Source organism: Lolium rigidum, chromosome 7 (assembly GCF_022539505.1).
Source record: "Lolium rigidum isolate FL_2022 chromosome 7, APGP_CSIRO_Lrig_0.1, whole genome shotgun sequence".
In the NCBI taxonomy this organism is placed as follows: domain Eukaryota; kingdom Viridiplantae; phylum Streptophyta; class Magnoliopsida; order Poales; family Poaceae; genus Lolium; species Lolium rigidum.
The window spans coordinates 167,990,581-168,062,669 of NC_061514.1; the positions used below are offsets into that span (position 1 = coordinate 167,990,581).

The following is a 72,089-nucleotide window of genomic DNA, read 5'->3' on the forward strand; positions in this document are numbered from 1 at the left end:
CACATGATTCTTTCAATGGAACATTAAGCACTCTCCGCTATTAGAGACAAGTCATACTACAACAATAACTACTAAGCATATGATAAGAATAACATCCAACATGACATGCCACAGTCTAAACCAACTTCCTTTTGCATCACTATAAACATGAAACATTTTACTCGTCTCCAACACCAATAAATTTATTTGAAACAACTCTCATAGATAATAATCAATAAAGACTAGAGAGCTAATCATACCTAACTAAAGAAAACTAACAAGCTCTGAGCAAAATATGAGTGGAAAACAAGAGCTAAACGAAGTACTAGTAAAAGAGAACACTCGCAGAATAATAAGAGTGAAAATTAGAGTGTTCTATGCAATGAAAGTGGAGCGTGTCTCTCTCCCACACAAGAATGCTAGGATCCAACCATATGCTACAGAAAACAAAAGAAAATAAAACTAAAAACAAAAATAAAGATGCTCCAAGAAAAACACATAGCATATGAAGCAATAAAAATATAGCGTCTAGAAAGATGACCTGATGCTTTGTTGATGAAGAAGGGGATGCCTTGGGCATCCCCAAGATTTGACGCTTGTACCTCTTGGATATTTCTTGGGGTGACATGGGCATCCCGAAACTTGAGCTTTTGTCCGTCCTTCATCTCATCACATCATTATTCTATCCATACACTTGAAAACTTCCTTCATACAAAACTTCACACAATTCTCATTAGCAGCATCAGTGCAATCAAAATAACAGATCCACTTGGGTTCAATTCTAACATAGTCAAACATCCATTAAAACATTAGATACTGTAGCAACTTCTTCAAAAATCTCTTTCTCGCAAAAGAACTCAAAAAGAAAAAAATTAAGAGGCAAATGCAAATAGTGAGATCTGCGGGATCGACGTAGGGGTTGCTCAAATCGTCGAAAGCCTTAGACTCTTCATACTCTTGACGACTTGCTCCCGCAATTACGCAGATCTGATGATATATTGTAGCTATGTTTCCATCATCCTCAGGGTTGGTGACACCATCGTATAGATGGGCGAAGACCTCCCTAGTAGCAGTAGAGTTGTTGGTGAAGTCAAAGTTGGTGAAGGGAAAGTTGTCGAAGCTTTCGGAGTCGCTGTCCAGATCGGTTTGTATGAACAACCGAAAGTCATGTCACCGAACAGATCGGTGAGAGCCCCGCCGTCGGCGAGCTTGGTGAAGCATGGCGGCGAAACTTCTTCGTCGCGTGACTCGACAGATGATGTTGATGATCCCGAGAAATAGGGCTCGACCGCCAACGGTCCCGAAAAAATCTGTGCCGCGAGACGATGCGATCCTTCTTTCCCGATGATACGTCTCAAACGTATCTATAATTTCTTATGTTCCATGCTAGTTTTATGACAATACTCACATGTTTTATATACACTTTATATCATTTTGATGCATTTTCCGGCACTAACCTATTAACAAGATGCCGAAGCGCCGGTTCTCGTTTTTTGCTGTTTTTGGTTTCAGAAATCCTACACAGGAAATATTCTCGGAATTGGACGAAACAAAAGCCCACGGTCTTATTTTCCACGGAGCCTTCCAGAAGCCCGAAGAGGAGACGAAGAGGGGCGACGAGGCGGCCACACCCTAGGGGGGCGCGGCCACACCCCTGGCCGCGCCGCCTTATGGGGTGGGCCCCTCGAGCGTCCCCCGACTCTGCCCCTTCGCCTATATAATCCTTCCGTCGTGAAAACCCTATCACCGAGAGCCACGATACGAGAAAAGTTACTGAGACGCCGCCGCCGTCAATCTCATCTCGGGAGGTTCTGAAGATCGCCTCCGGCACCCTACCGGAGAGGGGAATCATCACCGGAGGGCTCTACATCACCATGCCCGCCTCCGGACTGATGTGTGAGTAGTTCATCCTTGGACTATGGGTCCATAGCAGTAGCTAGATGGTTGTCTTCTCCTATTGTGCTATCATGTTTAGATCTTGTGAGCTGCCTATCATGATCAAGATCATCTTATTGTAATGCTACATGTTGTGTTTGTTGGGATACGATGAATATGGAATACTATGTCAAGTTGATTATCGATCTATCATATATGTGTTGTTTATGATCTTGCGTGCTCTCCGTTGCTAGTAGAGGCTCTGGCCAAGTTGATACTTGTAACTCCAAGAGGGAGTATTTATGCTCGATAGTGGGTTCATGCCTCCATTGAATCTGGGACAGTGACATAAAGTTCTAAGGTTGTGGATGTCGTTGTTGCCACTAGGGATAAAACATCAATGCTTTGTCTAAGGATATTTGTATTGTTTACATTACGCACAGTACTTAATGCAATTGTCTGTTGTTGCAACTTAATACTGGAAGGGGTGCGGATGCTAACCCGAAGGTGGATTTTTTAGGCATAGATGCATGCTGGATAGCGATCTATGTTCTTTGTCGTAATGCCCTAAGTAAATCTCATAGTAGTCATCATGATATGTATGTGAATTGTTATACCCTCTCTATTTGTCAATTGCCCAACTGTAATTTGTTCACCCAACATGCTATTTATCTTATTGGAGAGACACCACTAGTGAACTGTGGAACCCGGTCCATTCTTTTACATCTGAAATACAATCTACTGCAATCACTGTTCTTTGCTGTTCTTTGCAAACAAACATCATTATCCACACCATACGTTTAATCCTTTGTTTACAGCAAGCCGGTCAGATTGACAACCTCACTGTTAAGTTGGGGTAAAGTATTTTGATTGTGTTGTGCAGGTTCCACGTTGGCGCCGGAATCCCTGGTGTTACATCGCACTACACTCCTCCACCAACAACCTTCACGTGGCCTTCATCTCCTACTAGTTCGATAACCTTGGTTTCTTACTGAGGAAAAACTTGCTGCTGTACGCATCACACCTTCCTCTTGGGGTTCACCACGGACGTGTGCTTTACCGTCACAAGCAACTCTTTTTTTGGCGCCGTTGCCGGGGAGATCAAGACACGCTGCAAGGGGAGTCTCTCACATCCAATCTCTTTACTTTGTTTATTGTCTTGCTTTATTTTATTTTCTTTCGTGTTTGCTTTCTTTATATCAAAAACACACAAAAAATTAGTTACTTGCATTTAATTTATTTTGTTATCATGTCTAGTCCTGTACTTGTTACTCTGTCACCTGAGGAATTGATCTTTACTTTTAAACAAGGGGATGAGGAGAGTTTTAAAGACGCTTGGTCTAGAATTTTTGATTCTTATGGTAAAACTGAACCTAAAATGACTCTAAACCGGCTTCTTAGCAACTTTTATTTTGGACTTATTCTTCGCTATAGATATGCCTTGGATGCTGTAGTGGGAGGAGATTTCCTTCATTGCGATGGGGATCAAGCTTTTAATGCCATAAAAAAATTGGTTACATCATCTAGCTCAGCTAATAATTTTGATTCATCTCTTGCTAGCATTCATAATAGATTAAACACTCTCGAAACAAATATATCTTGTTTAAAAGAAGGGTATAACCAGATTCCTGAATATTATGATTATGTTCCAGTAAGCTTTGAACCTTCAATGTGGGTCCCTACTATTAAGGTTTCTATTTGTGGTGAATTTTTTTATGCTCGTTGTGATATTATGTATGAGTTTTGCCTTATGCCTAAAAATATCTATGAATCTTTGACACTTTGGGGACTTACTGAAGGTGGAGAAGGAATAACTCTTACTGATAATTCTGTTATAATTCCCAAGGGGATAGCTGAAGGAGTGTTCACAACCTTTCTTGGAAGAACGGTATCCACTGATTATCTCGTTATTGAATGTGTAGGGACAGGACAAATCACACTTGGAAGATCCCTGCTGAAACTCTTGGGAGCAACCATAGATGTGGGAAAAGGCACTCTAAATTTTACCTCTACACCCGGATGCGGTCATGTATTCCCTAGATCAAAGAGTAAGAATAAGAGTAAGAAAGGTAGGCGCAAAGCCCCTGGTAATAATGTTAATGCTTCTTCTCTTAATGATACTTGATTTACACTTTCTGCGCCTAGCTGAAAGGCGTTAAAGAAAAGCGCTTATGGGAGACAACCCATTATTTTACTTCTGCAATTTTTGTTTTATATTTGAGTCAAGGTGCTTGTTACTACTGTAGCAATACCTTTGTATCTTTACTTTATTGCATTGTTGTGCCAAGTAAAGTCTTTGATAGTAAGGTTGATACTAGATTCGGATTTCACGCGAGAAACGATTTCTAGCTGTCACGAATTTGAGTAGATCTCTCTGTAGGAGAGTCTAAAAAATCTGCGAAAATTCATGAGTAATCCTCAGATATGTACGCAACTTTCATTCAATCTGAGCTTCTTCATATGAGCATGTTAAGTGCATCGAAAAAATTCGTCTTTACGGACTGTTCTGTTTTGATAGATTCTGCCTTTTATTTCACATTGCCTCCTTTACTGTGTTTGAGTGGATTTCTTTTCTCCATTAACTTTCAGTAGCCTTGGGTAATGTCCAGAAGTGTTGGGAATGATTGTGTCCTCTCTGAACATGTGAATTTTTGATTATGCACTAACCTTCTAATGAGATTGTTTTGAGTTTGGTGTGGAGGAAGTTTTCAAGGATCAAGAGAGGAGGATGATATAATATGATCAAGAAGAGTGAAAAGTCTAAACTTGGGGATGCCCCCGTGGTTCATCCCTGCATATTTCAAGAAGACTCAAGCATCTAAGCTTGGGGATGCCCAAGGCATCCCCTTCTTCATCAACAACTTATCAGGTCACCTCTAGTGAAATTATATTTTTATTCCGTCACATCTTATGTGCTTTACTTGGAGCGTCTGTGTGTTTTTATTTTTGTTTATGTTTGAATAAATTCGGATCCTAGCATTCATTGTATGGGAGAAAGACACGCTCCGCTTTTTCATATTGAACACTGGTGTTCTTAGTTTTACTTTTAATGTTCATGGCGAAGGTTGAAAACCGCTTCATTTATTGCTATTTTGTTGGAAACAGAAAATGCTTCATGTGGTAATTGGTATATTGTCTTGAATAATTTGATACTTGGCAATTGTTTTGAGCTCTCAAATAGATCATGTTTAAGCTCTTGCATCATGTAGTTTAAACCTATTAGTGGAGAACTACCGTAGATCTTGTTGAAATTTGGTTTGCATGATTGGTCTCTCTAAAGTCTAGATATTTTCCGGTAAAAGTGTTTGAACAACAAGGAAGACAGTGTAGAGTCTTATAATGCTTGCAATATGTTCTTATGTAAGTTTTGCTGTACCGGTTCATACTTGTGTTTGCTTCAAACAACCTTGCTAGCCAAAGCCTTGTACTATGAGGGAATGCTTCTCGTGCATCCAAAACCTGGAGCCAAAACTTATGTCATTTGTGTCCACCATAACTACCTACTATGTGGTATTTTCTGCCATTCCAAGTAAATTTCTTGCGTGCTACCTTTAAAAATTTCATTCCTTGTCTTTGCAATACATAGCTCATGGGAAAGTAGCCTAAAAACTATTGTGGTAATGAATATGTCGCTTATGTATCTTATTTCTTATAAGTTGCTTGTTGAGCGGTAACCATGTTTTTGGGGACGCCATCAACTGTTACACCTTTGTTGAATATCATGTGAGTTTCTATGCATGTTCGTCTTGTCTGAAGTAAGGGAGATTTGCCATGAGTTGAATGGTTTGAGTATGCATATTGTTAGAGAAGAACATTGGGCCGCCAACCAAAGCCATGTATCATGGTGGAAGTTTCAGCTTGGACATTAATCCTCAAATCTCTTATGAGAATATTATCTGTTGTTGAATGCTTAAAGCATAAAAGAGGAGTCCATTATCTGTTTTCTATGTTGTCCCGGTATGGATGTCCTTGATGTCTACGGGTGCTTCTATTCTTGTAGACAGTGTTGGGCCTCCAAGAGCAGAGGTTTGTAGAACAGCAGCAAGTTTCCCTTAAGTGGATCACCCAAGGTTTATCGAACTCAGGGAGGAAGAGGTCAAAGATATCCCTCTCATGCAACCCTGCAACCACAAGGCAAGAAGTCTCTTGTGTCCCCAACACACCTAATAGGTGCACTAGTTCGGCGAAGAGATAGTGAAATACAGGTGGTATGAATAAGTATGAGCAGTAGTAACGACGCCAGAAAAGTGCTTGCTGGCGTGTGGTTGATGGTGGTAATATTGCGGGAAGTACGGATGCGATAGAAACGAGTAAACAAGCAGCGGTAGCGATATTTAGGAACAAGGCCTAGGGATCATACTTTCACTAGTGGACACTCTCAACATTGATCACATAACAGAATAAATAGATAGATGCTAGACTCTACACCCTCTTGTTGGATGATGAACACCACTAACGTGTAGGATTACACGAACCCTCAATGCCGGAGTTAACAAGCTCCACAATATTCGATGTTCATGTTTAAATAACCTTAGAGTGCATGACGAGATCAACATAACCAAACCAAGTAGTAACATAGCATGCACACTTGTCACCTTCACGCTACGAAAGGAGGCATAGATCACATCAATACCATCATAGCAATAGTTAACTTCATAATCTACAAGAGATCACAATCATAGCCTACGCCAAGTACTACACGATGCACACACTTGTCACCATTACACCGTGCGGGAGGAATAAACTACTTTAATAACATAACTAGAGTAGCACACGGATAAATTGTGATACAAAACACATTGCAATCATAAAGAGATATAAATAAGCACTTCACTATGCCATTCATAACGGTGAATAAGTATTCGTGAAATATAGCCTAAGAGACCCACACGGTGCACACACTGTCACCTTTACACACGTGGGACAAGGAGTCTCCGGAGATCACATAAGTAAAACCCACTTGACTAGCATAATGATATCTAGATTATAAGCATCATCATATGAATCTCAATCATGTAAGGCAGCTCATGAGATTATTGTATTGAAGCACATAGGAGAGAGATTAACCACATAGCTACCGGTACAGCCCCGAGCCTCGATGGAGAACTACTCCCTCCTCATGGGAGACGAGCAGCGTTGATGAAGATGGCGGTGGTGTTGATGGAGAAACCTTCCGGGGCACTTCCCCGTCCCGGCGGCGTGCCGGAACAGAGACTCCTGTCCCCCAGATCTTGGCTTCGCGATGGCGGCGGCTCTGGAAGGTTTCTCGTACCGTGGCTTTTTTCGTATCGAAGTTTTAGGTCGAGGAAATTTTTATAGGCGAAGAGGCGGAGTCGGAGAGGCGACGAGGCGGTGACACACTAGGGGGGCGCCCCCCCCCTAGGCCGCGCCGCCCTGTCATCCGGGGCCCGGTGGCCCCCTCCGGCGACTCTCGGGTGTTCTGGAAGCTTCGTGGAAAATAGGATGCTTGGGCCTTGATTTCGTCCGATTCCGAGAATATTTCCTTACTAGGATTTCGGAACCAAAAACAGCAGAAAACGAGAACCGGCCCTTCGGCATCTCGTCAATAGGTTAGTTCCGGAAAACGCATAATAATGACATAAAGTATGCATAAAACATGTAGATATCATCAATAATGTGGCATGGAACATAAGAAATTATCGATACGTCGGAGACGTATCAGTCCTCAAGTTGAGATCTATCAAAATCGAGAAATCAAATGCGATTTATCTCCTTGGACCTTTGTACAGGTGGCATAGAGGTACCCCTTTGTGATACTTGGTTGAAACATATGTAATGCAATGATAATCCATGGAAATCCGAGCTAATTAGGACAAGGTGCGAGCACTATTGGTATTCGATGCATGAGGCTTGCAACTTATAGGAGGTTTTATGCATAACACATATGAATTATTACTACCGTTGACAAAATTGTTTCCATGTTTTCAAAATAAAAAGCTCTAGCACATGAGTAATCCCTGCTTCCCTCTGCGAAGGGCCTTTCTTTTACTTTATGTTGAGTCGGTTTACCTACTTCTTTCTATCTTAGAAGCAAACACTTGTGTCAACCGTGTGCATTGATTCTTACATACTTGCTTATTTGCATTCATCATATTACTTTGTGTTGACTATTATCCATGAGATATACATGTTGAAGTTGAAAGCAACTGCTGAAACTTATATCTTCCTTTGTGTTGCTTCAAAACCTTCTATTAAGAATCTATTGATTTATGAGTTAACTCTTATGCAAGACTTGTTGATGCTTGTCTTGGAAGTACTATTCATGAAAAGTCTTTGCTATATGATTCAGTTGTTTAGTCATTATCTTTACCATTGCTTTGAATCACTTCACTCATCTCATATGCTTTACAATAGTATTGATCAAAATTATGATAGTAGCATGCCACTTCAGAAATTATCCTTGTTATCGTTTACCTACTCGAGGGCGAGTAGGAACTAAGCTTGGGGATGCTTGATACGTCTCAAACGTATCTATAATTTCTTATGTTCCATGCTAGTTTTATGACAATACTCACATGTTTTGTATACACTTTATATCATTTTGATGCATTTTCCGGCACTAACCTATTAACAAGATGCTTCGAAGCGCCGGTTCCTGTTTTCTGCTGTTTTTGGTTTCAGAAATCCTACACAGGAAATATTCTCGGAATTGGACGAAACAAAAGCCCACGGTTTTATTTTCCACGGAGCCTTCCAGAAGCCCGAAGAGGAGACGAAGAGGGGCGACGAGGCGGCCACACCCTAGGGGGGCGCGACCCCACCCCTGGCCGCGCCGCCTTATGGGGTGGGCCCCTCGAGCGTCCCCTGACTCTGCCCCTTCGCCTATATAATCCTTCCGTCGCGAAAACCCTATCACCGAGAGCCACGATACGAGAAAAGTTACTGAGCCGCCGCCGCCGTCAACCTCATCTCGGGAGGTTCTGAAGATCGCCTCCGGCACCCTGCCGGAGAGGGGAATCATCACCGGAGGGCTCTACATCACCATGCCCGCCTCCAGACTGATGTGTGAGTAGTTCATCCTTGGACTATGGGTCCATAGCAGTAGCTAGATGGTTGTCTTCTCCTCTTGTGCTATCATGTTTAGATCTTGTGAGCTGCCTATCATGACCAAGATCATCTTATTGTAATGCTACATGTTGTGTTTGTTGGGATCCGATGAATATGGAATACTATGTCAAGTTGATTATCGATCTATCATATATGTGCTGTTTATGATCTTGCATGCTCTCCGTTGCTAGTAGAGGCTCTGGCCAAGTTGATACTTGTAACTCCAAGAGGGAGTATTTATGCTCGATAGTGGGTTCATGCCTCCATTGAATCTGGGACAGCGATAGAAAGTTCTAAGGTTGTGGATGTCTTTGTTGCCACTAGGGATAAAACATCAATGCTTTGTCTAAGGATATTTGTATTGTTTACATTACGCACAGTACTTAATGCAATTATCTATTGTTTGCAACTTAATACTGGAAGGGGTGCGGATGCTAACCCGAAGGTGGATTTTTTAGGCATAGATGCTTGCTGGTAGCGGTCTATGTTCTTTGTCGTAATGCCCTAAGTAAATCTCATAGTAGTCATCATGATATGTATGTGCATTGTTATGCCCTCTCTATTTGTCAATTGCTCAACTGTAATTTGTTCACCCAACATGCTATTTATCTTATTGGAGAGACACCACTAGTGAACTGTGGACCCCGGTCCATTCTTTTACATCCGAAATGCAATCTACCGCAATCACTCGTTCTCTGCTTGTTCTTTGCAAACAAACATCATTCTCCACACCATACGTTTAATCCTTTGTTTACGGCAAGCCGGTGAGATTGACAACCTCACTTGTTAAGTTGGGGCAAAGTATTTTGATTGTGTTGTGCAGGTTCCACGTTGGCGCCGGAATCCCGGTGTTGCGCCGCACTACACTCCTCCACCAACAACCTTCACGTGGCCTTCATCTCCTACTGGTTCGATAACCTTGGTTTCTTACTGAGGGAAAACTTGCTGCTGTACGCATCACACCTTCCTCTTGGGGTTCCCAACGGACATGTGCTTTACCGTCACAAGCACCCGACGAGGAAGCGGAAGCTCCCGAACGTCATCTCCGTCGACTCCTCCAGATCGGCATATGCATGCAAACGAGTGGGAGGGTGAGGAACAAAATCACCGAGATCAGGTTGGACTCGTTTACCTCCGTCCATCGCGTTGTTTGCTGTTGATGATGATGGTGAAGATGCCATTGAGACCAGGACCTTGCGACCTTCAATTCCCATAGACGGCGCCAATTAACGAGGGATTAACTCGTCAATGCATACAAATTGTAGACTTAGGGTTTCATAAGAAGTAGAGGGCAAGTAAATCTCAAAAGTTCAGCCGAACAAAGGTGCTCAACTCAAGATTATGGTGGTTCTGGTTACAAAGATTTATGTCCCTTGTTTCTCCCTCGGCTCCCCTTTATATAGGAGGTGGAGCCGAGGCTTTCCATGTCGTACAAGTTACAAACTATCTGACGCGTATTGGGCATTTCCTATATTGATACAAGATTCTTATTACAACTCTACTTTCCTAACCCGCAGATCCGTAATCTCTTGGGCCTCCAAAACTTCGGGTCCATGGGCTTCATGCTTCCTTATAGATCCACGGTAACTTATTCGGCATGTCTGCTAGGCATACCTATGTCAGCGACAAGCCGACTAAGCCCCCCATTGTAATCTCCACTGAGTAATAGATCTAGCAGGACGTAGGCCTTTTACTCTCCGTATGGGCTGTCCCTGGGTAAAACCTTGCGTCTTGTGCAACTCGCTCCGCAGATGGCTACGTCACCTTGCCCCCGCATCAACGAAGTGTTGCACCCTGTAGCACCTGCCGTGGTCACATCCACGACAGGTAGAGTGATGATCCCACTTTTGTGCATTTTGTATTTAAGTACAAAATCCTAAAAAATGCACTAATCTTGGGGGAGCTTTCCTATTTGTGTTAGAATGCTACTTTTATGATCCTATCATTTCATTGCTTGATCTTTATCAAGTATTTGATTTTGGAAGACAAACCTTTTCTTTTCTGTACTTGTGCCATCATGAAAAATGTGAGGGTTTTGTTTATTTTTTGGAACCTTGCTCTCTTGGGAGTTGGTTATCTCATTGCTTGAATTGGGTTTAATTAGCTTATTGTAATGAGATAAATTTTGTAATCAATCTTGTGTTGATTTGATTCTTTGATATAATTTGGACAACTATTGTTTCTTGATTTAATTGGTGTTTCGTCCAAATTGTATTTCCGTTTGGTTCTTGAGAGTCTTATGCAATCATACTTACTATATGTATATTCTATGGCATGCTTTGCTTTCGTTGTTCCAATATATAGGGTAAATTCCAACAAATCCTAAATGGGCTAAGATGTGCATGAAATTCAATTTCATATCAATATGCACATATTTATTTGGAGTTTGTACTATATGTTGTAGTGTCTCTAACTACTTCGGACCCAATTAGTTTGGGTTCCATTTTATACTTAACTTTATGTTAGGTACAATGAAGATGCATTGGATGCTTGTCTCACTCATAAGGAAGAAGTGGTTACTACATGATTATTCGAGGCAAGCTAGGATGATCAACACACTCATATCTACTCCATCTACACCAATGATATCTCGGTAACAAGTATCTTCTCATGCATACTCTTCTGGCATCCAACCTTGTGGTTGCATCTTGGCATGAAACTCTTAATTTGCAAATATTGTGTCTTTTGCAAAGATCTTAATAAAACCTCATTATTGCAAATGGGAGTAAATTGAGATGAGCGCACATGTTGGGAAGTATATAAAATCATGCTCACGATTCATCCATCCCGCCTATGTTTCGCCTGACGCACACCTTGCGTGAGTGCGTGACCCTCTGGCCTTTCTCACCATCCTTCTTTCTATTCCCCACCAATCTTTCACACCACCTACCTCCCACTCCTGTGCATGGTGAGGGCGCAATTTCTTCCCCGCCTTCCTCCTGCACCAGGCCAGCCGTGAGAGCGTTGCCCGCGTCTCTCTCCCACCAGGCTGGCGGCGAGGCTTTCCTGGACAATGCCGACATCGAGAGAGTCGCGCGACAGGTTGTAGCTGCAGAAGGTCCCGCACCAGGTCGGTTGTGAGGTAGTTCCACACTATTTGGCGATGATGGAGTCCCGCATCAGGCCACCGATGAGGCCATCCCGCACCAGACCAGTGGTGAGGCCGTCACCCATGTCTGACACCCGACCGCGAGTTCGCCATGGACGGCATTTCCCCACGCACCACAGGCCAGAGAAGACATCCGCGAGTTCCTTAGTTCTGCTCCACGTCTGGGATACCACTAGTGCCCACACCATGGATGCCATGCGGGGAGCTCCAATATTGAGTTGCCCGTGTGCTACCAGTTCACAGAAGGTAGGGGTCCGAGGGGATGGGTGAGGGTTATCGGATTTGGTGGCGTCGAGGCTTTGGCGAGCCCGATCTGTTGTTGGCTAGCTTGGGGACGATAAGGTTAGTGGTTTGTCCATGTTACATACATTATTGCGATTTACTACATGTGTACACCATTTTGTTTGATAAGTATGGATAAAGTGCTAGAGAGAGATTGTACCAATGTTACGTACGTGTTGTTGTAATGTTAGATAAGTTGAGCAAAAATGTTGAATTTATTGTAGAGAAATGTTATTAAACGATGTCGCATTTTTGAAAATGGTATATACACATAGAAAAATGTTACACTGGATTTTTTCGCACCATTGACGAAATTTTTTGCACCACAATTTTTTGACTATAGGAAAAGAAAAGTTGGAACCAATATTAAATACGCTTTAAACCGCAACAGTGCAAGCAATGGTGATGCCCGGGAGCCGAGATGAGACCGCAGAAACCGGTAGTTCGCACCATTTTTCGACCCTCAAAAAACGGCTGATATGTACGCCCGCCCGTACGTGGGCACTCCCAAAATTCCCTCCTCCCACCGTTTTGTGCTTGCCTTGCCTTGCCCGCCCCCTCCCCCCAAATCACACGCCTCCGCGGCTTCGGGAGGAGCCGGCGACGACGAGCCGTCGAGGAGGAGGAGGGAGGAGGAGGAACGAATAACAGTCGCCGCCCGGAACCAATCAGGCCGTCGAGTCGCCAACAATGGCTCCGCCTGCCATAGCTCCGGTCGCTGCCGCGCTCCTCCTCGCGGCGCTCGCCTCCCTCCACGGCGCCGCGGCCACCGGCGTGTTCCAGGTGCACCGCAAGTTCACTCGAGCAGCCAACATTACCGTCCACCTCGCCCACGACGTCGGCCGCCACGGCCGCCTCCTCGCCGCCGCCGACGTGCCCCTCGGCGGCCTCGGCCTCCCCACCGGCAGCGGGTACGCGCCCACTCCCTCCCTCCCTCCTCGCCTCCGCGCGCAATCGGTTTCGGCTCCGCGCGCCGTGCCGGTCGGTTTGCCAGGTCTAAAACGGGGCCTACGCGCGCGTCTCGCAGGCTCTACTACACCAAGATCGAGATCGGGACGCCGCCCAAGCAGTACCACGTGCAGGTGGACACCGGCAGCGACATCCTCTGGGTCAATTGCATCACCTGCGACAAATGCCCCAAGAAGAGCGGACTCGGGGTAATAAGTCTCCCAACCTGCTACCACACATTTTGTCTGCTGTCCTGGGTCTGTTGTTGATACCATTGTTCTGAATTGAGACGATCTCTGTTCTGAACGTTTCGGCGCAGATAGACCTGACGCTGTATGACCCCAAGGGATCATCCAGTGGGAGCACGGTATCGTGCGAGCAGGAATTCTGCGTGGCCACATACGGCGACAAGCTGCCCGGCTGCAAGGCGAGCATACCTTGCGAGTACAGTGTCACCTATGGCGACGGTAGCTCCACCACGGGCTACTTCGTTACCGACTCCCTGCAGTATAATCAAGTCTCTGGGGATGGGCAGACACGGTATGGCAAAGCCAACGTCACATTTGGGTGAGTTATTTCCATCTTGTAGCTCTCTTCTGCTCGAATGGCAGAGCGCTTGCCTTTACCTTAGAAAAAATCATAAATTGGATGAGCTACCATTCGATGTAACGATGCTGATTGTTTTCATACAAATGTTGGTGTTGGCGTGGTTAATCAGCTTTGCATTTGAATGCCGAATAGCTTTTATCTGTTCCGTAATCTTTATGTTATAAAATGTTCTGCAATCACATCATGTGCAATAACCTTTGGGCAGCATTTTAAATTTTCTGAAAAGGTTTACATGATTCTTGCCCTTGTGCCAATTTATACTTTTTTTGGTTACTACATAGCTGACTATCTTTTGTTTTCTGTGAGGTGTTGATTCTTTGCCCTCTGTCTTGGTTGCACTTGTTGCATTAATTTATCGAATAGGTAGCTATTAAGTAAGGTATCAAATTCTGCTTTTTTTTGCTGGCAACATCATCACAGGCTCTTGTCATAAATATTGCAACAGAGTAGGCAATAACAGTGAAGTAACTATCATGACAATAATAGACTAACACAATTATGTGAAATCTAGTTGTAAGTATATTGCGTTCAATACTTTAATGTGGATAAATGGCTCTTCTGTCCTTTGTAGGTGTGGTGCTCAGCAAGGTGGGGATTTAGGTAGTACAAACCAGGCCCTTGATGGAATTGTTGGGTTTGGTGAATCAAATACATCAATGCTATCACAGCTAGCTGCTTCAGGAGAAGTGAAGAAGATATTTTCTCATTGCTTGGATACCATAAGTGGAGGCGGAATCTTTGCTATTGGAGATGTGGTACAGCCAAAAGTAAAAACAACACCATTGATACCCAATATGTACGTCCGTTACATTATTATCAGTCTGTTTTATATTCGTAGAAATCTTATCTGCTTCTGTCTTGATATAGATACTCCAGTTTAATTGCAAATAAATAAATAATAAAAACTTGTTTCTGGAGTGTATCACAGATTCACCACTTCTCTTTAGGAAGAAGGAAATTATACGTTCTAGGAAACACATGCAGTTATTATGCACTGAAGTACACACACATTTAATGATTTTACTCTTCTCTGCATCTCGTGTTATATTTTAGGAAAAAGTTCGCTCTTCAATCTTGAACTCTGAAACTGGTTGTTTTAACTTTGAACTCTTGAATCAATTTACTTTTCCTCCTTAGCCCTATCTCAAGAAATTTGTGCATATTGAGACGACATGTGGCATCAGTTTTAACACATCGGTTGCCATCTCAGCAACTTCCGTGAACGTGATTACTGCAAAATATCAGTGAAAAAATGAATTTTGATGTCAGTATCATTTAATGTAGAACTGCAAGTGAGCATACAAACCTAGTAGCAGATCTCTAGCGTTTGGAACTTGGGATGATGGTATGGGTTTGAACATTCACATATTTGTTTTCTTTAAAGTTCGCACTTCCAAATATCAAAGAAGATGGAACATAATTTTCTGGAATTTGACGGTTTTGCCGGTAATCTTGCTGTGCGTATTTCTGTTCTCTCTATTTTTGTTTTGTTTTGTCGAGACTGGTTTTCTGATGTTTTCTATTCTATTTCTGTACTGATACCTTATCATGATCGTACCACTCAGGCCGCACTACAATGTGAAAATGAAGTCAATCGATGTTGGTGGTACTGCACTACAGCTTCCACCACATATTTTTGAAACGAGTGAGAAAAAAGGAACTATCATTGATAGTGGTACAACCTTGACATATCTTCCGGAGCTGGTTTACAAGGATATCATGGCTAAGGTATGCCAAAGGCCCTCCTCCATGTTGTTCTGCTTGAAAGCAGGGTTACACATTCCCTTTACGTATTATATTTCTCGATGAATTGTAGATTTTTGAGAAGCATCAGGATATGACCTTCCGCACTATTCAAGATTTTATGTGTTTTCAATATCATGGAAGGTATTACTCTGTAGTCTTTAACCCACAATCTAGACATAACTGACAGCACTAACTGTCAGTAGTGTCTACCCTTATTTTTTAACGGGAATAGTAGGACTGTAGGGGAAGGCCCTACTGTGTGTACGTTGATATATGTGAAATCACTAGAACTAATTAAACTTCTATCTTGTCATATGTTGGCAATACCCACTTACACTTGTGAATCAACCACCTTTCTACTTCATGTGTTTTCTGATTTCAGTTGAACGGGAACAGAGCCGAATGATAATCTCAGAGATAATCGTCTTCTTAAGATTCTAACTAATTTGTTCATTTATGTTGCAGTGTAGATGATGGATTTCCAAAAATCACCTTCCATTTTGAGGGCGATCTTGGACTGCATGTGTATCCACATGATTACTTTTTCCAAAATGGGGTAATATAAACTTGCTCTTCGTGCTCTAGCAAAGATAGAGTTAAAATTTGTTCATCCAGTGGCATTACTTTGTACTGTGGCAGCTTCAATGCCCTTAAGCTATCCTTTGTACTGGGGTGTTTCTTTGTCACATAGTACGTGCTCCAGAAGTTGCCCAAGCATTGGATACCTTACAATCAAATCACAAATCACTCCAATTTCATCTAAGTTATGCTATGGGTCTCTTGCAGCACAATAAGCAATGGTATAGAGCCTACAGCTAGTAAATGACTCATGCCAGGTGGCACAAAACTGTAACAGGGGAACTGTTCATGCGGTAGCATAGTCCAGGTACCATTCACTGCCTGGCTTGTGCGCTGAGTAATTTAGGGTCTCTTCGGATAGTAGGAACTTGAAAATGTAGGAATAGGAAAAACACATGATTGAGATGTCATGTAATGTGGATTCCTCCGGGATTTCAAAACACCAGAATTTATCATGCACAGAACATAAACACATACATTTTGGAGGATTAGAGAGAGAGACAGTGTGCCTTGGAGGTTTCAAAGGAAAAAAAACTGAATGAGGTTTGAGCTCTTGTTGATATATTGCCATGGAATTAGGGCCATAGAAATTTTGCAATTTCAATCGTATGATCGAAGCTTCTTATTTGAAAACTTCCCAAAGAATTCAGACCCTCTAAATTCCTATGAGAATTCTACAATAATCTCGAGTTTATTATTAGTCAGCTTATTTTTTATGTTGGAGTTAATGTTCAGTTATTATGGCAATATAAATATGGGGCATTTTTATCTTTGTATCAAGCAAGAAGCAATAAACAAATGAATCTGGTACTCAGAACCTTTTATCAAGGCCCTGGGCCCTGATCGACTAGTCATGGTCAAGGAGCCAAGCACCCTGGGCCCAGCCTTCCAAAATATACCAATCAGGGTCATAATCACCCGTAAATGGTCTTCAGAACCCTGCTCATGACAGTCGTGCTTTTTTGTTCTCCATGTTTCTCACAGGATGACCTGTATTGCTTTGGATTCCAAAATGGTGGTTTGCAATCAAAGGATGGAAGGGATATGGTGCTTTTGGGAGGTTATTATTTCTCTGAACATGAAGTTTTTTTTCTTTTTTTATGCTTCTCATGCCACTATCTGTTTCCTTTCAGATCTAGTCCTTTCAAATAAGGTGGTTGTCTATGACTTGGAAAACCAAGTCATTGGCTGGACCGATTACAACTGTAAGTGCTAGATCGTTTCATTCTGAGATTATTAGAAAACCAAGTTGTTCAATCGATCAATATTAGCTTATTAGTGCAATTTTCTTCAGTATATATCGTCCTCTGGCTGTGTCTCGTTCTTGTTTCTGAAGATTTTGATTTATTCTAGAATAGTTTACATACAATATTTACTTGGTCCACACTGCGGCAATTAAGACTTCGGAACCAAGCTAAGGTTGTTCTGTAGGATGTTTTTTTGAATTTTGCACGCATTGCGCTGTCTAAATTATGTAAATCTTTCTCTTGGATTACCATTTCCCTAGCTTATATATTAATTGACATTTTTCATCCATTCCAGGCTCCTCTAGCATTAAAGTTAAGGATGACAAGACTGGGGCATCATACACTGTTAATGCGCACGATATCTCCTCTGCCTGGAGACGTCAGTGGCAAGAGTCCCTGATTCCGTTGTTGGTAACAATGGTGTGCAGCTACCTAATCTTCTAACTCTGACGTACAACACAAACTCTGATGAAAATTCAATTGATTTATGTTCTTTTCACATAGAGGAAACGTAGGGCTTTAGGTTGTATTCTCTGACAAAGGGAATAGAATGAAAAGAAAAATCAATGTTGTACACTATGCAGTTAGAATATGGGTGAGTAATTCAATGTTGTTGTGAAAAATATATGGCTGTAAGTAATTTGAGGGGTCCCCCTCTGTGGAAATGGGGATCTGCAGTTTTGTTTTCTACATCATTGTTAAGATATGTTCAATTGCTTGTGTTTAGAATTAGAGGGCAAGAAGCCCAAGTTCCACTTTTCATTCAATTTATGACAAACAAAGGACTGCTGGACTAAGCTCAAGCTGTCCATAAAACTTTAATATGTGATTGTACTATGGAAACTAGGCCAAACAACTAGTCTGACTAGATAAACAAAAAATATAAGCCTAAGAGCATCTCCAGTCGCGTCCCCAAAGCGTCCCCAAACCGCGCCGGATTGAGCGTTTGGGGGACGTGTTTTGTTCGTGCCGCATTTGGGGGACGTCGCTCCCCAGCCACGTCCCCCAAACGCCGCCCCCAAACATTTAAAATACTTCTTTTTAACACAGAACCATTTATCAAATATAGCATATGAATAAAAATGTTTACGAGGATTGTTTTCAAATTAAATTACAACAAACAATAAAACAAGTAAACAAGTATCATAAATAGGGCTAGATGCTAGATCAAGGTGCCACGGTATTTCCTTTGATCCTCCACAAATGCTCAACGAGATCAGCTTGAAGTTGATCATGAACATTGTTGTCATGGATCTCTGCGTGCATGGCGAGAAAATCAGCAAAATCTGCAGGCAACTCATGATCAACCTCCGCAAGAGGGCCCTGACACTCATAGGGACCAACATGTGTCTTGGCATGATTCTTACGGTCATCCTCGATGATCATGTTGTGCATGATCACACAAGCCTGCATCACCTCCCACATTTGGTCGTGAGACCAGCTTAGAGCAGGGTAACAATGGCAAATTGTGCTTGAAGCACACCAAATGCCCGCTCGACATCCTTCCTGCAAGCCCCCTGTCGCGTAGCAAAGTGGGAATTCTTCAGACCTGATGGATTCGATATTGTTTTGACAAAAGTGGCCCATTTTGGATATATACCATCGGCTAGATAATAGCCTTTGGTATATTGGTGGCCATTGATCACATAGTTGCATGGTGGAGCATGCCCTTCCACTAGTCTGCTGAACACCGGAGACAGCTGCAACACGTTGATGTCATTGTGTGATCCCGTCATGCCAAAGAAAGAATGCCAAATCCACAGGTCATAATCTACCACAGCTTCAAGCACCACACTGCAATATCCATGACGCCCTTTGTATATACCTTGCCAAGCAAACAGACAGTTCTTCCATGCTCAGTGCATGCAATTGATGCTTCCAAGCATTCCAGGGAATCCTCTGGCAGCATTTTGTGCCATGATCCTTGCAGTCTCTTCCTCAGTTGGCCCTCTCAAGTAGTATTTGCCAAACTTTCCCACCACAGCTCGGCAAAACTTGTACATGCACTCAATGGCAGTAGACTCACTCATGCGAAGGTAGTCGTCATGTGTATCGGCAGGTGCTCCGTATGCAAGCATCCTCATGGCGGCGGTGCACTTCTGAATGGACGAGAACCCGACAACGCCTACAGCATCGAGCTTGAGCTTGAAGTAGGGGTCGAACCCTCAAACGCCGTGGAGGATATTCATGAACATGCCCTTGCTCATCCTGTACCGGCGCCGAAAATTGTCTTCATGTGTTGCACCGTCTGCAAAGTAGTCGTTGTGCAGCATGGTATGCCCCTCCATCCTCTGCCGGGGCTTGGACTTCCTTCTCCCCCACCTTGATCCTTCGCGGCGCGGCCTCTTCCTCTTCTCCGCCTCAGCGTCAACCATGTCCTGGAGGGACGCGATGATCAGCAAATGCTCCCGCATGTCGTCGTCGAAGGCTTGCTCGTCCTCCAGCAGCAGGGCAAGCATCTCATCGTCGCTGTCCATGGCTAAAGCAAAATCAATGGTTAAAATTGCGCCGAGGCAGACGACGCAACGAACAGCGGCCAATCGCGCCTACCTGGCAAGTCGTCGAGCACCTTGTGTGCGCGGAGGTGGGGCGGATTTGACGGCGCGTTCTGGGACACGCTGGCGAAGCGGCGGCACGACCGGCGGGAGCCCAGCCGCGACGATGGTGCCGACTCTCAGCAGAGATCAGACGTCCAAACGGCCGGGAAATCCAGCGGTGGTGGAGGGGTGGGAGGCGTGGGAAGGAAGGAGCGACGAGAAAAAAGGCGCGAACCAACGGTTTATGCAAATAGTTGCCGACATGTGGAGTCCGCCTCACTTTTCGTTGTGTCCGGCGTGCCCGAAGCGTCCCCTGTGGGACGGGGACGGGCTCGGGGCGCCGGACACCGTATCGGGGCGCATCGGACAAAAATAGACTTTGGGGGACGCAGCTGAAACAGATTTTTGGTTCGGCGCGCCCAAATTGCTTTGGGGGACGCTTTGAGGGACGCGGCTGGAGTGCTCTAAGCCCAGATGACTTCTTGTCCGGCACGAAGGAAAAAGATAGTGAACTTCCCTGGGTCACCTGGCACGTATAACGCTCCACAACTGCCACATCAAACTAAAGGCTACAGGCGTTTTATAAATTAGCACGCAATGAAAAGACAGACTAGTTCCTTCTCCAAAGTCAAGCTTTCTCCTTGGCAAGAAATATGCAGTGCTGGATGAAAGAGACTGATCTCAACGTTGACGAGCAAGAATTACATCTCATCTTTACTATTAAATGGGAGTTGGTCGTTTGACACTCAACAGCATCCTAACCGTCTAATCTAATCTCACGGTTCCGCTCCGTACGGTATAATTTGGCAGTAAACCAGCATAATGATATCATCAATCACACTCATGTTACTGATGTGGAATTTTGTTGCTATGTAAAACTAACTGCTGCCTACTCTTTTCGATCATACTTCGTTACTTATCCATATATTCGCTGTCATTTTTTGTCTAATTCTTGACTTACTGCAGGCTTTCATTGAGTTGAAGAAGGAATATTTTGGCCAGAATCCTAGGTCCCAGCTGCCCTCCACGGGTTACATCATATTTTCCATTTCCATCACATGTTGATCATCGAATTTCATGATTTGTGGAATCCAAAGCTGCAGGGCTCAGTACTATTTTCTTGATTTTGGGAGTAAGTTTGAATGTTTCTAGCAACACACCTTTATCTGTTTGTTGTTCTACTTGTACAAAAACCAGTTAGGTATTGTTATTAGCTGCAAGATGCCAACTGGTGAAATCAGAACACTGAGGGAATACAGAGATTTATTGACAGAATCAATAGATCTAAATCAGAGACTCTTCAAACCATCTCATAGGAGAGATCCTTTTGTTTCTCTTGCCCTTCAGGCGCAGATGCTCTTGTTCTTCCAGTGAAGGCATGTATTATGATATCCAGTGCGGTGGAGGCTCTTGAGTCTATGCTACTTGAGATACCTCGATAGAATATTTTCTGTCTAGAAAAGTAGATCAATTTCTTGCTATGGCACGCTGTCAAAGATCTAATGGTCAATCAACTCAGTAGATATAACCAAATATCAAGGTGAGTTCCAGTGAGCCAATGATAGCTAAAAAATATCACCCTTGATTTATGTGAAGATGTTCTCTTTGCGAGGCCAATCATGGGTGCACCGATAATAATTTATTAACATATATAATTTATATTTTTGTTGGATGGTAAGTAGTTTCTCCAATCTTCAGATGGAATTTTACTTCAAAGTGATCCCTTCAAAATACGTTTGCTTAAGTTTGCTAGGGCATGGACTGCACGTGTGGCTCCATGAATTTTCTGAACGTGTGATATCCATTGTGCTTATTTAATGATGTCAGAGACCATGTATTCGTATTTGGAACAAGACCAAATGATGTCCACAAGCTTGTGGGACGAGTTTCTCAAGGTTATCACAATTATATCTCTTCATACTACTCCAGATTATGTTTTCAAATTCTTTTTGAGAGAACCTTTGTAGAATTCAGGTTGTTGCATCTCAGATATCCTATTTTTAACTAGGTTCACCGAAGTGTCACATTTTCTACTAATTTAGTTTTCGGATCTCAATGTATTTCATACTATTTTGCTGCTGTATTATTTTTTCTCACGATGTTACTGCTGCGATCAGTTGCTCTATTAATATGTCCACAATTTACAAGTTTGTTTGATGTATCAATTGATACACATGATTTCCATAATCCACAATTTTCTTAGCATACAAGTTTCATTTGCTTCGTTCATTGCAGCATTATCTTTATTTGTGCGGCAAGACCAAGGCTTGGGCAAGACAATACATGAGAGGGCTGTGGCAACACAGGAGCATTCAACTATGCCCCTCGTCGTGCACCTCAACGGAGGTCACAAGGAAAGGTTTCAACCTAGCTTGACGCCTTGCAACAAGGTTTGTATTGCTTCCTGTGATCTGAACCAGAGTTCGCAGAATATGGACAAACATGGATGATCTGGCAGATGGTAATATGAAATTTTGTTACCTGTATTGCTTTGCTGTAGTGTGCAGAATATTCTATGCAATCAGATATTTATGTAGCCATATTTGTTGAGTTAATGTTTTAGGAAGGAGTCCATGTTCGTGTATGTAAATAAAATGGAGCAAAAAAATTTGTTTGCATTTTTATCCCAGTTGTAGTACTTAATGGGATTTAAGAATAAATCAGTACTAAATGTGAAATGAGCAGTGAGTCCATGAAGAATGATGAGGCTTTTCTGTTTTTGCCGCAAAATATACATGTCTCTGTATTTATTTGTTGCCATTTCTAGAACCATGGAAACTAAGTTTATGTCATGCGTGCTAATTAATTTCTTCCACTTTTAGAAGCAGATATTGTCACGATGCTAGCTTATAGAATGTAACTACTTAGAGCTTATTAAGACTTGGTTCTTTATCTTATCCATCTTTTGGCATATTTACAAGTCTGTTCTGAAGTCGAGATTTTCTTTTGTCGCAGACTAGCTGAAAACAAAGAATTGAACTTCTGCAACTGGGCCTTGATTTTAGTATGATAAATTTCCCATAGTTATTTCTGATAAAGAATTATCATTCTTGTCACCAAGTCTTGGTTTTCATATGGTAAGTATGACGTTTCATATTGCCATGATGTGGTCATAGCGTTTGGGCTACTTATGAAGCTAACATAGCGTTTGGGCTATTTATGTTTTTCCTTGGTTTTCAGATAAGTATTATCTGTCAAATCTATGATTTAGCAGTTGCATCTTGGATAGTCCATTCATCCATTATATATGCCGAGCTATTTTTGCATCAAATGAGAATATTTCTACCAAATGGTTAAGTACTTTGGATTTCAAGTAGAAAAGATACTTGATACTCTGTCTTTCAGTTTTTACCTGCAAATCATTAGATTGCCTGAAACCTAGGCTTCTTTTTTGAGGTGATACACGCAGTAGATGTGCATTAGACTGGCTAAAAATGAATTATGGCTTCTTGATGCTCATTTAATTGATTGTTGCAAACATAAATTACATGTTAAATACAATGATGAGCGCTTTGTTAACTCTATGAAATTAAGAAATAACTTAGGTTTCTATCACGAGATACTGGATAGATCCTGCGACCATTATAAAAAAGTCTAGGCACATAGGCTTATTTAGAGCAATAAGATAATGTCTACCCTCAAGTTGTGTGGCTGGACATAGCATGAATAAATAAATTAAAATTTTCATATTTTACAAGATCAAAAGGAGGGGTATAGATATTCTACAGTGTGAGAGACAGCTGCGTCAACACTTTTCGCCTAACAGTGGTTCACACTCTTTTATTTTTTGCGTATGTGTTTACAAAGATCATATTTTCACTTTTTTTTGGGTATAGTAGACAAGTTTTTGTTTAAAGGCATGACAGGATATGGTGTTACCACGCGGAACTAGCTCTGGTTCAGTTGCTAATTTGACGGACTACAACCAAGGTGCCTGAGGCAAAACAGGTCTGACTCGTAAACCTATGGGCACGTACAATGAGGTGACATCAGCCTTTCCTTAGCGGTGCCACGCCAGATATTTTGCTTAGTTGGAGGAGAGAGAATAAAGGGAGAGAAGGTTGTCTTCCCTTAGCTAAAAGATGATCTCTTAGAAATAAGGGAAGACATTTTCTCCATTATACGACATGTCTTCCCTTAGCAACATAATTTCCTACAAATTTTAATTGATTACTGTTAATTGCTAGGGAAGGCTATAAGAGATAAGCATTGTATGACTTATACCTATTGTCATCTCTAGATGATGTGGCGGTACAATAGAAAGCGTGCCTTCTCTACCATTCTACATGCCCTAACAACCTCACATGAGTTTGTACATTGCAAGGGTGATGTATATATAAGATGTTACTTCAAGCTGTCTAGGATATGAGCCATGCAGAATCTTAGTCAGAGACAAACTTTAAGTTGTTATGCATACTATAATGTCCAATTATAGATTTGTATCAAATTATATTAGAAGCAAATTAGAATATTATTGCTTTGGAAAATTATGTGCTTATTCATGTGTTAACTTTCCATGTGTGGCAAGAAAAATATTGAAGGACCCGTAGCAACGCACGGGCATTCAACTAGTTTCATTAAAAGATCAGTTTGCTCCGAAGTTCATCGATGACGTTCCGTTGATTTGCTCAAGTGGACGATATTTTATGTTTGTCCCCAAATTTGTTTTAATTGTGGAGTTATCTTCCTTGTTACACTTAGTGACATTTTTTGTTTGATTATGTAAGTGTAAACGGCAACAGAATCAAATCACAACGAGACTTACTGTAATGGGTCATTTCCATGTTTTGTTTAGTTCAACTTGGTAACGGAATCAGAATTTCATCACACTGAACCAAAAGCTTTTCCCATTGTCTTGCATCACGTACAACGCATAAATATTATCTTGAGTTCCTTGCTAGGAGACTTGATCGTACATAAATCAGCCATGGCTATTTGGAGTTCCACCATGAATGTCATTTGGTCATTACTTGATCTTCTCTTGGACAGCCATATAGAATCTCTTGAAGCCAAAGCTTGATTTATTTCTACTAAATTCCTTGCCTTAAGATCACGACTATGGAGCCCACTTGGAAGTTAAAATGCCTAACTTACGTCTACATAGAATAACACGTATGATTTTTATTTATTTGAGATACAAATCACCTAGATATAAACACTAACATTTTGTAGGTTACATATGTTCGTAACGCAAGATACAGTAACAAATACTTGCACGCGGAAATAGTAGCGAGGCCTAGCCTGCTAAATGTCTCCCTAGTCTACATGAGGGTAGTGTTACCGGGAAAGAAATATTAGACAATTTAAACAACAAAGTTCACATATCAGGTATCTTTCCTAAAATGCAAACTATACAGTTTCATTATCCGGTCTTCTATAGGCACAAGACTAATATAGCAAAGGAACATAAATACTTTTGTAATTACGCATATGAGCGTGGATGTTTTCATCATCGTCTGTTTTGCTTTAAGCCTTCAGTTCAAAATAAAGTTCAGTCAAACTAAGAGTGAGTGGATTGTTTCAAAGAAGACTTAGGTCTCAAGTTTAGTGAGATTTCTAGGTTCATACGTGAGAGATATGGGTTACAATTGATACATGATGTGTCTTTTATAGATCTAAAACGTTATACAAAGGACCAACAATACCTTAAGTGGGGAGAGAATTCAAGACAAAAATCTCTATTCTAAAGCACAAAAATTTCCCAAGGGAGAGGAAAAAGTAAGGGTCTCATTCATGTGTCCTTTTTTTTCTCCCTAGGATATTTTATTCATGGGAGATGACTGCGGATGTGATTTATTCTCCTTCAGAGTCTTCTTACCTTTTTGCCCCCTTTGATGTAATGCTTTGTCCTTTTCTCCGTCTTCGCTTTCGTGCTTTGTGGTCTGTCGTGAGCCCCATGTCAAGAACTAATTTTCTCCCTTGAACGTTGTTTTGCACAAGGCATATCAGAATCAGTATGACGACCACCATCATAGTCCCCTCTTCAGTCACCACGAAGGTTAAGTGCACATCTTTGGGCGTATGCTATAAATTGCTATAAATGTTGCGTTCAAGCTACAAGTATTTTTTTCTCGGTGTTGCAAGCCCTTGGTTTCCATGCTACATAGTAAGAGCATGTCTAACAGACCCCTTAAAAGGGCCAAACCCGTATAATAACCGCCAAAATAAGGGGTTGGACGCTAATCCGGCCGTCTAGCAGACCTCGTAAAACAGGCCCCCGCATCGATTTTTTACAGTTTTGGCTACGGGGCGGCTCTTCGCCCCTTACTTGTACGGGGCGGGAGACTGAATACAGGGCCAACCCCTCATCCCATTTCACTAGGGCGCGCGGACATTTCAGAATTCCCAACCGTTTTTCCCTGCCGCTGCCGTAGCCACCCGCGCACTGCCGCTAAAAACAGAATATTCCGTAGGATTCTGTTTTACAGGATGGGGATACGGGGTCTGCTAGCTCGGACGAGTTTTCGGCCAGCGAAAAGTGAATACAGGACCCTCTACTCGTGTTTTAAGGGGTAGAAAAATAAGAGGTCTGTTAGACATGCTCTAAGTGTGATGATTTTCCTGACAATTTGTTGCGACCAATAGTCTTATTGTCTGCGCACAGAATTCTGCTGCCTGGTTGAAATGATCCAACATATTCTTTTGAATGTTTTTGACCTAGCATGAAAAAAAGTATCATCACTTGAAAAGTTTGTATACTGAAAAGGTCAAGATTCCTATGAGAATGAGTAAATAGTTTTTAGGCCAGCACGCAAGATTGCAAGCAGTATTATCCTACCAATCCTACCATGGATGGTGTTCTGTGCAAGAGTGGTCGACCATTCCCGAGCCCATCTTCCCGCTGCCGACCCCCTCTGCGACGTGTCCCTCGTGGTCCGTCGCCGTCCGAGACAGCCCAACCAGCCGACGACGAGTCATCTCCTTCCCCCAACTTGCGTCCTCCTATCCCTTTCCGCCACGGAGATCATTGCCGCCCCCGCTCCTCTCCGGTCCACACGCCCCGGAGGCGCCGCGGAGGCCACACGAGACGACGCCGAGGTGGCGCACCTGTTCCTGTTCTTGTCTTCTTGGCTCCCCTCTCGCCGTCGCGACAGAATAAATATCAAGGATTGAACTGGTAAACTAGTTGCCATTCACCGTGTTCCACGCCACCTTAGTGCCCGCCACGGCCACTTCCTCCGCTCGCAGCAGCAGCGACGAGTTCTTGCGTCTACTCGTTCTTGGCGCCGAGGTCCATTCATCTACCCACCAAACCAACCAACTCTCCATTCCCCTCCTCGCAAGATCCGCCGCCCAAGATTCGCCTGTGCCAAGATCCTGACCTTTGTCGAAAAAGCAAGAATCTTTCCGACAGAGCGTATGGTGGCGGTCGCGGCCGGGAGGCGGCCCGTGGTCACCCGCCGGAGGTCGGGCTGCGGCGGCGGCGCGCAGCAGCAGCCGCAGGCGCAGCAGCAGCGGATGCTGGCGGTCGCCGTGGCCGCGCGCGTCGCCGCCGCCAAGCCCGCGGCCACGGAGGCCGCGCTCTATGGCGGCGCCGGCGCCGGCGCCGGCGACGACGGCTGCTGCGTCGATTTCCTCGTCTGCCTGCTCCGGGCGATGGGCGTGACCCCCGCGAGCACTGGGCCCGCGCAGTTCAAGTGGGCCGCCCGCCCGCTGCGGAGGAAGCGGTCCTCGCCGCGCGTGGCGCCCGCCGAGGGAAGGCGCCACGACCTCGGGGACGCGGCCGAGCGCGTCGCGGGCAACGGCGCCTGCGCCACCGCGTCGCTGTACACGATGCAGGGGAAGAAGGGCGTGAACCAGGACGCCATGGTTGTCGTCAAGGTATACCAATTGAGTTCTTGCTCTTCAGCACTATTTTATTTCCGTTTTGCTCTTCTCCAGTTCATTCCAATCCATGGTTACCATTGTATGATGTGAAACTCGTACTACCACCTATGCTCCACAAGTATATATTTTGATACCATGAAATAGATGTTTTCATGATTTTGCTCTACCTAAGCCAATCATAATATCTACATGAATAAACATAGCTGTCCGATTAGGGCAAATGTTTAATGCATGTCTTTGTAGGTGTATGCTTGAGCTGGACCAAACAAACAGATCTTCCGTTAATTCCATACTCGTACCTTTGAAATGAATGATGTGAAACTTGCATTACACACTTATATTTTGGTATGATGGAAATGATGTTTTCATGATTTTGTTGGCCCTGATCCAATCCAGATGCTAGCATGGAGAAACATAACTCTCTGATTGGGGCAAAATTTTAATACACGCGTTCTTAGGTTGTATACAGGAACAGACAAACAAAGTTTGAACTTTCACGCAAGACGTACATGTGGCGTCTTTCTGTAGAATGCCTGTTTGATTCAACAACTTCCAGATTAGAAAACTGTTTGATTTTGTCTCCTTTTACTTTGGTTCACATGGATAGCCATTGGATGTTGCGGGCCGGAGTGCTGGTTGTTTATTATAGCTGGTAGTTTAACCGAGCTCAATTATTGTTCTCCTGATAGAGAAACCTGTAATCAGTGTGGGGGTTCCACATGATTCTCATCGTGATTCTGCTATTTCCTTTTAAGGACGATCTTATCTTCTCTGCTCAACGAACCCCTTGACTTGAACACATGGACTTGACATATCCTTGTGTTTTATTAGTTGTTAGTTATTCCTAGTAAGCTTCCCCACAGTTCTGTAAGTTAGTGTGGGGGTTCCACATGATTCTCATTGTGATCCTGGTATTTCCTTATAAGGATGATCTTATCTTATCTTATCTTCTCTGCTCAACAAACCCCTTGACTTGAACACTTGGACTTGACATATCCTTGTGTTTTATCAGCTGTTATTTCCTACTAAGCTTCCCCACAGTTCAGTAGTAAGTTTTGTTCCCAGGAGCATGCAGGGGGACTGAATTTGAGAGATTTTTTTGTATAGAGTTATAGAACTAGACTCTTTTTACACCAACCATGTGTAATCTGATAATCAAGAAATTTCCTCTAGCTATGAGTCCCATGAGCTTTCTGATCCTTACCACTTCACTTTTCAAAAATGTGGGAAACACTTGTGAGCTGTAGATATACTTATTGTGCACTATCTATTTCCCTATTCAGTGATTATCCTTTTGGGCATTATATAGATGATTTGACAAGCTGCATTTCACCTGCAGAATTTTGGTTCAAAAGATGGCACCATCTTTTGTGGTGTTTTTGATGGCCATGGACCACAAGGCCATTTGGTTTCCAAGAGGGTCAGAGATATTCTCCCTATGAAGTTGAGTGCAAATATAGGAAGGGATGAATACAAAGAGATGTCGAATACCTCTGTTACCAATGGGACAACTGAAGGAGGTAGCGCAAAACCTGTGGTTGAAGATACTGATGCTGCCCTTGGAACTGTGGAGAATGGAGGGTACCCAGAAATCTTCACATCATTAAGAACCTCGTTCTTGAGGGCATTTTATGTGATGGACAGGGATCTGAAGTTGCATAAAGATATTGATTGTTTGTTCAGTGGAACCACAGCAGTCACAGTGATCAAGCAGGTACCCTTTTTCTGTTGCAAAAATGCTTGTCCTTTACTTTATTGTGTAGCTTCACTTGATATTTGTTATCCTGACCTGTTTTTTCTAACTGTTTCCACAGGGGCATGATCTTATAATTGGTAACCTGGGAGATTCTAGAGCTATATTGGCCACTAGAAATGAAGATAATCAGCTTGCCGCTGTTCAGTTGACAGTGGATCTCAAGCCAAGCATCCCAAGTATGTATCATGTTCATGCTGCTTATTTGTTCATTCAAAATTCTACAACATGATGACATTTTTTTTGTTCTATCTCTGTGCTTTTGGATTCTTAGCTACCTTTTACTTTCTACATGACATTTGGTAGTTTCATCACATGTTAGTTATACTGATATTTATTACTTTTTCTGAAAATGATTTATATTTATTCTAGATATTCTTTTTTTGCGGGGAAATTTTATTCTGAAGCTATAGTTAGAAATAAACATCTGTGTTTGCTTTTTGCGTGTGAAAAGTCAGACTGAGTTGTCTAGTCAGAATTGTTACATACACATAAGCTTCGCGTTAGATAGTTTTCACATTCAATTTCTGGAAGATAAATTGATTATCCAAACTTTGAATTGGAACAAGTAAAAAATGTAACCATGTACCTGTAGTTGGCACTATATATATTCCTGAAACTTATAGCATTGGGTTGACGTACTCCAAACTGCGGCCACATGTAGCATTTTTTTTTACCTTGCACGTCTGCTCCAAAAGGACAATCTTTGTTACAACAGAGTAGGCATTGCACTTTACGCAGGCTTTTGCGATTACAGCTTGTGGCAATTCGTTAACGCTTTCAAATCTCATACTTGAATAATGATAACAATGCATGCTCACCTTTTTTTGTACTGGTTTGTGTTTTCTCTGCGGAGCTTTATTTGTTATTGTCAATATATACTCCCTAACTCAAGCAAGTGATTTGTTTGCAGGTGAAGCAGCACGGATCAGGGAACGAAGTGGCAGAGTATTTTCTCTCCCAAATGAACCGGATGTTACTCGTGTTTGGCTTCCGAAGTACAACTCACCAGGGTTGGCAATGGCAAGAGCATTTGGAGACTTTTGTCTAAAGAGTTATGGTGTAATTTCTGTCCCTGAAGTGTCGTACCACCGCATCACGGAAAAGGATGAGTTTATCGTGTTGGCGACTGATGGGGTGAGCAACTGACATGTTAACTTGAACATCTTTGTTGCATTATATTTGCAGGATTGAAATTTTTTGTGAGCCAAGATCATTTTTTGTGGCATGTCCTCATCAAGTTTGTTTGCTCACTGTAGGTGTGGGACGTACTTACCAACTCTGACGTTGTCAGCATCGTCAGCAAAGCCACTTCAGAGGCCTCAGCAGCCAGACTTCTTGTCCAGTCGGCTCACCGTATGTGGAGAACACGCTTTCCCACTTCGAAAGTTGATGACTGCGCCGCTGTCTGTCTATTCTTCAAAACAGACGCGACAAAATCCTGTGACCTGGGAACCAAGGATTGGGCAAATGATGCAGAACCGGTCAGTGGTAAGCATTCCTTGTCTGTCAAACCAAGCAGTGTGGTACCTGCCGAGCTTGTTTCCTCAATGGTCCTTAATGGTGACTCAACGCCTATCGCTTCAACAAATTTGCCGAAGCCTACTTCAGCTGCAAACGATAGCATGAAAGATTGAGCTTCCTTGCGAACAAATGACTTCAGTTCGTTGAAGAGTTGTGTGGTTTATTGTGCTTACACTGCTCAATGTTGATGCGAAGACTGGTGCCAGTTTGATTTGCAGTGTGTCAGTGTATATACCACGATTTTGTTTTTGTAAATTAATAGCAAATCAGTTATAGGTCGTGATTTGTTATTTTTGTAAAGTAATGTTTGTGGTCTGTCCGCTGTTGACGGCGTTGCCAGATTCATGTATGCCACTGCCTTTTGGCCTGTTCATGGAACCAAGTTTTTGTGGTGGGTATTGCTTCTGTGCTTTCCGAGACTTTTTTTTGCACGTTATCCAAAGCACACTGACGGTCATGATTAAGGGCTAATCTCACCTAATTTGCCAAACTGATGTCGTAGTTGCCTTGGCAACGTTGAAAAATCAGGAGCCTGTTTCAGAATATTTGGAGGTTAGGGCATCTCCAGTGGCCAGTCACAAACATCACAAACATCCGTTTGCCATCGTAGGATCGAAAAAATGGGTTCGCACCCTGCTTGACGTAAACTGGTTAGGCTGTCCACAGGGACGCAAACATGATCTAAATTTGTGCCGCAAATTGTGTGTTCACGCCTGGTCGTCATGGGTCCGCTTGGCAGCGGACGCGAGGCCGCACCGCTTCTGTCTGCGCGTGCCGCAGCCTTTGCCATCATTTATAATTTTGCTTGATGTGAGAAAAATGAGTGCAAAACATATCCTATTTGCATCATTGAATAGGTTTTCCCTTAATTCAGTTCTAGATTTCACAGCATCCAACCAGCCAACCACAGCGCTAGTAGTTTGTTCTTACCTATTTGTCTTGATTACTACAAGCACCAGCAGATCATCATCTTGGCGATAGGAGGAATCCTAAGACCACCGCCATTATTCGCGAGACTAGCAGGCCCCCACGCCGCCAGTCCCTCCATGCCGGAGTGACAAGAGAGGAAGGAGGCAATCCAAGCGCAAGGCTGCGGGTACCGGCGATCCGAGGAACCACTAGATAACTCCAACCCGGTCGTAGCTGGACTCATCTAGCCAGATCGGCCCCGCAGCCCAGATCTTGGCCCGACGACCTAGCTCGCCGCCATGCTCGTCAAAGACGTGCAGAGGGCGCACCATCACCTCCTCACTGCTGCCCCGCCGGAGGGCCTCATGCCCCGGCCCGAACAGCCGTGCCGCCCTGCGCTTCCGCCGGCATTCCCCCAACTCCCGAGGAAAACCAACAGTAGCACACCGCCATCCCTACCGCCGTCTTCGATGCGGAGGGGGCCTCTACCACCACCGGGGAGGCAGCAGGGGTGGCCAGGGGGCGGGGGATGGAAGCGCCGCCTAGGTTTTGGGGGTGTCGAGGGTGCCGCCAGAGACGCTCGGGAGGGAGCGCCTCGAGCGACAATACGTCTCGGGGACAAATCAAATTTTGTAGATAAGCCAATCAGTTTCATAAACTACGGGCATCGACGGGGTTCATAAGGTGAGTAGTTCAAGGAATCCAGTACCTAGAAACCCAAAACACTTTGCAAAATGATTTGTCATCGCCACATCTGTTCATGCAAAAAATACAGGTAGACAACCAGGCCTAGGGGTGGGCATTTTAACCAAAGACCAAATTACCAAACCAAAAAAACCGAGACCAAAGCCGAATAGACCCAGACCGAAATTAGTTCGGCTAGTTTGGTTTAGTTCAAAGCTAAGTAGCTAACCGAAAGTAGAGAAGAAGCCGAGAGAAAATACTAACATGAAAATTTCATGTACGCACATAGTCCACTAGTAATTTTGCCCATGTAACTTTCACCAAAGTAACCTAGTTAACCTGGACGCACACAATGCACATTATCTAGTCGCTCCAAGACAATTGCAGCCGCCGGTGAGGCATTGTCGGGATGAGGTCTCCTGCTTGATTCCGTCGACCAATGCCGGCGTCGTGCCATCTCCTCTTTCAGAACAGCCGAGTGCCGTCCACCTCCACCTCAAATGCCGGCATCACAATGACAACCTACAGGACTCCTCTACGGGCACCGGCCCGCTAATGGACGCAGCGAATTTACCGGCTCCGGTAGGTACAACAGTGATGACGTCATGCTGACGTCACCCATGTGTTGACCTAGTTTCTAAAAATTTGTGAAATATGTCTAAAATTTATGAAACATATCTGAAACTTGTGAAAAAATATTTACTATTGAAAGTATGTTTTACAAAGTTTCATAAATGTTGCTCACGTGTTTATGAAACTTGTGAAACGTTTTCTACTATTCAAATCTGTTTCAATTATGTTTCAGTTTTGTCAAAAAGGACAGAAGTAGTCTCACCAATTTCAAAGCTAATCTGTGGTAGATGGCACTCCTACACATACAGTTGCCTTTAAAAATGAGTTTTCGACTGCGTTCCCCCCTAACTCAGTCTGTCTACAAAAGCTGCATCTCTCATTCTCTCCCGTTCCATCCCTCCAGGCGTTTTTTTTTTTTTGCGAGTGGGAACTTGTATCACTCAAAAATCAAGGGTTACAATCTGGGACAAAGCTAAGCCACACAGCCAGATGGGATTGTCCCCTCGCATACGGGGTCATGAAATGGCTGCTACAATTCTGACAACGTTTAACATGAGTAATACAAGTTTGACAGACTTTTAACAAAATCTTTATCTCTTCCTAGAATCTTCACAATCTCCAAACAAGGTATCACATTCGATCTCCTATCTGTGTTCTCCTAACTTCATTCCCTACGCCAAAGGAGATTCTTCCTCTTCGTGTCTCAGGACACGACAACTCCAACGACCCAAGGGTATATAAATGTGCATAGGCTCATAGCCCTTCCGATGAGGTTAACTTCCATCTCAGCAAGCCAAGGCGCGCGCCAACCAAGCTATTACTGCTGCCATAGTGCCCTGTCTATCTGAATCAAGAGCAGCGCCCTCAAACCAACCCGAGAGCCCTGTCCATCTGAATCAAGCAGCAGCGCCCTCAAACCAACCGAAGAGACGCCATGGATGCCACCACCGGCCGAGCGTACGAGGACTTCGTGCCTCCGCACAACATGGTCACCGAGCCGGCGACCCACACTCTCACCGTCGACCTCTCCGCCGCAGGCACGCAATACACTTCTCATTTCCTCCTCTTCTTCCACGTCTTCCTCCCTCAGATTAACCAGTCTTGGTCGCGCGTGCTATCAGCGTGCTTGAGATTTTTCCCGTGCGTGCCGATTATTTATGGAGACTGTACTGCCTTGATGTGATGCAGGGTACAAGAAGGAGCACATCAGGGTGCAGCTGGTCCGGAGCCACGGGCTGGTGGTCGTGCGCGGCGAGCGCGCCGTCGCAGGCAACCGCTGGAGCCGCTTCCGGCTCGAGTTCAGGGTGCCCGACGGCTGCGACGTCAAGGGCATCCACGCCAAGTTCGAGGGAGGCGTCGTGCGGGTAACCATGCCCGGGATCAAGGCCGGGCCTGCAGCCGCGGTTGGCGGCAAGCTGCCGGAGCCCGCTGCCAGCATTCGAGACGCTCGAGGAGGAGACAAGAAGGAAGACGAGAACGCGCAGAAACAGCCGGAGGAGGAGCGTGTGGTGAAAGATGGTGGCCGCCTTGACCATGGCGCCGGCGCCGTCGGAGGAATGGAAGCGCTCGCTGCGCCGGCGTCAGGCCGCGGCTACAGCTACCTCCTGGAGCGTAGGAAGCTGCTGACCACCGTGGTCAGCGCGGTGCTCGTCCTGTTTAGCCTTGGCATCTATGTCAGGTACAGCTTCGGGGCATGAGCTGAGACAGTGCAGTGTATCTGCATGCTGTTTGGCACTTTGGCTTCTCGACGTCAAAGCAGGCCAGCGGAGATAAACCAAAATGTGATGAATTTACTGATTGGCGACATGGCTAACCGATGTGCAAGCAAGTGAATTGACTAATTGTACTTATCATAAAGTACCGCAGCCACTAAATTCGTGATTGTGACTGCTTAATGTGTGGTATGTACCAAAATGATCATATAAGCAAGCGAGCAGGCTGCAAATCCTCTGATCTCGCTGCCGTGTAAATCAAATCCTAAACCCTTGTAGTGACAACGATAAACCCTCCAATATTGCACACAGTTGAGCTTCCAATGGATCTCTACATGAGAGAAGATGTCGACATGCAGAGAAAATTATATCACCATTTTCATCACGAACAATCATTCTGGCACCAGCTCCTCCGTCAACAACGTAAGACCCATCTGTGTTGAGCTTACACCAACCGGTAGGGGGTGGTGCCCAGTGTAATGTGGGTTTCACAATATAATCCCTGTGACCATGGAATTGCTTCCCCTCTTTTTCATGTTAATAGAACTCTTAATGGAGTGAGTCACTGCTTGGCTCGCTTTGGTCGTTTAAATTCATGTACGTACTAGAGTCTGGCCACGTTCAGCTCCAGAAGAAGCTCGCTTAGTTTGTAATCATGATGGATCCCATTTTCTTGATTAATATATCTTATTTCCCGCAAAAAAAAAGTACTAGGAAGGTAGGCGCGGCGGCACGCCGCGCCCGTGGCTTACCACTGCAGGAGAAGATCAGTGTGTTTCTGAATATTTGTTGGAAAAAAGATGTGGTACATAATGTAGGACGGTTGATAGTTTCACGTGACATGATGCCGGCCAGAGTGTAAGAAAGTGTACTTGTAAGTTCAGTTTGTGTTTGAGTCCTTCTCTTCTCCCGACCAATGTGGATGGCCTCCTCGAGTGGTGGCCGCGTGTGCTTGAGTCCTGGCCGACCAAGCTGAAGCCTCAAGCGCGCTCCCTCTTCTTGTTGGTTCTTAGGTCGATTTGGATTGAGCGAAACAATAGGATCTTCAAGAACAAATCTAGGTCGGAGGCTCTTCTTCTCGACGCGAATGTCGAGGAAGCGCATAGGTGGAAACTTGTGGGGTTTCTGTGAGGAGTTTGTTTTTCTTCTTTGGCCTTGGCCACCTGTGTTGTGATGTAAGTGTGGAGTTTGCATTTGGTTCTTCCTCATATCTGAATGTCCATTCCTAAATGGTCATGTTCCTCAGCTTTTTTGTCAGTTACCTCTATGCTTGCTTCTAATAAGATTGCTTTTACGGCATCACTGTACTCATTAACATTCCAACCTCTCAAATACTTTCTAAAGGATTGGGATACATCTTGCCAATGATCCTTCATATTAGCTTTGCATCTTGCTGGCCATCTAGAAATAACCTCTTCTTTTCAATTCTCTTTGGTCTAATGAGGCTACTATGAAATATTTACTCATGGGTGGGGCAAGCTCTTCTATTCTGGTTCATGGTTTCTCTTGGCTATATGGTTCATCTGGGGGGGAGATCGAGCTTCAAGAAATTGTGAACGGTCTTATCAATACACAAATGTATAACTCCCCAGGAGGCGTGCTTTCTCGCGCGTTCCTGAAAAAAAAAAGTTCAGTTTGTGGTCAAGTATTGTTTCTGTTCAATGATATATCTGATGGTTGTCTCAGGTTGCTTATATGTTCCTCAAGGGGCCTGGGCGCACACCGTGCAAGTGGAGAGGCTGTGAAAGAGATTCAGCTAGCCTCTCTATGATACTCCCTCCTGTTCGGATTAAATGTCGTCTTCAGCTAGCATCCTTCATAAAAAACAGTTTGGATCGCATCGATTAGAAACGTCCAAAGGTAGTCGCTGTATTGCCAAGAGCGTGTGAGGAATAACCTCTACCAAGTAGAGGATGTCCTAAAAGAAAAATCTGAAGAAGTTCTAAAATACTGCTATTCTGTAAAGGCTCATACTACTAAATAAATCTAAGATTGGTTTCTGAAGACAGGTCCGTAAAAGATAAATCCAAATAAGTTCAAAATACATAAATTACGAAAATACTAATGCTCTGCCTAGTTGACATCAGATTATTTCGGAAGACATTGACAGCATCTGAATGTTGCCCTTTCAATAAAAACTACACGAATTGTTACAACTTGTAAAACATTGTAGGTGTTTTTCAAGGTAAAAAAAGATATACATATAAGATATCTGCAATTATTCTTTACATATTGTTTACATAGTAGCACCCTTAGGGCATCTCCAACGCGGCGACCCATCCCGTGCCCGCGCGTTCGGATGGGTCCAGCCGGACAAAAACCCGGGCGAGCTCGCGGACCCATCCCTAAAATGGATGGCCGCGGCGTCCGGAACGATCCAAACCCGGCCCAAATCTGGGACGAGTTTACGTGGCCGCGGACGCCGATGGCTGGCCGCTTGCGTCCGCCCCTGGCCCGCGTGTCATAGACATAAATATTTTTTCTTCATTAAAAAGTACCCATTACATTTTTTTAATCTACTACTTCTATCCTAATACGTACGGGGCCGGCGGCCTCGCCAGCGACTCCTCGCCGTCGGGGCCGTGGATTTCACTCGACGCGGGCGGCCTGTACGCGTGAGGATTCCACTCCAGCTTACGAGATGGGTGGCGCGGCGGAGGCCTTCATCCTCCTCCTTTCCGTCCGCGCGCCTCGGGCGCGCTCGCGCTCCGCGTCCTGCAGCGGCACCATCCGCTTCCCGCATAGCTCCAGCTCCTGCAGGGCGGCGCGTTCCACAGCGGTGCGCGCCTCCGGGCGGACGCGGCCGGCGGCCTGGGCCTCATGGTTCTCCTTCCGCGCCGCATGCGCTCTTGCCGGCCGCGCTCCGCCGACGCAGCAGCCTCCCAGGCGCGCCGCTCGGGCGAGGGCATCTGGATGAGGTGACGGGCTGCTTGCATAGCGAGCAGCTCGTTCTTCTGGCCAGGAGGTCGCCTAATCGGCGGCGGCCGGCCCGGCAGGTGGCCTCGTGCTCCTTCGTCACGCGCGTGAGGTCGGCGAGACGCTCCTCGATGGCGGCGTTGATGTTCGCCAGCGCGAGGTCCTCCTCGTCAACGGGCTCCTCCTCAGCGGCCGCCCCCTCCTCCGCGGCCTCGTACCAGCCGTCCTCGGTCTCGTGACAGCCGTCCGCGGCCGCCTCCACCATATCTCCGCGTCCTCTTCCTTCTTCGTTGCCGCCTCGGCAGCGACGCGGAGCGCCTCGTTGTCGGCGACCCAGCGCGCGTCCGCACGCTCCTCCTCCTCCGTCCGCGGGAACCTGGCCCGGGCTGCGAGGGAGAGCTTGTCCCACGTGGCCTGCAGGGTGCGGGGCATGGCGATGGAGAGGGCGCCGGAGAATGTGGAGGGGGAGAGGACGGTGGAGCGGGTGTGATGCGGTCTGTGAGACCGCCGTCGTCTTTTATAGCCGGCGGCCTGGCGGGAAACTTGGGCGCGAGCGCGCGCCAATGGCCTTTTCGCGCGCGGGAACCTTGGTGCGCGCGGGAACTTTCCCACGCTTCCACCGCCCACCATTGCTGTCCCGTCGAGGCCTGCCATGGCGCAGTGCCGCGCAAGAAAGACGAACCACGTGGTGTCTTTTTGGGTGGCCGCATTGGGCGCAGCGTGCGACCCAACCGGACACGCGGATGCGGGCCGCTGTCCGCGTGTCCGCTCGGCCACCCAAACAGCCCAAAACGGACGGCCCAACGCATCCGTTTGGGTCGCTCGGTTGGAGATGCCCTTAGAGAATATACGACTACAACCTCGAGCAACATGTGGTTATATTGATTGCACATGGTACATCATTAATATGTAAACACTATCGCTTTTGTACACCATCTTTGGAGTAGAGCGAAAAGCCAAGAGGATGTTCCAGTGACCTGTTTGTCCAACGACGGAAGAAAGTGCTGTGGCACAATCAAATCCTATCAGGAAGAATATGATCTTCACTGGAAACCCTTTTCCAAGTTTGTTTTGCTCGCGAGACAACTTCAAAGAAGATGGAATTGCACCAAACAGGCAAGTGTTGTGGCCTGAATGGTCGGTGTTGTCATCTGAGATAGTCTCAATGGCCCAAGGTACCCTCCTACAAAATGGACATAGTAGTTCAGATTAAATTGTTCCTAGACATTGTTAGAAGAAAAAAACATGCTACACTTTAAGACAGCTTAATAACTTTTTTTTTTCAAAATGGGGAATAAAATCCCGGCTTCTGCATCATGATGATGCACACGGACTTTTATTAAAAAGAGTTACGAGTACAAAATTTAAAACATCTCAGGCATCGCCCAAAATTGATACAAGAGCCTGGCACAAGATATTCTGAGCGACCATCTGAAGCCGTGTGCATCCAGTACCCATAGCATCCCGCTGTTCGTCCGGTGATAGTAAAGCCCACAACTGAACCCTGACAGCTTAATAACTAAGAAAAGGAAGCAGAGAAAGATGCAGCCCACGCTGTCTGGTCAGATGCAATAGACATGTCATATTGCAATGACAGCACTTTGAATTTCTGATGCTACACAAAAAAGGAGAAAGTTTACTAAAAAGGGAGAGGTTAAGTTCTGAATCCATACTGGCTACAGCCAGCACACGTTTAGGATTCTACCTATAAGAAGCGGGCATCTTCTATGGTGCTGGAACCGTGCAAGTGCCCAGTGATGAAGATATTAATTCTCTCAATCTCAGTCCACATTATAAGCTCAAGTACGTCGACCTTTAGTAAACAGGTTAACTCATATTACTCGGTTGGGCATAACCAGTATCAATATTTATCTATTTTGTTTGCGCAAAAGAGAGGTCCAAAACTGTGAACTCACTGAACTGAAAACTTCAGTGTAAAAGGGGACGGTGCATATTATGTGCAGCAATATGAATGAAACCAAATTTCTCTCTTCTACTGTATATAATACTATCTGGCACATTGCCTACTGTTCAATCACTTGGCTTGCCTCGCTATTGCAAGTTTGTAACTGAGTTCAGTCATAATGTGCTTTACAACTTTGCATGAAGAGTGAGAAAGTTCACTGAATTCGGTGGTAAAACATCAGGCAGAAGGGAGAAAGTTTACCGCTGATATAAACCATCAGGCAAAGTTGAGTGTACAGATTTTTTTAGAATTCTAAAGTAAGGCCAATCCAGTAGAATTTTGAGAAAAAACACTTCAAGCAGTAACCTGAGAATTTGAGGAATAACTTGAAGGTTTAGCTGCAAACATGTAGAGGCAGTAAGAGTGCAAGATAATTATACTCTGAATATAACATGAGCTACAGAGAAAATGACACCCTGAAGATAAATTGAGCTGCAGTAACTCATATAAGCTGAGCGAATACACCACTGTCTGAACTCATATATGAAAACAAAAACTATAAAACAAACTAAGTCGTCATTTCAGGAAAAAGGCCAACCGACTCCGCTGGGGATCGAACCCAGAATCTCTGGTTTCGTAGACCAGCGCCTTATCCATTGGGCCACGGAGTCTTTCATGCTAATATTTCACATTTGTCTTTTATAATAACATACTGTAAGATAGCCTCATTCTACCCATTTTGTCTAATTCTCATTACGACTTCCAATTGGAAGCATATTGTGCGCTTTATACAGCAATAAGATGCCGCCCATATTGTGCGTCTATGTTCCTTAGAGACCTCCACCGGGGAGCCTCATAGCAGCCTTCGATAGCGTTTTGGGGGCTATGGTAAAAAATGGTTCACACCGATGAGTCTGAAAAGCGCCGGCTAGTTTTCGAGCCCAATAAAAGTGTCGGCAACCTCGTGCCGGCCCTTCATAGAGGGCGTGGATTGGGCGCGTTGGTGCCTTGCGGCACGCCAAAAACCGCGCGTTGGCTCCGTCTAGCAGCTAGACGCACCGTTTTTCCCACCTCCCACCCACGCCTGAGCCGACTCCCACCTCTCTAGATCGCCATCGCCATTGTCGCCGTTGCGCCCTCCTGCTTGCAATAGACATCGTCGTCTGTCCAGGAACCGCCGTCCATCGACACGGCCACCACCCCCTCAGCCGTTGGCTTTCCTTCACATATATCAGGAAATTCGAGATGCGGGTGTTCAGCAAATCTAGCTGCACATTTGTGAATGAGGAGAGGAACCGTCAACAATGCATGATTTAATTTAAATTATTGTATGAATAATTTAATTTTTATTTGTGTGATTGTATGAATAATTTATTTTATATTTGTGTAATTGTATGAATAATCAAAATATTGTATGAGTAATTTATGTGATTGATATATTGTTTCAAAATATTGTAAAAAAAGAGAAGTTTTTGGGACCGCCGTATGGGGGACGCTAGTGTGGGAACAACATCCCCAAATAGAGGATGCAGTGCCAGCGTTCCCCATACGGCTGTGCCAAGGTCCCTGTCGGCACCTATTTGGGAAGTGCCGGTGAAGATGCTCTAACTCGAAAAGCTCAAATCTCTTTTTACACTGTATATATGAAGAAGCATCGACAGAATACCTGTCCAAATCAGCTTCCAGGTTGGGTAAAGCAATCTATTCTATCAGCAGAGACCGAAAACATGGCAACACCAGGGAAACCAGCAGAAGAGACAAATTGGCCCATATGTGGGACATTCCGATCCGGCATGACATTATCAAATCATCATTGCATAGACATGATATTGTACCAGAATGCTCCCTTGACTACCACTGCTACATAACGGTCCACTCTCTTTTCACCAGCAAACACTGTCGTCAAATCTTACCAAAGGGCAAACGAGAAACGTCTCAGAACACTTCATTACTGCATGCCTTGATTTTCCGCCCGACACTTCAGCAAAATCCCAACGCCAAAAGGTTTAACTATGTTAATACACTACCAACTAACGTAGACTACTCACGTGCTCGACTCTAGTGACTTACTAACGAGTCTGCCAGCGCGTCCTCCATGACCTCTTCACCATAAGCCTATTCAGAATGGAGTGAACTCTGGAGCAGTAAAATCCTAGCTTGATCACCTGCTGTTAGATACAAAAAAAAAAGATGTGAGTAAAATGCAAGCATAAACTATGCAAATACATTAAGGCTTCGATTGGCACTAAACTTTACAAACTTGTATAATTGTTTCAGGCGAGAAAAAACAATAAAGTAACACTTTTGCTGCCTCTAAAAATACCACTTAACCATTCTATGTTCATGTGGAATCAATGCAAAACTGATGGTTTCCGATTTGGTCAAGTTCAAAGATATCTTCACACAAATTATACTAGCTTTACCTTATTATGAAGAAACATACTGTAACTTTAAGTAAACCAAGTCAAATATTGTGTATGCTAATTAGAGGCTCCTTGCAGGATCCCACATTAACTTGAGATAGTAACATCTGTAGAATATAACAAACTAAGGATCTTCACCATATTATCAACAGGGATGTTCAGTTGTTCAGGCAAGTTCGACAGTCACGATAGTAGTTTAAAACACAGAGGATTACCATGCCTACACGTTGTCACAATCATCTGATGCTATGCAAGGATAAAATTTAAAGACATGCGTCTAAAACAAACAAGAAGATAAGCAAGTAGTATAGTTTTGATTAAGTAACTGAATGTGAAGATATCAGAACCCACTCAGATATAAAAAAGACATGCTACACTGTTGGTAAGGGGGAATAATGCTTTAAAGTATACAATTATCTGATGCTAAAGAAGAAAAATATGTAAATCAGTTTCATGTAGTAGATTATGCATATGAGACAAACTAGAACACCTTGCCTGGAGGTGTCCCATTGCCTGACGAATGTGCAGCTTATGCTGTTATGCATGCAAAGTGCACATGTGACATGCATAACCTAGGAGGTATGATCGACAACAAATCGTCTTGTAACAGACAAGTGGGGGCCAAGCTGTAGTTCCGAGAACTCTTAATGTGCAACTGTCCGTTACCATATTCTCTTTGAAAAAGGAAAGCGCAATCAATCTTCCTAATCATAGCTGCCACATATTAACCATTGACTGAAAAATGTCAACAGATATCTTATCTGATTGGCACAAACATTAGCCCATTCATTCTACATATTTACAGGTTGACGTCTTCATGCGACATAATGATGCATACAAAGTTTATCTTAGCAAACATTGTCATGATAATAAATAATCATCTCGCAGTATTTTCTCTATTAGGATCAAGTAATCCAACTGTAAGACAAAGAAACAGCCCAAAGATGTTAATTCATGATGTCAATATAATTGCATTTTTTTTTAGATCCATCGATCTAGCTTATCTTGAACACAGTATTCTTTCCACTACAATGATCTTTGTAGGGAAACATCAATAGTTTGTGTTTGAGAATTTCACTTAATGATCTTTTATCTTTGATCTTAGTATTTTGATCCCTTCAGCTTCATGTCCTATACTCACATTTCTAATGCATGTTCAAAAAGCGATGCTATGACAGTGGCCAAAACATGAATACTCGCTTCCACATTCGCATTCACAATCCTAGCCAATTAACACTAGGCATACAAGAAAATTTTCAAACAATGATGGTCTAGGAAATTAATCTATATTAAAAAGATCACCCAAAATCACTTTTCATCTGTCAGACTGACTCGGAATTAAAAGACAATGAAAAGTACTACTGTTCATATATCTTTAGAAAAAAATTTAAAAAAAATGGCATATGCAAATAGTGGGTCGTAGTTACGACATGCTACTACTCATCTATTGTCTTTGGATGTCGTTTAGTCTCCTTGATGTCAAACATTGCATGTAATTTAAGTTATGTTGGTCTTTTCCTTCCCATTTGTAGTTTCTGAATCAGCACTTGACATTGATCGAGTCACTCCAATAAGGTGTGCTCTTTCCTGGCTGTTCTCCCCAGGTAACCTTATCTTTTCTTAATAATTGGCAAATTAAATATATTTGAACCCAGGACCTCCAGGACACAAGTGGAGATACTATACAACTGTGTCAGACCCACACTTCAACTGAATACATTCAATCGACTTAAAATCTTCTTTCTACTCTTCCGTGTCCCTAGCCTGCTACAAAAAATGGGAAATACCTCTAGGCAAAGACATCCAAGCAATATAATTTCTAGATCAAACATCAATACCAAGCATAGAACAAGTCCTACAATTGATACAGTTAGTAAACTGGAAACCTAGGGAACTTTGCATCTCAAAATTTATTCAGTGTCAATTCCAATTGACTATTCAAGATCACCAAGATTAAGGAGCTACTGATAAGGTTCTGCCAATTTTGTCAACAAGTTTGTCCCCTCCCGTTTCTTGGAGGTTTTAGAGGCATCAAAAGGTCAAGCCTTGGGAAACACCTGAGTCCATTTAAACCTAAGTACCAAGCAGGGAATATAGCAACAAACACACCAAAGCAGGGGAACAATTATAGCTGGTGTTAAAAGGAGAGCATAACCAAGAAAGGTGGTAGGCAGGAACATCCTTTCAGGTGGTATTAAAAAGAGAACATAGAGACATATATGTCTTTGTTATTGTTAGCCTGTTTTGGGTTAAAATGGGAAATTTGTTCAGCAACTATCTTCATCTTATTCCTATTGTTACCCAACACAACTTTCCTATACCACAGATTTACCTATACAAGTACCAAATCTATTCTTGATTACCAATTTCATGCCATGCACTGTTTAAGATCGCATTGTTTTCTATTTCAATGTTGAGAGCTATCGTGCACCACATTTGAGGAATAAAGGCTGATCCTCACATGGGACATATATATTAGTATATGAACCAAACAAGAATAAAAGGAACTTAATGAACACCATGCCTCATACCTTCATACATTCTTGGAAACTTCCGACAGAAAGTTGACAAGCTCCTTCCTAACCCTTGCCTTTGGTGCTTCTACCTTGGCTTCCATCTCGGCCTGGATCTTCAACTCTTTCCATTTGAGTTTATCCAGTTTCTTCTCCATTAAGAGCGCCTTGTTGCCATCTAATCCAGTGAAGGAGGTTCTGAGGGCAGGTTGTACCCCCGCGAGCCGCTTCACCTCCTGCCCAAGAAGAGGATACATCTTACACATTTCCTGGAAGCTCTTGTCCACAGTCTGGCCACTACTATTCTCGGCCTCAGCCATGGCGTGCTCTCCCTCATCCCGTTCGCCATCACCATTGTTGGTGTTGGCAGCGTGGGTCGCAGGCAGGTCTCCCCAGATACTGCTGGACAGATCCGCAAGGCGGTGCTCATGGTCAGTAGTAGGTGCAACGTAGGATTTGTAGCGGCGCATCAGACTACGCACTTTATCCTTGATAGAGGAACGAGTGCAGCTCTTGTCCTCGAGGCGTTCCGCGACGGAGTCGAAGAAGTCGTTGTTATCCGGCTCTGGCAGCTTCCCCTGCTCGCGGCGGTGCTCGAGGAGCGCCGTGAGAATCTGAACCTCGTCACTGGGAGTCCATGTACGCCGGATTCTCTTTGACTTGGGCATCTCCGACCCGCTAGGCTGTGGTCTTTCCTCGCCTTGCTGCTGTACCGGCGCCGGAGTGAGTTTCTTTGACTTGGGCATCTCCGACTGGCTAAGCTGTTGCTGCAATGGCGCCCGAGATCGAGTGATTTTCTTTGACTTGGGCATCTCCGACTGGCTAAGCTGTTGCTGCAATGCCGCCCGAGCCCGAGTGATTTTCTTTGAATCGGGCTTCTTGGACTCGCTAGGTTGCTCCCCTTCCTTGCGTCGTTGCTGTGCGGGCGCCGGCACCTTTCGCTGCTGCGACCTAGTGACCCTGCCCGATGCCCTTTTCCTCTTGAGCTGGAGATATGGATCCGGCGCCGCCGTCCATTCCTCTTTGCTATCCTCCTCCTCCTCCTCCTCCTCCTCTTCGCTTTCTTCCTCCTCCTCCTCCTCCTCTTCGCTTACCTTCTCCTCCTCTTCGCTTTCCTTCTCCTCCTCCTCCTCTAACGCTCGAATGGCGGTCTCCTCGTCCGTCGATTCACTTCCCTCCCTGACACAATCGGACTGGGAGCCCTCAACACCCTCCGGCGAGGGTTCCTTGGCCCCATTGTGCCCCAACTCCACCGATCCAGAAGAGACGGTTCTGCGACCGCGCCGGGCGGCACGCTTCTGGGCCATGGGAAGAGGGGATCGGCGGCGGCGGCGGCGGACGGAGAGGAGACGGTGGGTCGGCCTGGAGTGAAAGTGGATGTGTTGGATTCTGGAATCGGGACTGTCTCCTGGTCAAAGTCAAGCGGGAACGGGGCTTTCCAAGCGTCGCACGGGTCCCACTATCACCACTCCTCCGCCTTGTTTTTCTCATCTAAATCTAAATAAACTACTCCCTCGTAAATACTCCCTCCGTTCTCTTTTAATTGACTCAGATTTAGTACAACTTTGTACTAAATTTGAGTCAATTAAAAAAGAACGGAGAGAGTAGATGCTAAAGATTTATTCAAATTTAAATGTATCTATACACTAAATCGTGACTAGATACATTCAAATTTAAATAAACTTTTAGCATTTTATGGACAGAGGTCTAAATCTTTTTTTTTTGGAGAGTACCTCTTCAGCCTACCATATTGATTCAGAATTAGACCAGGTACGACGAAATTATCTTATCTTGTTGGATCAAAGTTCTCTTACGTGTACGTGCATATGATGGTGAATGATCTTCCATATTTTCAGGTCATTCAACTCAAGGTGATCAGCGTAAAAATGTTGCTAGCTCAAACATGTTTAGCTGCTGACCTTTAGGTCACTCTGTGAGGTCATGAGGATGAGTTCAAAAATTGATGTACTTCCCTGGAGTAAAATGCATGAATAGTTCTTGAACTTGTCGCGTGGTCACCGTACATTCAGAATACCATGTTACTATCACTAAAGACGACAAGTGTGTTTTCTACGGTCACTGAGTCCAGAAACTGGTGTGTATCTATCGACGTGGCAAAAAGTAGGACCCCCTTGACATTGAAGCGAAAGGTTAAGTTAAGGAGGAACCACATGCAGAACGGCCTATGTGTAAAAATGTCATCGACTGATCTGTGACTTCTCCTTCCTCATCTTTCTCTCTCGCCTAAAGCCTAGCTACCGCATCTCGCCCGTCGTGACCAGCAGCCCCTGGCGACCACGGCCACCAGCCCAAGTGGCAAGTACCGATCCAAATCCAAATGGCACATGCGGAGAAGCTACTGCCCCGTCCCCTTCCTACTATCGCCACCACCTGCCCATACTTCGGCCCCGATTTTCTCTCTCAAAATTGTAGGAATTGCCTCTCCAGCAGACATATGAGGGACTAGATCACGGGCGTGCCTCTCCAGCAGCTCATCCAGCGTCGCCCACTCCCTGCTCCTGCGGCCGTGGAGTTCGGAGCTGCGGAGGTTGCAGTCGATGTGGAGCGCGATGAGCAGCTCCGTTGCCCAGGCCTTGTTCGGGAGGGAGGAGATTGACGATGCCAGAGTAGAAGAAGTCATGGCTGAAAACTACCAACATTGGGCAAGGAGACACATAACTACCATTCTTGAGGCTTGTTACACCGTTTTCTGACCGTTCGGCCCCACCTGTCAGGTCTCGACCAAGCCTCAAAAGTGGTAGTTATGTGTCGCCTTGCCCAATGTTGATAGTTTTCAGACATGACCGCCTCTAATGTGGTAGTTTCTCAGTCATTTACTCTGCCAGAGTAGAAGAAGTCATGGCCGAAGCGGGCGGAGCTCGATGATACGTCTCCGACGTATCGATAATTTCTTATGTTCCATGCTACATTATTGATGATATCTACATGTTTTATACACATCATATGTCGTATTTACGCATTTTCCGGCACTAACCTATTAACAAGATGCCGAAGAGCCGATTCTTTGTTTTCTGCTTGTTTTTGGTTTCGAAATCCTAGTAAGGAAATATTCTCGGAATTGGACGAAATCAACGCCCAGGGTCCTATTTTTGCACGAAGCTTCCAGAAGACCGAGGGGGAAAGGAAGTGGGGCCACGAGGCGCCGCCACACTAGGGCGGCGTGGCCTGGCCTTGGCCCGCGCGGCCCTGGTGTGTGGGGCCCTCGTGTGGCCCCCCGCGTTTGAAAGGACACGGATGTCGCCTAGAGGGGGGGTGAATAGGCGATTTAAAACTTTTACGAGATGGGCTTAACAAATGCGGAATAAAACTAGCGTTTACTTTGTCAAGCCCAAAGCCTATATACTATGGTTCACCTATGTGCACCAACAACTTATTCTAAGCAAGAGTTCACCTATGTGTACCAACAACTAATGCTAAGCAAGACAAGCAACTTATGTGATAGCACGATATATATATAACTTCAAGCACGATGGCTATCACAAAGTAAAGTGCATGAATAACCGAAGTGACGTGGAGACAACGATGTAGCCCGAAGTTCACACTCTTGCGAGTGCTACTCTCCGTTGGAGCGGTGTGGAGGACAAGTCACTCCAAATGCACGAGGGCCACCGTATTCTCCTCGAGAATTCCCACCAAAAGGGATGTCCTCGATCCACTATGGGACCTTAGAAAGGTCACCGAACCCGCACAAAGCTTGGGGCTATCTCCACAACTTAATTGGAGGCTCCCAACAAATTGCCACAAAGGCCTTGCCCTTGAAGATTCTCCACAACTTAATTGGAGTCCCCAAGAACACCACAAAGATGCCACAAAGGCCTTGCCCTTGAAGATTCTCCACAACTTAATTGGAGTCCCCAAGAACACCACAAAGATGCCACAAAGGCCTTGCCCTTGAAGATTCTCCACAACTTAATTGGATTCCCCAAGAACACCACTAAGATGCCACAAAGGCCTAGAATCCGTCTAGGGTTCCAAGAACCCAAGAGTAACAACCTTCTTGCTTTCACCTCCACGAATCACCGTGGAGAACTCAAACCGATGCACCAAATGCAATGACAAGAACACCACAAAGATGCTCAAGTCCTTCTCTCTCAAATTCCAACAAAGCTACAAAAGCTATTGGGGGAATAAGAGAGGAAGAACAAATAAGAGGAGGAACACCAAATTTCTCCAAGATCTAGATCTAGTGGATTCCCCTCACAAAGAGAGGGATTTGATTGGTAGGAATGTAGATCTAGATCTCCTCTTCCTTTTCCCTCAAAAAGATTCAAGAAGCATAGGAGGAGTAGAGGGAAAGGGAAGCTCTCAAGGTCAACAATGGTGGAGAGCACAAAGGGGAAGAGGTAGCTGCCCAAGGAGGAAGAAGGAGGGCTTAAATACCCCCTCCCATCGAAATATGACTGTTTGGGTCAGCTCAGGCCGGATTTTCCGGGCCGGATATTTGCAAAATATCCGGGCCCCGAAAAACGGCTAAGGACATGAGAAAACTGCTCTCGGGATGGGGGCCGGACATTTGGCCGGATATTTGCCCGGATTTATCCAAAAACCGGATTTTTCCGGGGGGCCGGATTATCCGTCCCAAACTTGGGCCGGAATATCCGCCCCCCGAAAACTGGCAGAAACATCAAACTGAAACGGGCATAACTTTAGCATCCGGACTCCGATTTTGATGATCTTGGGCTTGTTTTAAAGCTAGGAACAAGCTCTACAAGATCATGCAGGAAACCATCATAGTCCAACAAGGGAGGATAGAAACAAATTATGAAAGGTTTGACCTATCTAAAAAAGACATACCGGTAAAACCTCCAATCTTGAAAATGCAACAAGTTGCCCGTGCAAAAACCATTCTTGATGAACTAGAGCTTGTCATGAGAATAAGCACAAGCTCTAAATCATCACATGGATAAGTGATACGTCTCCAACGTATCGATAATTTCTTATGTTCCATGCTACTTTATTGATGATACCTACATGTTTTATGCACATTATATGTCGTATTTACGCATTTTCTGGAACTAACCTATTAACAAGATGCCGAAGTGCCGGTTCCTGTTTTCTGCTGTTTTTGGTTTCAGAAATCCTAGTAACGAAATATTCTCGGAATCGGACGAAATCAACGCCCGGGTTCCTATTTTGCCCGGAAGCATCCGGAACACCCGAGAGCCGCGCAGGGGGGCCCTGGTGGGCCCAGATGACATGGTGGCGCGGCCCAGGCCCTGGCCGCGCCACCCTATGGTGTTGTCGCCTCGTTGACCCTCCTGCGCCGCCTCTTCGCCTATTTAAAGCCCCTGCATCGAAAACCCTTACAGAGGAAGCCACGATACGAGAAAAGTTCCAGAGCCGCCGTCATCGTGAAGCCAAGATCTGGGGGACAGGAGTCTCTGTTCCGGCACCCTGCCGGAGCGGGGAAGTGCCCCCGGAAGGCTCCTCCATCGACACCGCTGCCATCTCCACCGCCATCTTCATCACCGCTGCTGCTCCCATGAGGAGGGAGTAGTTCTCCATCGAGGCTCGGGGCCGTACCGGTAGCTATGTGGTTCATCTCTCTCCTATGTACTTCAATACAATAATCTCATGAGCTGCCTTACATGATTGAGATTCATATGATGATGCTTGTAATCTAGATGTCATTATGCTAGTCAAGTGGGTTTTACCTATGTGATCTCCGGAGACTCCTAGTCCCACGTGTGTAAAGGTGACGAGTGTGTGCACCGTGTGGGTCTCTTAGGCTATATTTCACGAAGTACTTATTCACTGTTATGAAGAGCGTAGTGAAGTGCTTATTTATATCTCTTTATGATTGCAATGTGCATCGTATCACAATTTATCTATGTGCTACTCTAGTGATGTGTTATTAAAGTAGTTCTATTCCTCCCCGCACGTGTGTAAAGGTGACGAGTGTGTGCACCGTGTTAGTACTTGGTTTATGCTATGATCATGATCTCTTGTAGATTGCGAAGTTAACTATTGCTATGATAATATTGATGTGATCTATTCCTCCTACATATGCATGAAGGTGACGAGTGTGCATGCTATGCTAGTACTTGGTTTAGTCTTTTGATCTATCTTACACTATAAGGTTACTTAAACATGAGCATTATTGTGGAGCTTGTTAACTCCGGCATTGAGGGTTCGTGTAATCCTACGCAATGTGTTCATCATCCAACAAAAGTGTAGAGTATGCATTTATCCGTTACGTTATGTGATCAATGTTGAGAGTGTCCACTAGTGAAAGTCTATTCCCTAGGCCTTGTTCCTAAATACCGCTATCACTGCTTGTTACTCGTTTCTATGCGTTACTACTGCTACGTTACTACCGCATGTTTACTTCCCGCAATATTACTACCATCAACCGCACGCCGGCCGAGCTATTTTACGGCGCCATACTACTGCTCATATTCATTCATACCACTTGTATTTCACTATCTCTTCGCCGAACTAGTGCACCTATTAGGTGTGTTGGGGACACAAGAGACTTCTTGCTTTGTGGTTGCGGGGTTGCATGAGAGGGATATCTTTGACCTCTTCCTCCCCGAGTTCGATAAACCTTGGGTGATCCACTTAAGGGAAACTTGCTGCTCGTTCTACAAACCTCTACTCTTGGAGGCCCAACACTGTCTACAAGAATAGAAGCACCCGTAGACATCAAGCACTTTTCACGGCGCCGTTGCCGGGGAGGAAAGGTAAAAGGTACTCACACTCCGGACCTCGGCTACTAAGCTATTTTCCGGCGCCGTTGTAAGTACTCAAAGCTATTTCCTTTAGACTCTGCAATTGCGACATTTGGTTTCTTGTTTACACTAGTTAGGCATAATGGAAAACAACAAAAATATGAGAGATCTTTATGAACTTTATCTTGAATTAGGACATGATGTGTTTGAAGAAAGAATTAAGAAACCCATGGAACTTTATATGCATGCTAATGGGAATGTTATTACTATGAATGCTTTGAACACCATTGTTGATAATGCTATGGAAAATTCTAAGCTTGGGGAAGCTGGCTTTGATGAGCATGATATTTTTAGTCCCCCAAGCATTGAGGAGAAAATTTACTTTGATGATACTTTGCCTCCCATTTATGATGATTATAATGATAGTAGTCTTTTGTTACCACCTGTTATGGAGGATAAATTTGATTATGATTACAATATACCTCCTATATTTGATAGCTACTTTGTTGAATTTGCTCCCACTACAATTAATAAGAATGACTATGCTTATGTTGGGAGTAGTAATTATTTTATGCATGAGACTCATGATAAGAATGCTTTATGTGATAGTTATATTGTTGAGTTTGCTCATGATGCTACTGAAAGTTATTATGAGAGAGGAAAATATGGTTGTAAAAATTTTCATGTTACTAAAACACCTCTCTATGTGCTGAAATTTTTGAAGCTACACTTGTTTTATCTTCCTATGCTTGTTACTTTGCTCTTCATGAACTTGTTTATTTACAAGATTCCTATGCATAGGAAGCATGTTAGACTTAAATGTGTTTTGAATTTGCCTCTTGATGCTCTCTTTTGCTTCAACTTCTATTTCTTGCGAGTGCATCATTAAAACTGCTGAGCCCATCTTAATGGCTATAAAGAAAGAACTTCTTGGGAGATAACCCATGTGTTTATTTTACTACAGCAATTTTTGTTTTGTTGAGTCTTGGAAGTTGTTTACTACTGTAGCAACCTCTCCTTATCATGTTTTTGTGCCAAGTAAAGTTTCTATGTTAAAGTTGATGTTATATTTGGGATCGCTGCGCAGAAACAGCATTGCTGTCTGTCACGAATCTGGGCACAGTTCTCTGTAGAAAATTCTAAAAAATCTGCCAATTTACGAGCGTGATCCTCAGATATGTACAAAACTTTCATTAGTTTTGAGTTTTTCCATTTGAGCAAGTCTGGTGCCATATTTAAATTCGTCTTTACGGACTGTTCTGTTTTTGACAGATTCTGCCTTTTATTTCGCATTGCCGCTTTTGTTAAGTTGAATGAGTTTCTTTATTCCATTAACTTTCAGAAGTTTTGTGCAATGTCTAGAAGTGTTAAGAATGATTGTGTCACCTCTGAACATGTGAATTTTGATTATGCACTAACCCTCTAATGAGTTTGCTTGAAGTTTGGTGTGGCAGAAGTTTTCAAGGGTCAATAGAAGAGGGTGATATAATGTGATCGAGAAGAGTGAAAGGTCTAAGCTTGGGGATGCCCCGGTGGTTCATCCCTGCATATTTTAAGAAGACTCAAGCATCTAAGCTTGGGGATGCCCAAGGCATCCCCTTCTTCATCGACAACTTATCGGGTTTCTTCTAGTGAAACTATATTTTTATTCCGTCACATCCTATGTATTTTACTTGGAGCGTCTGTGTGCTTTTATTTTTGTTTTTGTTTTGTTATTTTAGTTCTCTGAATAAGTTCATCCTTGTGTGGGAGAGAGACACGCTCCGCTGGTTCGTATGAACACGTGTGTTCTTAGCTCATAATATTCATGGCGAAGTTTCTTCTTCGTTAAATTGTTATATGGTTGGAATTGGAAAATGCTACATGTAGTAATTGGTAAAATGTCTTGGATAATGTGATACTTGGCAATTGTTGTGCTCATGTTTAAGCTCTTGCATCATATGCTTTGCACCTATTAATGAAGAAATACATAGAGCTTGCTAAAATTTGGTTTGCATAATTGGTCTCTCTAAGGTCTAGATAATTTCTAGTATTGAGTTTGAACAACAAGGAAGACGGTGTAGAGTCTTATAATGTTTACAATATGTCTTTTATGTGAGTTTTGCTGCACCTGTTCATCCTTGAGTTTGCTTCAAATAACCTTGCTAGCCTAAACCTTGTATCGAGAGGGAATACTTCTCATGCATCCAAATCCTTGAGCCAACCACTATGCCATTAGTGTCCACCATACCTACCTACTACATGGTATTTCTCCGCCATTCCAAAGTAAATTGCTTGAGTGCTATCTTTAAACAATTCAAAAGTTATTACCTCTTATTTGTGTCAATGTTTTATAGCTCATGAGGAAGTATGTGGTGTTTTATCTTTCAATCTTGTCATTTACTTCGACGGACTTTCACAATGGACTAGTGGCTTCATCCGCTTATCCAATAATTTTGCAAAAAGAGCTGGCAATGAGGTTCCCAGCCTCAATTAATTAACTTGCATTAATAATTCTCTTCACATGTTTTGCTCTGATTCATCAAGTAAGCAACTTAATTTTGCAAATAGACACTCCTCCATGGTATGTGAATGATGGAAGGCACCCGAGGATTCGGTTAGCCATGGCTTGTGTAAGCAAAAGGTTGGGAGGAGTGTCATCCATAAATAAAGAAAAACTAAACTAAAGTACATGTGTAAACAAAAGAGAAGAGGGATGATCTACCTTGCTGGTAGAGATAACGTCCTTCATGGGAGCCGCTCTTGAAAGTCTGGTTGATGAGGTAGTTAGAGTGCCCACTACCATTCGTTGACAACAACAAACACCTCTCAAAACTTTATTTTTATGCTCTCTATATGTTTTCAAAATCAAAGCTCTAGCACAAATATAGCAATCGATGCTTTCCTCTTTGAAGGACCATTCTTTTACTTTTATTGTTGAGTCAGTTTACCTATCTCCTTCCATCCCAAGAAGCAAACACTTGTGTAAACTGTGCATTGATTCTTACATACTTGCTTATTGCATTTGTTATATTACTCTATGTTGACAATTATCCATGAGATATACATGTTACAAGTTGAAAGCAACCGCTGAAACTTAATCTCCCATTGTGTTGCTTCAATACCTCTACTTTGAATTATTGCTTTATGAGTTAACTTTTATGCAAGACTTATTGATGCTTGTCTTGAAGTACTATTCATGAAAAGTCTTTGCTTTATGATTCAGTTGTTTACTCATGTCATTACCATTGTTTTGATCGCTGCATTCATTACATATGTTTACAAATAGTATGATCAAGTTTATGATGGCATGTCACTTAAGAAATTATCTTTGTTATCGTTTTACCTCGCTCGGGACGAGCAGAACTAAGCTTGGGGATGCTGATACGTCTCCAACGTATCGATAATTTCTTATGTTCCATGCTACTTTATTGATGATACCTACATGTTTTATGCACATTATATGTCGTATTTACGCATTTTCCGGAACTAACCTATTAACAAGATGCCGAAGTGCCGGTCCTCGTTTTCTGCTGTTTTTGGTTTCAGAAATCCTAGTAACGAAATATTCTCGGAATCGGACGAAATCAACGCCCAGTGTTCCTATTTTGCCCGGAAGCATCCAGAACACCCGAGAGCCGCCGGAGGGGGCCCCGGTGGGCCCGGATGACATGGTGGCGCGGCCCGGGCCCCGGCCGCGCCACCCTATGGTGTCGTCGCCTCGTTGACCCTCCCGCGCCGCCTCTTCGCCTATTTAAAGCCCCCGCATCGAAAACCCTTACGAGAGGAAGCCACGATACGAGAAAAGTTCCGGAGCCGCCGTCATCGCGAAGCCAAGATCCGGGGGACAGGAGTCTCTGTTCCGGCACCCCGCCGGAGCGGGGAAGTGCCCCCGGAAGGCTCCTCCATCGACACCGCTGCCATCTCCACCGCCATCTTCATCACCGCTGTCGCTCCCATGAGGAGGGAGTAGTTCTCCATCGAGGCTCGGGGCTGTACCGGTAGCTATGTGGTTCATCTCTCTCCTATGTACTTCAATACAATAATCTCATGAGCTGCCTTACATGATTGAGATTCATATGATGATGCTTGTAATCTAGATGTCATTATGCTAGTCAAGTGGGTTTTACCTATGTGATCTCCGGAGACTCCTAGTCCCACGTGTGTAAAGGTGACAGGTGTGTGCACCGTGTGGGTCTCTTAGGCTATATTTCACGAAGTACTTATTCACTGTTATGAAGAGCGTAGTGAAGTGCTTATTTATATCTCTTTATGATTGCAATGTGCATCGTATCACAATTTATCTATGTGCTACTCTAGTGATGTGTTATTAAAGTAGTTCTATTCCTCCTGCACGTGTGTAAAGGTGACAGTGTGTGCACCGTGTTAGTACTTGGTTTATGCTATGATCATGATCTCTTGTAGATTGCGAAGTTAACTATTGCTATGATAATATTGATGTGATCTATTCCTCCTACATATGCATGAAGGTGACAAGTGTGCATGCTATGCTAGTACTTGGTTTAGTCTTTTGATCTATCTTACACTATAAGGTTACTTAAACATGAGCATTATTGTGGAGCTTGTTAACTCCGGCATTGAGGGTTCGTGTAATCCTACGCAATGTGTTCATCATCCAACAAAAGTGTAGAGTATGCATTTATCCGTTCTGTTATGTGATCAATGTTGAGAGTGTCCACTAGTGAAAGTCTATTCCCTAGGCCTTGTTCCTAAATACTGCTATCACTCGCTTGTTATCTGTTTCTATCGCGTTACTACTGCTACGTTACTACTGCATGTTTACTTCCCGCAATATTACTACCATCAACCGCACGCCAGCGAGCTATTTTCTCGGCGCCATACTACTGCTCATATTCATTCATACCACTTGTATTTCACTATCTCTTCGCCGAACTAGTGCACCTATTAGGTGTGTTGGGGACACAAGAGACTTCTTGCTTTGTGGTTGCGGGGTTGCATGAGAGGGATATCTTTGACCTCTTCCTCCCTGAGTTCGATAAACCTTGGGTGATCCACTTAAGGGAAACTTGCTGCTGTTCTACAAACCTCTACTCTTGGAGGCCCAACACTGTCTACAAGAATAGAAGCACCCGTAGACATCAATAAGATCCAAATAATAACCAAGAAAGATGATGCAAGGATGCAAAGGTTTGAGCTCTCTCCGAATGATACGATCGAGTTACTCACTCGAGAGCCCTCTTGATAGTACGGCAACTAAACTATAAACCGGTCTCCAACTACACTATGAGACCGGTGAGAAAGAAACCCTATGAAGAGCAAACCTTATACTTGCGCATTCCACTTGAGCTTGATGACGACGATCTTGACCTCAACAAGATGGAACGCCTTTCTTGCTTGTGCTTGCTTGACGAAGTCTTGTAGATTGCTCCCCCATAAACCACCATGGGAGAGCTTCTTCTTCGGCGCATCTTCACATATCCATGATCACCATATGGATGGCAAGACTCAAGCAAATGATCTCTTCGAGATGGCTCATCTTGAACTTGCACATCATTTCTTCATTCTTCATCATGTTGATGTCTTGAAGTAACTTGAGGGCTCACTTCATCTTCATCTTCAAGACATACTTGACACTTGATATCCTTCATCAATTTCTTCTTATTGCAACCTTGAAGCTAACATATGGTTCAAGAATTGCCTATGGACAACTCCTACAAATATAACTCAATGCAAACATTAGTCCATAGGGATTGTCATTAATTACCAAAACCACACATGGGGGCTCCATGCACTTTCAATCTCCCCCATTTTGGTAATTGATGACAATCTCTTTGAGAGGGTTTATATAAGGAATTTAAGTAAAAAATAAGTTGAATCTATAGAGCAAACTCCCCCATAATATATGCATGTGTGAATGATCTTGACTTTCATTGCATATATTGGCATTCAAAGCCTAGTGGAGTTTCCTCTAAATATTCAACTATGCAAAGCAACAAGATGCAATGCAATAAAGGCACATGCTTAAGCACAAAGCAAAGACATAACCAAATTCCCTTAAACCCTCCAAACTTCTCCCCCATTGGCACCAATTGCCGAAATGGGTGAACAATTTAGAAGGCAAATATAGTGAGAGATCCTCCATAGCGTGTGCATTTCTCATAATTTGAGTGGAATCAAATGCACATATCCAATTACGAATATTCGGAAGGAGTCACACCATAGATAGGATCAAAGATTGCAAAAAGATAACAAAGTCAAGAAGCTTCAACAAATGAAGCAAGCAACCAAATGAACCACAAAGAAGATACCAAAAGAAAGAAAGATATTATGATAAGATCAAGAAGATTGCTCTAAATAATATGAGGAAGCTCCCCAAGGTTTGTGCACAAAACAAGACAATTTGCATTGGAGTATAAAGTGCACAAACATGGAATCATCACTCCCATAATATCATTCAAAAACAAAATATACCAAGTGAATCAAACTCTAATGATCACCAAAAGATAGTGCTCTAAATTAAATGAGGAAGCTCCCCAAGGTACATGCATAAATTAAAATGTTGTATTTGAATACAATATGCATAGCATGGAATCCTCACTCCCTCATTACCATTTAAAACACAAACATTTGGAATAGATCATAGATAGAGAAATAAGCTTAACACTTGCAACAAACAAATAGTTGAGCAACAAGTAAGAGGCACCATTATAAAAAAGGCTCAACCAAGAGGATATGTGAAAGGCATGATAAAGCATATTATAAGACTATTACAAGGATGAGCAAAAAGCATCATCATAGTCTTCAATGAATTATATTGCTTAGCATGACCAATCAACACGCAATAAATAAATAAGATATCAAAAGGAGATGTATCATCTCTTATGTGTATAAGTTTCTCTAAGTAGGCAATATCACAAAGATATTTATCCACAAAGAAACATGCACACATAAAATAGATACGCAAGAAAAATAGTATGATATCCAAGACGAAGTCATGCAATATACCAATAAGAATTTTTGCTTAATAGCATGGCCAAAGGCTCAATTTTATCTTATTGTACATTCATGAACTTCAACCACAAACAACTAAAATACATCACAAATATCAACAAGGGATAGAAGATAGTTGGGATGCATTTGAGAAAGGCAACAAGTATCACAAACGGGGATACCAAAAGAAGTAACTAAATTTGCACTTTCATCTATATTGCACATGTGAGAGCCTTGAGGAATTGATATGCAACAAAATTGCTAGATATGCATAGTTGGGATGGATGAATCATGAGCATGATTTAAAATACTTCCCAACAAATGCACTCATCTCAAATTACTCACATTCACAATAAAGAGGTTTCATTAAGACTTTTGCAAGAAGCACAACATTTGCAAATCAAGAGATTCATGCCAAGATGCAACCATAAGGTTGGATACAACAAAAGTATGCATGAGAAGATACTTGTTACCAAGATAGCATTGGTGTGGATGTAGTAGATATGTGTTCGTTGATCATCCTATCTTGCCTCACGTTACCATTGAGTCACCACTTCTTTCCAAGAGTGAGACAAGCATTCAATGCATATCCATTGTACCTAACACAAAGGTAAGTACAAAAAGGTCCCCAAACTAATTGGGTCCGAAGTAGTTAAACACACTACAACATATAGGACAAACTCCACAATTCTATGTGCATATAGATATGAAATTGAATTTCATGCACATCTTAGTCAAATTATGATTTGATAGAGTTTACCCTATATATTGGATCAAAGAAAGTGACACATGCCATAAGATATACATATATTAAATATGCATGCACAATACATTCAAGAACCAAAGGAAGATACAATTTGGACAAAACACCAAATAAACCAAGAGACAATGGTTGTCCAAATTATATCAAAGAATCAAATCAACACAAGATTGACTCCAAAGACTTATCTCATTATAAGAAGCTAATTAAACCTAAGCACAAAGGAATGAGATAACCAACTCCCAAGAGAGAAAGGTTCCAACAAATAAACCAAACCCTCGACACTTTTTATGATGGCACAAAGTACCAAAAAGAAAATTTATGACTCCCAAAACCAAATTTTTGATAAAGATCAAGAGATGTTAAGCATTCTAACAAATATAGGAGAGCTCCCCCAAGATTAGTGCATTATCTAGGATTTTGCATATGAATACTAAATGCACAAAACTAGGATCATCACGCTACCTAAATCTACTAAAATGCTAAGAAAGTTTGAATAGACAAATTAGATCCATAAGATGCAAGGAAGACACATGGGAGTCAAAGCACAACACATTCATGGCAATAAATAAGACAATTTAAACACAAGAGCCAATGTAAATATGATCAATAAATTTCTACCCAATAATTGCAAATTGTCCTAGGACAAGAGGTATTAGGAAATATTTTCCGGTGGTATTTTGTAAGTATATGTAAGATCATTTTTACACCAAATAAAGCATATGGTAAAAGATAAGAGTTAACCAACATGCAAAGAGAGTTTCTTGATAGCTTCAATTAGTCATACCAAAATGCAAAGAAATTAATAGTATTCATAACAACATGCAAAGCAATTAATAGTATTCATACCAACATGCAAAGCAATTAATAGCATTCATACCAACATGCAAAGCAATTAATAGTATGACTTGAAGCACATGATTTTACAAAAATGTATTGAGGGACACATTGTGAAAAACCATGCCAAGAAAAACTTTCACAAATAAGATCCACAAAGATATTAGCAATGAAGCCATTTAAGCAAATTGGAACTTGTTTGAGAAAACATGTCACATATGAGAGACAATTTACAATATCAATTCTATGTGACACAACCTCAAATGTTCACATTTCCTAGGCTTGTAATATGCACAAAGCTTATTACTCCCCCATAATGTGATAAGGAATTTATTTTCACAAGAGGCAAATAAGATCCAACTAGAGATATTAATGGACATTAGAATTTGAATTTCTCATGAAGATGACATACCACATAGAGACTAGATAATCTTGCAATATCAATTCTAAGTGATATTCCTCATGTACACACATTGTTAGGATTGTGAAATTCCTAAAGGCATATCACTCCCCCAAAATGTTATAGTCCATTAATCTTTCATAAGAGCCATATAAGATACAACAAGATGCAAAGAGGCTCCAACACAAGCACAAATACATGGTGTGCAACCTAACATACATAGACTTGATTTCTCAAGAAAAACAAGTAGGATGCACAACATATACAAACACATGTTAGGAACAAAACTAACACATGCAAAGGGGCGAGTAACTTTCAATATAAATGAGTTGAGCACATGTTACCGCAAGGAGGAACATTGGGTGTATGATAGAAGTAAGATAACCAAAAGACTTGGCTTGAGATAATATAAATGATGAAGATCCCTTAATTCTTCATGATGTAGCCAAGTCTCCAATGCCCTCCAACAAGCACCTATTGATCAAGTTTTGGATTATTGGTCCCCAACTAAGTTGGGTCCTAAGAGGTTAGTCACAATAGGCTTGGCAACCCAAATGGTTCTTTTCTTGACACCACTTTGAGCACCAACAAATTTGGCAAACACATTGCCACCCTCATCCTTACGAAGAGAATAAACATCATCAACGGTGATAGAGTTGGATGAGGTACCAATAGTGCAAAAGGAGGAGATGTGGCCCTTCTCGCGGCATATGTAGCAAGTTCTTTTCTTCTCCTTCTTCTCACTAGATTTCTCCACAATGGGAGCATTGGCTTGATTCTTCTTGGGAAGTGACATTTCTTCAACTTGAGGTTGAATATGAGTTTGAGCTTGAGGCCGCTTCCCTTTTTGCTTCTTCTTCAAAGGGCAAGATCTAACATGGTGCCCTTCAATTTTGCACTTGAAGCAAACAATCTTGGCCGGGTCTTTGACTTGTACTTGGCCCTTGTTGTTGTTGTTGTTGTTGGACTTTTTCTTGTTGTTGGATTTTAATCCAAGTCCACTCTTGTCATTGGGGGATTGTTGCACACTTAACATCGTGTCAAGTTTGCATTTCCCTTCATGACTCTTTACCAAGTCATTCTTCAAAGAAGTGACTTGGGCCTTGAGCTCTTTGATTTCCTCTACATGGTTAGTAACAACACAAGTACTAGAGGAAGTAGAATCTTCATTGTTAGAGCAACAAGGCAAGGAAGATAATTCATCACAAGATTTAGCAATATTATGAGTGGATGAATTACTAGGACTAGCACATGGTAATATAGCATTTTGAGTAGTAGTGCTAGTATCCACATGAGGCTCACAAGGTGTTTCCTTTGATATGATAGCCTCATGAGCTAACTTTAGCCTATCATGAGAGGCTAGAAGATCCTCATGGGATCTAGAAAGCTTTCCATGATTTTCTTCCAATTTCCCATAATTGCTAGTTAGCAAATCAAGTTGAGCCCTTAGCTCAACATTCTCCTTCAAGGTAGATGCTTCACAAGAAGTAGAGTTAGTAGCACAAACATCATTATCAATAGCAATAGGAGAAGGCAAGTTGGCATGCACTTTTAGATAAGAAGCTTTAAGTTGCTCATGCGACTCGGTGAGTTTGGTGAGCGCACTCTCAATGACCCTTGAGCCCTTTTTGAGTTGCTCAAAATCCTCAAGGAGTTTAGCATTAACAAACACAAGCTTATCATTTTTTAGCTTTAGTTCATTTGCCATCTCAAGAGCTCTATCATGGTTTTCCTTTTCTCTAGACAATTCTAGAGCAAAGGTCTCCTCAAGAGCTTCCTTGATGGTTTGTTCTTCTTCAAGTTCATTCTTTAATGATGCGACATCATCGGCATACTCTCGTTCAAGAGCACCCTTTTTATCAATGGTGTTCTCATGCATCCAAATAAGTTTTTGGCTCTCAATGGCGGTAGTCAAGATTTCAAAGAAGTGAGTGCTAACAATTTTATCTTTGCAAATAACCTTGAATACGCTCTTACCCTTATCGCGTAGAGAGACAACCCAATCCTCTTCTTCATATTCATCCTCATCCTTATCACCACGAGACATATTAGGTTCCATGGTAGGAGGTACCGTGGAACCCTTGGCCATAAGGCATATATGAGGACCGTGAGATAAAGAGGAGGAGTTACTTGAGGCTCCTTTCAAGATCTTGTCTTGACCAATAGAATCTTTGGTTTCCTCTACATTGTTAGACACACAACAACTAGAGGAAATAGAAGCATTTTTATCATGGCCACAAGACAATGCAAGCATATCATCATTAGATTTATTCAAGCAACTTACACATGATATGCAAAGACTATCAACACAAGCATGTAAAACATTTCTAGTGCTAGATGTGTTTGAGTCCGTAGATGAAGCATTACAATGAGATAGAGATGAAGAATCATCAATAGTAAGCTCAATATCAACATTGCAATTTTCATCACCACTCACCATATCATTACCTTGTGTCTTACCATACTTGGGTGAAGTGGAAGAAGATGAGACCTCATCACGGCCGGAAGTGGAACCAATACAATCATCCTTAATAATATTGGACACATCATATTTATCTTGAATCTTTGTCCATAACTCATGAGCGCTCCAAAAAGGCAAGTATGGAAAGAGACCTACATCTCTCAAAGCATTCATAAGAACATAAGAAGCTTGAGAATTGAGATATAAATTTTTCTCATCCTCTAACGATAGATTTTGTGAATCCATAGGAGGAGAAAAACCTATATCTACAATTTTCTCCATATGAGGGTCAATGTCCCGAAAATGACTAAGCATGCAAATTTTCCAAACATCATAATTTGTGCCATCTAATATAAGAGTGTTATCGTGCACTAATCCTCTAGCCGACATCTTTACTCTCAAGGCGGTGAAGCCTAAGAATGAGAGACCTTGCTCCGATACCAATTGAAAGGACACGGATGTCGCCTAGAGGGGGGGTGAATAGGCGATTTAAAACTTTTACGAGATGGGCTTAACAAATGCGGAATAAAACTAGCGTTTACTTTGTCAAGCCCAAAGCCTATATACTATGGTTCACCTATGTGCACCAACAACTTATTCTAAGCAAGAGTTCACCTATGTGTACCAACAACTAATGCTAAGCAAGACAAGCAACTTATGTGATAGCACGATATATATATAACTTCAAGCACGATGGCTATCACAAAGTAAAGTGCATAAGTAAAGAGATCGGGTATAGGAATAACCGAAGTGACGTGGAGACAACGATGTAGCCCGAAGTTCACACTCTTGTGAGTGCTACTCTCCGTTGGAGCGGTGTGGAGGACAAGTCACCCCAAATGCACGAGGGCCACCGTATTCTCCTCGAGAATTCCCACCAAAAGGGATGTCCTCGATCCACTATGGGACCTTAGGAAGGTCACCGAACTCGCACAAAGCTTGGGGCTATCTCCACAACTTAATTGGAGGCTCCCAACAAATTGCCACAAAGGCCTTGCCCTTGAAGATTCTCCACAACTTAATTGGAGTCCCCAAGAACACCACAAAGATGCCACAAAGGCCTTGCCCTTGAAGATTCTCCACAACTTAATTGGAGTCCCCAAGAACACCACAAAGATGCCACAAAGGCCTTGCCCTTGAAGATTCCCCACAACTTAATTGGAGTCCCCAAGAACACCACTAAGATGCCACAAAGGCCTAGAATCCATCTAGGGTTCCAAGAACCCAAGAGTAACAACCTTCTTGCTTTCACCTCCATGAATCACCGTGGAGAACTCAAACCGATGCACCAAATGCAATGGCAAGAACACCACAAAGATGCTCAAGTCATTCTCTCTCAAATTCCAACAAAGCTACAAAAGCTATTGGGGGAATAAGAGAGGAAGAACAAATAAGAGGAGGAACACCAAATTTCTCCAAGATCTAGATCTAGTGGATTCCCCTCACAAAGAGAGGGATTTGATTGGTAGGAATGTAGATCTAGATCTCCTCTTCCTTTTCCCTCAAAAAGATTCAAGAAGCATAGGAGGAGTAGAGGGAAAGGGAAGCTCTCAAGGTCAACAATGGTGGAGAGCACAAATGGGAAGAGGTAGCTGCCCAAGGAGGAAGAAGGGGGGCTTAAATACCCCCTCCCATCGATTGTCGTCTTCTCCTAATTGTGCTTCATTGTTGGATCTTGTGAGCTGCCTAACATGATCAAGATCAACTATCTGTAATACTATATGTTGTGTTTGTCGGGATCCGATGGATCGAGAATACTATGTTATGGTGATTATCAATCTATTACCTATGTGTTGTTTATGATCTTGCATGCTCTCCGTTATTAGTAGAGGCTTTGGCCAAGTTTTTGCTCTTAACTCCAAGAGGGAGTATTTATGCTCGATAGTGGGTTCATGCCTCCATTAAATCTGGGACAAGTGATGTAAAGTTCTAAAGTTGTGGATGTGTTGTTGCCACTAGGGATAAAACATTGATGCTATGTCTAAGGATGTAGTTGTTGATTACATTACGCACCATACTTAATGCAATTGTCTGTTGCTTGCAACTTAATACTGGAAGGGGTTCGGACGATAACCTGAAGGTGGACTTTTTAGGCATAGATGCATGCTGGATAGCGGTCTATGTACTTTGTCGTAATGCCCTAATTAAATCTCACTATATTTATCATATATATGCATTGTTATGCCCTTTTCTATTTGTCAATTGCCCGACTGTAATTTGTTCACCCAACATGCTTTTATCTTATGGGAGAGACACCTCTAGTGAACTGTGGACCCCGGTCCTATTCTTTACATCACATACAATCTACTGCAATTGTTCTTTACTTTTCTTCGCAAACAATCATCTTCCACACAATACGGTTAATCCTTTGTTAAAACAAGCCGGTGAGATTGACAACCTCACTGTTTCGTTGGGGCAAAGTACTTTGGTTGTGTTGTGCAGGTTCCACGTTGGCGCCGGAATCCCTGGTGTTGCGCCGCATCACATTTCGCCACCATCAACCTTCAACGTGCTTCTTGACTCCTACTGGTCCGATTAAACCTTGGTTTCTTACTGAGGGAAACTTGCCACTGTGCGCATCATACCTTCCTCTTGGGGTTCCCAACGGACGTGTACATCTACGTGCATCAAGCAAATTTCTGGCGCCGTTGCCGGGGAGATCAAGACACGCTGCAAGGGGAGTCTCCACTTCCCAATCTCTTTACTTTGTTTCTGTCTTGCTTTATTTTATTTACTACTTTGTTTGCTGCACCTAAACAAAACACACAAAAAATTAGTTGCTAGTTTTACTTTATTTACTGTCTTGCTCTCTATATCAAAAACACAAAAAAATTAGTTACTTGCATTTACTTTATCTAGTTTGTTTTATTTACCGTTGCTAAAATGAATACCCCTGAAAATACTAAGTTGTGTGACTTCACAAACACAAATAATAATGATTTCTTATGCACACCTATTGCTCCACCTGCTACTACAGCAGAATTCTTTAAAATTAAACCTGCTTTACTGAACCTTGTTATGAGAGAGCAATTTTCTGGTGTTAGTTCTAATGATGTTGCTGCCCATCTTAATAATTTTGTTGAACTTTATGAAATGCAAAAGTATAAGGATGTAGATGGTGATATTATTAAATTGAAATTGTTTCCTTTCTCATTAAGAGGAAGAGCTAAAGATTGGTTGCTATCTTTGCCTAAGAATAGTATTGATTCATGGACTAAATGTAAGGATGCTTTTATTGGTAGATATTATCCTCCCGCTAAAATTATATCTTTGAGAAGTAGGATAATGAATTTTAAGCAATTAGATACTGAACATGTTGCTCAAGCATGGGAGAGAATGAAATCTTTGGTAAAGAATTGCCCAACCCATGGATCGACTACTTGGATGATCATCCAAACCTTCTATGCAGGACTAAATTTTTCTTCGCGGAATTTATTGGATTCAGCTGCTGGAGGTACCTTTATGTCCATCACTTTGGGGGCGGCTACAAAGCTTCTTGATGATATGATGATAAATTACTCGAATGGCACACGGAAAGAGCTCCACAAGGTAAGAAGGTAAATTCTGTTGAAGAAACCTCTTCCTTGAGTGATAAAATTGATGTGATTATGTCTATGCTTGTGAATGGTAGATCTAATGTTGATCCAAATAATGTTCCTTTAGCTTCATTGGTTGCTCAAGAAGAAAATGTTGATGTGAATTTCATTAAAAATAATAATTTCAACAACAATGCTTATAGGAACAATTCTGGTAATAACTATAGGCCATATCCTTCTGCTAATGGTAATGGTTATGGTAATTCTTATGGGAATTCTTACAACAATAATAGGAGTGTACCCCCTGGTCTTGAAGCCATGCTTAAAGAATTTATTAGTACACAAACTGCTTTTACCAAATCTGTTGAGGAAAAGCTTGATAAAATTGATATTATTGCTTCTAGAGTTGATAGACTTGCCTCCGATGTTGATCTATTAAAATTGAAAGTTATGCCTAATGAGGATATTGATAATAAGATTACTACTACAGCAAATGCCATCCAAGTTAGAATTAATGAGAATATAAGATTAATGGCTGAATTGCGTGCTAGGTGGGATAGAGAAGAAAATGAAAAACTAGCTAAAGAGAATAATGTAGCTAAAGTTTGGACTATTACCACCATTAGTAATGATAATGATTCACATGTTGCTGCACCTCCTACTATCAATGGTAAAATAATTGGTGTTGATAATGTTTCTACTCCTAGTGCAAAGCGTACAAAACTGCCTGAAATTGCTAAAACTGCTGAAACTGCTTGTGATAAAACTGCTGAAATTTTTTCCAACCTTGGGGACAATGATCCCAGTGTTGTAGCTCATAATGATTTAGATTTTGATGATTGCCACATCTCTGAAGTTATAAAGCTCTTACAAAAACTTGCTAAAAGTCCTAATGCTAGTTGACAAAGGTTTAATTTGTCAATGCCTACAGATTGTAGACTAGGGTTTTGTTAGAAGTAGAGGGCAAGTAGATCTCGAAGGTTTCAGCCGAAAAGTATTCTACGATTGTAAAACTAGGGTTATGTTGACAGTAGATTCGATCCTTTCTTTGTCCCTCGACTCCGCCTTATATAGAGGGTGGAGCCGAGGGTTTCGTAATACACAAGTTACAGAGTTCGGGAGGGTTTCGTACCCACCTCGTAAGATTACAAATCTCTATCTTTCCTAATACAAATTATCTTTCCTTAACACTAAATAGGCTTCCGAGTCTTCTCATTCTTCGAGTCCTGGGCCTTCAGTAAACCCCGGGTACCATCTTTGGCAGGCCCATTGGGGATGCCTATGTCAGTAGCCCCCGAGATTTTTCTTGAATCGAAGAATCAGGGAAAATCTCCAACTTTACTCATTACATAATCTTTCGATATGCAAATACTATTTTGTACAGGGATAACGGTAGTTGGGGCTAGTTCATCTGACGAATCAGGTACTAGTTAACTGCTCTAGTGGCAATCTGCAAAAACCTACTTCAAGATCACGTCCCTGGACATGATCTCGGGATACTGGCGCAAACTTCGACAGGTGCCGCTTAAGGTCTTATCATTCTGTCGAGTCCCAGTCATATTTTATCGGGTACCTAACGCGTCCATTAGGATTTTTCTTCGTATCTGTTGATACGGAAAAAAGTAGCAGTCCGCCGTCAGAGACGGTGCCACGCCGCTCGAACGGATCCGGGGTCTTACCTTCGCAAAGTTTTGCGGCATTCAGAGATTTATTCGCGACTTTTAGCGCTCTGATAATATATTGTCGAGTGCTTTTCGGCTGTTGGAATAGCACATTTTATCGAGTCATATTTGATGACTTATTTTGTCTTCCCGATGGGAGTATATGTAGAGTTATTTGTGTAACTCGAAATATACTCACTTCTATTTTTCCTTTTGATAAAAATTCATCGGGCACGCGAACAGCGTTCCCGATGGGAGTAGCCCCCGAGGCTACAGCCAAGAACTTGTGCTTGGGTGTAGGCTCCACGGATTAGTATCCTTTGCCGCTATATTTATAATCCTTCTCGATATTTTTCTATTTATCGGGTGCGCGACCAGCGCTCCCGATGGGAGTAGCCCCCGAGGCTATGAACAAATGCTTGCATTTGGTCATAGGCTCTTGCCATTTCTATCTTGTCATACTCGAAGTTTTCTATTTTTCCAAAGTAGCCCCCGAGCATTTGGGCAAAAACTTGTATTTGAACAAAGGCTCCCGAAATAACCTTGCGTGTCGATAATCTCTCCAAGCTTCATAGTCGAGCTTTTCTTTTACCTTGATGACGTCGTTGCTGATGATAGCCACGATTTCTGTTTTGGAAACATGCGAGAACCGTTTCTCTCACTGCCTTGTGGGTCCAAATTCCTTATCTGATTGACACGTCGTGCAAGTGGGGGACACATGTTCTCCACTTTTTCTGGCACACGTTCCGTAACCTCTTCAATGTTAAAGTACTTTTTTACCCTTGTATTTACGTGGTTATCATCTGCCACATACTTTTTCCATCCAACGGTCCGCCGCTTCACCGCACCTCTATATAAGGTCTTCTTCTTCGTCGTCTAAATTTTTAGCGGTATTTGAAGATTTCTCTTCTTTCTCCTTCTTCTTTATTTTTACTGGCTTTGTTGATCTCTCGCTTATTTCTTCCCAAAACACGTCTGGAGGGATCGCAAGGCATCGTGACCCGATGTTTGCAAGAACATCGGCTTCATCGTTACTCAGCCTGCTGATGTGATTTACCTCGCATCCATCAAACAATTTTTCCAGCTCATTGTACACCTCCTTGTATGCTATCATACTTTCGTTGACTGCATCACATTGGTTCATAACTTGCTGTGCCACCAATTGTGAGTCGCCGAAGATTTTCAATCGAGTTGCACCGCAAGCTTTCGCCATCCTCATCCCGTGTATGAGAGCTTCATATTCTGCTTCGTTGTTAGACGCGTTTGGGAACGTCATCCGTAGGACATATTTCAACTTGTCGCCTTCAGGTGATACCAATATCACGCCTGCTCATGCTCCTTCCAACCTTTTGGACCCGTCAAAGTTCATAGTCTAGGTTCTCGATAAATCTGGAGGTCCTGTGTTTTGTAGCTCCATCCACTCTGCGACGAAATCCGGTAAAACCTGTGATTTTATTGCCTTTCTTTTTTTCATATGTGATGTCCCGAGGGGAAAGTTCTATTCCCCAAAGGGATACACGACCCGTAGCTTCTGGGTTGTTCAATATATTTGACAAAGGAGCTTCATTGACCACTATTATCGGGTGCACCGAAAAATAGTGTCGCAATTTTCTTGCTGTCGTGAATACTCCATACGCCGGTTTCGATATTGCGGGTACCGCTGTTTTGAAGGCGACGATACTTCGCCGATGAAATATACTCGGCCTCTCGAACTCCGTGAAGCTTTCCTTCTTCTTCTCTCTCGACTACCAGAACCGTGCTGACCACTTGAGGTGTGTCTGCAATGTATAAGAGGAGGGGTTCTTTATCTTTAGGCACCACCAGGATTGGTGGTGTCGAAATTGTCCGCTTGAGGTTCTCGAAGGCCCTATCTGCTTCCTCGTTCCATTGAAATTTTTCCCCTTGTTTGACCAATGCGTAGAACGGCAGCGCTTTTTCTCCTAGCCTGGCGACGAATCTGCTTAAAGCTGCGACTCGCCCCGTTAGCTGTTGTATTTCTTTCAACTTTATTGGCTTTCTCATGGTAACTATGGCCTGGATTTTTTCGGGATTAGCTTCAATCCCTCTTGCTGATACTAAGAACCCGAGAAGTTCTCCTGCAGGAACTCCAAAAGAGCACTTTATCGGGTTCAGCTTGATGCAGAACTTGTCGAGGTTGTCGAAGGTTTCCTTTAAATCTTCGATCAGAGTTGATCCTTTCTTTGATGTTATCACGACATCGTCAATGTAGACTTGCACATTTTTCCCAATCTGTGTTGCTAGGCACTTCTGCATCATCCGCTGATATGTTGCTCCCGCGTTTTTCAAACCAAAGGGCATTGTTTTGTAGCAAAACACGCCGTAAGGTGTTATGAACGCTGTCTTGGCTTCATCTTCTTCCTTTAATCTGATCTGGTTATAACCGGAGTACGCATCCAAGAAGGAAAGACGTTCGCATCCTGCCGTGGAGTCGATGATTTGATCGATCCTTGGGAGGGGAAAGTGATCCTTAGGACAATGTTTATTGAGACACGTGAAGTCGACGCACATGCGAAGGACTATCGTGTGTTTTTTCGGCACCATCACTGGGTTAGCTACCCACGTGGCTTCTGTAGATATTTCTTTGATAAAACCAGCATCTTTGAGTCGATCTATTTCTGATAACATGGCTTTGCGGCTAGGTTCCGAAAAACGCCGCAAAGGTTGCTTGATTGGTCTTGCGAGAGGATCCAAGTTGAGGTGGTGCTCGGCAAGTTCCCTGGGTACTCCTGGCATGTCAGCTGGACACCATGCGAAGACTTTCTAGTGCTCACGGAGGAACTCGACGAGCGCGCTTTCCTATGCGATATCCATGTTTGTTGCGATGGATGTCGTTTTCTTTGGGTCTGTCGGGTGGATCTGTACCTCTTTTGAATCTTTGGTTGTGTTGAAAGTTGGCTCCTTCGAAGACCTCCCTACTTCTGGCAGCACATCATAATCAGTGAACCTTGGCGCCGTATATTCTGCTTGCATCCCGAAAGTTTCTGACAGTCGATGAAAATCCTTGTCGCATTTATCGGATAACGCGAAGCTTCCCTTGATTGTAATGGGTCCCTTGGGTCCGGGCAACCTCCACAATAGATACGTATAATGTGGTACCGCCATAAACCTGGCGTATGCTGGTCGTCCCAACAAAGCGTGATACTGCGACGGAAAATCCACAACTTCGAACTCCGCATTCTCTATCCCGTAGTTTTCTCGGGTTCCAAACCGAACGTCGAGGTTGATCTTGCCCAATGGATAACTTGGCTTCTCTGGTGTAATCCCATGGAAACGTGTTTCAGTTGGTTTCAAGTTTGCCAGGGATATGTTCATCTTCCTCAATGTATCTGCATACATAAGGTTTAAGCTGCTGCCGCCATCTTATGAAAACTCTCGACACGTCAAAACCAGCAATTACTGCGGGTAAAATGAGTGCCGATTGTCCTGGTCGAGGAACTTGCTGTGGATGATCCGCGATTGTGAAGCCAATATCTTGCCCTGACCAATTTAGGTACTCGACTGTTGGCGGAGGCATCTTTTCTGCCATGAACACTTGTCGTGAGATTACCTTCTGCGCCCTGTTGGATGGCCTAGCTTTCTGAATCATCGAGACCGCACCATTGGAGTTAGGATCAACATATGGAGGTGGGTGTGGTGCTGCCGCTATTCTGAGCTGGTGCCGATTTTCGTCCGTGACTGCGGGAGGAGGTGGAAGGTGGATCTCGCTCCTTGGCCCTTGGGGGTTTCTGTTTGCTGCTTGGGCATTTGCGATGCCTGCGGCTCGCAACATTGCTTGAAAATTTCGGCAGTCTTTCTGGAGATGTCCTGACTGCCTCTTGATACGTCTCCAACGTATCGATAATTTCTTATGTTCCATGCCACTTTATTGATGATACCTACATGTTTTATGCACATTATATGTCATATTTATGCATTTTCTGGAACTAACCTATTAACAAGATGCCGAAGAGCCGATTGTCTGTTTTCTCGCTGTTTTTGGTTTCAGAAATCCTAGTAAAGAAATATTCTCGGAATTGGACGAAACTTTCGCCCGGGGTCCTATTTTTGCACG

The 72,089-nt window shown here is 43.2% G+C and overlaps 4 protein-coding genes and 1 non-coding gene across 5 annotated transcripts; 3 read left to right on the top strand and 2 right to left on the bottom strand.

Moving 5' to 3' along the window:
- The first annotated feature begins 13,003 nt into the window (after positions 1–13,003).
- LOC124672260 (aspartic proteinase 36-like) lies at positions 13,004–18,144 on the top strand. The gene is made up of 10 exons (XM_047208520.1): positions 13,004–13,224; positions 13,341–13,470; positions 13,581–13,828; positions 14,442–14,666; positions 15,436–15,598; positions 15,687–15,757; positions 16,082–16,172; positions 17,180–17,255; positions 17,329–17,400; positions 17,738–18,144. Exons 1-10 carry the CDS (start codon positions 13,004–13,006, stop codon positions 17,884–17,886), a joined length of 1,446 nt encoding a protein of 481 aa, XP_047064476.1. The 3' UTR covers positions 17,887–18,144.
- An 8,951-nt stretch (positions 18,145–27,095) lies between these two features.
- On the top strand, positions 27,096–31,481 carry LOC124669213 (probable protein phosphatase 2C 38). Its single transcript, XM_047205877.1, has 5 exons — positions 27,096–27,800; positions 29,146–29,520; positions 29,621–29,738; positions 30,473–30,696; positions 30,819–31,481. Exons 1-5 carry the CDS (start codon positions 27,339–27,341, stop codon positions 31,194–31,196), a joined length of 1,557 nt encoding a protein of 518 aa, XP_047061833.1. The 5' UTR covers positions 27,096–27,338; the 3' UTR covers positions 31,197–31,481.
- Positions 31,482–34,033: 2,552 nt separating this feature from the next.
- On the top strand, positions 34,034–34,948 carry LOC124672261. Its single transcript, XM_047208521.1, has 2 exons — positions 34,034–34,286; positions 34,438–34,948. The coding sequence occupies exons 1-2, from the start codon at positions 34,184–34,186 to the stop codon at positions 34,944–34,946; spliced, it is 612 nt and encodes a 203-aa protein (XP_047064477.1). The 5' UTR covers positions 34,034–34,183; the 3' UTR covers positions 34,947–34,948.
- A 5,433-nt stretch (positions 34,949–40,381) lies between these two features.
- Positions 40,382–40,454, bottom strand: TRNAR-ACG. The gene has a single exon. It is a non-coding gene; the product is annotated as a tRNA-Arg (tRNA).
- Positions 40,455–41,573: 1,119 nt separating this feature from the next.
- LOC124676639 (probable transcription factor At1g44810) lies at positions 41,574–45,737 on the bottom strand. The gene is made up of 2 exons (XM_047212681.1): positions 44,738–45,737; positions 41,574–41,951 (listed from the first exon to the last, which is right to left on the bottom strand). Exon 1 carries the CDS (start codon positions 45,529–45,531, stop codon positions 44,740–44,742), a length of 792 nt encoding a protein of 263 aa, XP_047068637.1. The 5' UTR covers positions 45,532–45,737; the 3' UTR covers positions 41,574–41,951; positions 44,738–44,739.
- Positions 45,738–72,089: the final 26,352 nt, after the last annotated feature.

Coding starts and splice junctions, on each gene's coding strand:
- LOC124676639 (XM_047212681.1), bottom strand. CDS start 45,531: ATGCCCAAGTCAAAGAAAATCACTCGATCTCGGGCGCCATTGCAGCAA.
- LOC124672261 (XM_047208521.1), top strand. CDS start 34,184: ATGGATGCCACCACCGGCCGAGCGTACGAGGACTTCGTGCCTCCGCAC. Junction 34,287..34,437: donor CGTCGACCTCTCCGCCGCAG/GCACGCAATACA, acceptor GATGTGATGCAG/GGTACAAGAAGGAGCACATC.
- LOC124669213 (XM_047205877.1), top strand. CDS start 27,339: ATGGTGGCGGTCGCGGCCGGGAGGCGGCCCGTGGTCACCCGCCGGAGG. Junction 27,801..29,145: donor ACGCCATGGTTGTCGTCAAG/GTATACCAATTG, acceptor TTTCACCTGCAG/AATTTTGGTTCAAAAGATGG. Junction 29,739..30,472: donor TCTCAAGCCAAGCATCCCAA/GTATGTATCATG, acceptor ATTTGTTTGCAG/GTGAAGCAGCACGGATCAGG.
- LOC124672260 (XM_047208520.1), top strand. CDS start 13,004: ATGGCTCCGCCTGCCATAGCTCCGGTCGCTGCCGCGCTCCTCCTCGCG. Junction 15,599..15,686: donor ACAAGGATATCATGGCTAAG/GTATGCCAAAGG, acceptor GATGAATTGTAG/ATTTTTGAGAAGCATCAGGA. Junction 17,401..17,737: donor TGGCTGGACCGATTACAACT/GTAAGTGCTAGA, acceptor CATCCATTCCAG/GCTCCTCTAGCATTAAAGTT.